General features: G+C 37.8%; 1 long non-coding RNA gene across 2 annotated transcripts; it reads left to right on the forward strand.

Annotated features, from left to right (window-relative positions):
- Positions 1-16,240: 16,240 nt before the first annotated feature.
- On the forward strand, positions 16,241-41,716 carry LOC110676490. 2 transcript variants are annotated; one of them, XR_002500442.1, is made up of 3 exons: positions 16,241-17,002; positions 34,455-34,688; positions 40,888-41,716. It is a non-coding gene; the product is annotated as an uncharacterized LOC110676490 (long non-coding RNA). The 2 variants fall into 2 exon arrangements; XR_002500443.1 differs by having other exon boundaries at positions 16,241-16,697.
- Positions 41,717-72,089: the final 30,373 nt, after the last annotated feature.

A 72,089-nucleotide genomic window follows, 5' to 3' on the forward strand; every position in this document is an offset into this window, starting at 1 on the left:
ATATAAATATTTTTGCTCTGTATTGCGTTATAATTTTCAATTTCAATCATCATTATAGTTTAATTGAGTGATAACAAATTAGATGTTCAGAGATCTAGTCAACTTTTGAACATCAGAGCGAGTTCTAATACAGATTGGCCTCGAAGACTTAGTAGCTTTGACAAGAATATCTCCCTCAGCGCTGGGCCAAACATAAGCTAGGGACGATTTTTGCTGAACGTTTTTGAGTTCGTGTAGTAGATTAACTTTCAGAGCAGACAACTCGTTTCTCATTGATATTGTTTGATCAGTCCTTCCATGATGACGAATAATGGCACAAGCATGGAGTTTACCATATGATGACTTGGCTTTGACAAACATTTTCCTGGCATCGGGATTTTTAAACGTTACTCTCACTGGAGGGGTCCCATTGCGAAGCTTAGCGACTTTTATCCTTTCACTGAGAACAACTTGTTTCATGCTCAGTTGCGGACAAATAATTGACAACGTTTTTTCCACCAAACTAGAAGTTTCTTCACGTGGAATTATCGGCCAGCCGGTAATGATAGCATTGCAAGAGACTGACTCACGGTTGCAATTATCCAAGAGTATCTCCTGTTGGCTAACAGATACGCTTAGTGCAGAAAGTTTTACTTCCAGTGCTGTTACCGTATCTTTTAATTTTACATTTTCTTGCCGAAGAGAGCGAACTTCGTTGCAAAGATCCTTGAAGTCTTCGACAATTTTATCGAAGCAGTTGGACATGAACTGTTGACTTTCTGTTATTTGATCCGTAAAAGCATCAAGTCCCTTCTGAAGAGTGGTAAGAATTTTGTTGTGGGAGTTTTCATTCCTTTCGTCGCTCATACTTCAACCGAGGCAACGACGGATTGAAAAACTGACTCGTAATTGAACTATGTTTCTAAGCCTCACAACCAGATGGCGCTGTTCTATGAGTCGAGCAAGAAGCACCCAATAGACTAATAGTTTGACGGCAATCTATTGTTATAGTCTGCTCACCTTAACTGATGCGTCCAGATCGATGTGAAGAATGAGATCGACAATTCGATGAGAAAACCTTCTATGTATGAGGCTGAAGCGGATGGTGCGGAGGGATCGCTTGATGAGTGGCAGTTTTTTGCGGCGATGCGGGACGGGAGGAAATGAAAACACAGCAGAAAAATCCAGTTTATTTATCCATAAACAGCTACATCAATTTGGCATCTTTGTACACAGAGGATCGGTGTGGTCAGATTCAGAAGTGTGGCAGCAACAGCAATGATGTTGATATAATTGTAATCAACGGCCGTTTCAAATTAGCAACAACAGCAGGCAGCAGGGTGGCAATGATTGAGCTAGCAGGTGGTGGTGGCGGGTGGAGGCGGATGAACAGTGGCGGGCGGCTTGTAACAATTGTAGTGATATGGCAATGAGCGTGGCGAACGAATAGATTTTAATCGGCTGTACTAGCCAATTTTGCTTTTTATCAGCTAAATCTCGAACACTGAACGCTGCACTATCGCATGAGGAACACTCCAAAATAAATTATAAATTATTCTTGGACGATTGCACAACGTTTTTTGATAAAAACTTCGGAGCAACAGCGAGAGCGAAAGTATTTTGACAAGAGCAACAACAACCTTCATAACCTTATTTATTTGTAATGAAAATAATTTTAATTACATTTTAATTCCATACATCTTCAAGGCTTCGTGAAGCCCAAGCAGGACAGTTCGGTTTAGTGTCGTCCGATAGATTTTGCTCACGGTTTCACGCGTGTTTTCGTCGCCGGAGAATTTTTTTTTCCTGTTTTGGAGCGTCTTGCTGAGTAGGTATTTGGGAAGGCCCAAGCAAGACGGTTTGTTTTCGGGACGCCAAGAAGTTTTGCTGTCAGTGTCAGTTTTGTGTTCAGTCGAGAGTGGATTACCAACTGGTGAGTTCGTTTCATGCTTATGATTACACATTTTTTCTTGGAAGCGTTACTTTTATGTAATATTAAAACAAACTATGTATGGTTCGTCACTATGAGTGTCGGCATTATGCTTTTTTCTTATACAATTTGAATATACATATATTTTTCTCTTTTTGACATTATTAAAAATTATCTTTTGAATTGTTCGACATTGTAAATGTTGACGTATTTTCTTAAACTTCTACCATATCGAGACAAAATGCACAGTAATACTCATATGTAATTTTCAAACAAACTATGTATGGTTCATCACTACAAGTGTCGGAATTATTCCTGTTTCATATAATTTAAAATATATACATGTAATTTTCAGTTTTCGTCATTAATAAAAACGTCTTTTGAATTGTTCGACATTAGATGTTGACGTATTTTGTAAAGCTTCTACCAAAAACTTCTCGAGATAAAAATACAAAACTAGCTTTAAATATAATCGTATATTTTCCCCTTGTCCATGGATCACATCACCGACCAGAGGTGACTCCCAGATCTTTTCCTCCCTCACTAATAAACACCCTTCCCGTGGTGATTGTGGAGATGCAGAGGTACAGTCAGTCTATGCTATGCTATGCTATGCTATTTTAATTGCATACATCTTCAGGATTTGATATTCCGCATTATAAATGAAGAGGTTTGTACCATTTAAAATGTACCGGATGTGGTTACTTGGACTTGATGCCTTGAAAAACCGGCTTTAGCTTTGATGACTCCTTAACTGTTTTAATTCTCGAAAAAGAAAAGATATCAAACATAATAGTTCATTAAAATGCGTTCCAATAAGCTTGGCACAGATGTTTATATTGGCCTCTTTATCGCAAATTTGAAGCGTACCGGGGACCTTGGTCGTTTGTAGGGGCAATCAAATGCAGGACGCATGGTTATCCAATTCCATCGTTTCTCATATGGTTTACGTTTATGCGTTTTTCCTAAAATTTCGTAATATAGTGGCCACATTATAGCCGATTCCGGAAATTATCTGTGACTTGAAATATGCCTACTTACAGGGACACAGAAGAACAGTACCCTATTCACCCGACCTGACCCACCAGAAGAACATTTTCGAGATCCATTGGCCACGGTGAGAATTTTTGTATTTTTTTTTTCACTCAGGCCTATACGGTAAGGAACAAAAGAAGGGGAAAGGTGGCAAACAAGATGTTTTCGGCCGTTTCAGTCTTAGAGAGCAGCAAGAACAGTATTGCTTCACTAGGGTTGCAAGTGTTGGTAATATCTGGCAGAAACCTGCCAGATCTGGAGGAATTTATTGCTTTGTTTATGGTTAAGACTTCTACTGAAGCTTTTAAAAATCTATTACAGGAAAACTCAACGGTCAGAAATTCCTACAGATTCGCCAAAAATTCTTCGGCTGTTTGAAAAAAAAAAATCAGCGGTTTTTATGGAATTTGTTTCTAAAAAGGGGTGTAGGGGAACTGTGGGTAAAATGAATAGGGGGGGTAAAATGAACAGGTTAGTGTTTAATGGAAATTATGCAATTAATCTATGTAAAACACAGCACCATCCTTAACCTTCAAACAAATGAGCTATTTCGACAACTCTAGCGCGATCTTGAACTGTCAAAAGCTGTAAAAGTAAACAAAAACAAAGTACGCCTCTCCGTTTTCTCATATGATGTAAATTTTCACTCGTGTAATTTAAGGTTTTTATGACTAAAATCATCAAAAATCTATTGAACTGCGTAGCACATCATATCTTTAAAGTATTTATTATAAGTAGACGGAACTAGGAAGAATTTTATCTTCAAAATTCTTAGAACAAATGATTTTAATATGTTGATTCTTTGGGGGTAAAATGAACCACTCAAGATGGGGGCAATATGAAAACCATGGCTGCACAAATAGTACCGGATTTTTTATCAGATGCCGAAAGTTTTCCCGAGGAAATACAAAGACAGTAATGGACAGCCATCCAAATGGTCGCGGCTAAACATTCCATCGATTCCGGAATATCTGTGAAATATGCATTGATCATGTACCAGATGCCGAGAATCATGCCGCAACCCGTTCAATTTAAATGGTGTTCATTTTACCCCCACTACATGTTCATTTTACCCCAGCATGTGTTCATTTTACCCCCAGTATATGTTCATATTACCCCCGTTACATGTTCATTTTACCCACATGTTTGGAACATTGACTCTGTGGAAAGCAATTTTCAAAATTATAATAATGTTGATAAACATCTATTTCCATCACAATATTTCAATTTGTTACATTGCATAAACATCCTTTTTCAATTCTGAGCAATTGAAAAAGAATCTGACAGCTTCATAAGCAAGAAAACATGAAAAATGCTTAGGGTGTTCATTTTACCCCCAGTTCCCCTAATTGAGTACCACTGGAAAGCTTGAAAACAGTAGATTTTTTATTATACTCAAACTCAAAACCGATCAAAATGTCACTTATACTTCTTTGCCTTTGGGCCCCTCAACTGCTGAAGGTTGGCAAAATTTGCCCTTTATTGCGGTATTCCCTATAATTGCGGTATGAGAATTGAACCTATATTATTCATCGAAAATTCCATTTCCTATGGACATTATTGAAAACGATAAGAGCTTGTAATATTAACAATATTTTTGAAAAAAAAAAAAAACAGTTTGCTTAAAGTTTTAGCGAAGCTCGATGTAAGGCTGTGCAACAACGGTCTCGCTAGCACATTTCGCAAAGACGGTAGGAAATCCAACATCGACGTGATCTTTTGCAGCCCGTCGCTTATCACCAATATGAACGGGAGAGTTAGCGAAGAATACACCCACAGTGACCATCAAGCGGTCCAGTTCTGCGTTGGCCAGTATGACAGAGGAGGAATGGAGAACGTACAGGGGATAGGCAAAATGATTGAGATAGGCAAAATTTTGCCTAAATTCAAATGCTCATAACTTTATGAAAAATTGATGAAATTGGATGCATCCGGAAGCATCCGACGGCAAATTTGGTCTACTTTTAGGAACTTGCTTGGCCATGCATATTGGCCACTGGATACCGGAGATGTTCCGGATCTTCCGAGGTCATGTCTAAATGTCATTTTTTCTGTCGCTTGTATTTTTGAGCGGTGTAAAGTTGGATAGATGTTTACTATTTTCCTAGAAACTAGAACTAATAGGAGGTTGAATGCCGCCGGACGCATCAAGATTGGTTCGAAATCTTCAGAAATATGACCATTTCCGTAAAATGGTTCCGGAAAACATGGTCAGTCATGTTTGTATTCCCAATTATGTAAATACTATCCGGAACTATATCCAAGTGGGCGCTAACCTTAAAAATGATGTTTCCAGCAACATATCCAGAACCATTAGATGTATAGTCCACTTTATAGAAGGTTCCAGGTGCCCTGGGGGAAGTGGTCAATTAGGAACATATCTGGAACCATATCAATATGCGCATCAAACTTCATGATTTTCAAAGGTTATTCTTTCCGAAGCATTTCCAGCATCACCGGCTGCCATGACGGCTCTATAGTAGGTTCCAGGTGCCCCCGGGGATGTGGCCAATTCAAAACATGCCCGAAAACACATCAGTATGAGTATAAACAGCAAGATTTTTGAAGGCTATGTTACAAGAAGCATTTACAGAGCAACATATTTATATAACCACTGTATAATAGTTTCCATGGGCTCTGGGGGATGTGGTTATGTTCCGAATTGGCCACATCTCTAGGAGCCCATGGAATCTACTATAGTGTGGTTATTTCATCTTGTGATTCTGAAAATGCTCCTCATCCTCCAAGTCACATGGATCCTACTGTTCATGGTAGAAGGTGATTCTTAACATGGGAACGGCCAAATTGGCCAAATCCCCCGGGCACCTGGAACCTACTATAAAGTAGTCATGGCAGCCGGTGGTGCTGGAAATTCTTCGGATAGCATAAGCTTTGAAAACCATGAAGTTTAATGCCCATATTGATATGGTTCCAGATTAATCCAGATTCCTAATTGACCACTTCCCCCAGGGCACCTGGAACCTTCTATAGAGTGGTCTATGTATCTAATGGTTCTGAATATGCTGCTGGAAACATTTTTTCTAAGGTTGGTGCTCACTTGGATATAGTTCTGGGTAATATTTACATAATTGGAAATACACACATGACTGACCATGTTTTCCGGAACCATTTTACGGAAATGGTCATATTTCTGAAGATTTCGAACCAATCTTGATGCGTCCGGCGGCATTCAACTTCCTATTAGTTCTAGTTTCTAGGAAAATAGTAAAAATCTATCCAACTTTACACCGCACAAAAATACAAGCGACAGAAAAAATGATATTTAGACATGACCTCGGAAAATCCGGAACATCTCCGGTGTCCAGTGGCCAATATGCATGGCCAAGCAAGTTCCTGAAACTAGACCAAATTTGCCGTCGACTGCTTCCAGATGCATCCAATTTCATCAATTTTTCATAAAGTTATGAGCATTTGAATTTAGGCAAAATTTTGCCTATCTCAATCATTTTGCCTATCCCCTGTACATAGGTGGAAGATGAATCATTTCAACTAGGATACTTTCATCGAAGCACTCCGAGCAGTAAGCAACGCTCCAAATATGGATGCAGGATAGCTGGCAGAAGCGTTGGCGAGAGTGCGTGACGCACCTATGCCAAGAAAATTAGAGCCAAGGAATCAGCGGCGTCTTGCATACTGGTGGAACGACAGACTCAGCACCTTCCGTGCAGCCTGCTTAAGAATCAGAAGTCGCGTGCAGAGAGCTAGATCGGAAGCCAGCATGGAAGAGTGTAAGGTGACCTACCGGCTGACAAGAGCCGCATTCAAACAGGAGATAGCGACGAGTAAATCGAACTGCTATAAGGAGTTGTGCCGGGAAGCAGACGCAAATCGCTGGGGTAACGCCTATCGAGTAGTGATGGCGTAGATGGACGGTATCTTTCCTACGCATGCACGTAATGGGAGCATGCGTAGGAAAGATACCGTCCACGCCATGTGCTGACGTAGGTGGAGAACATGACAATATCCAAGCTTCGAAAGCTGATAACGGTTGCGAAAGGATTGAAGCTGAACAAAGCTCCCGGTCCAGATGGCATCCCTAGAGTAGCGCTAAGGGCAGCAATCTTGGCGTTCCCAGATATATTCAGGACAGCGTTGCAGAAGTGTCTAGCAGAAGGCCTACCGCACTATATCGTCGGAGGCAGTGTGCGTTATCGCCGGAATGATCCCCATCACTCTGGCTATGCCCATGCCCATGCAGCAAAGGGACACAAGGAATATGAGGAATATCATCAGATTTGCGTGATGACCAGAGAGCACCGGGACGCGATCGTAGTAGGCTAGATCCTCCGTCGGGGACTAGATCGAGTATAGCGGGCGTTGCGTAGTATCGATAAGACGTCGAGACGACTGCGAACCGGAAGTCATACTTCAACCGGAATCGCAGAACCAACCCTGGCACTTGGCCGACCAACGTCGAGTCCAACGCCGGGGTCTGCCAAGAGACAGTTCCTGGGGAATGGCCGGTGGCTGAAGGTGGATTTAATCGATAGTGGAAGTTCCGAGTCCGACACCCTATGAATAGTTTTACGCTTCCAAATTCTGTTGAGTAAGCTATGTCGAATTTGAACCTAGGTTGGAACCGGCGCAACACGTTCTGAATCACAGTTTCAACCCCAATCAGATTCAGGCTCGACCGAAATACAATTTGTTTGAAGTACTAAAAACGAAAACGACACTAGTATACATTCCAACCCCAGAGATGTCTTTCAGTCAGTAGGGGTTACTGGGGTAATATGCATTGCCGGGGCATCACGCACTTTGTCATTTTTTTCTAAAATAAACTAGTTTTGAGTGAATAAACACTATGCAAATTGAAAAACGATACAGATAGTTAACACCCTGAGAATTTGATACATTTTGAAAAACCTTAACAGGGAGATAGAACAATTTATTTGAAAAGCACGATTCTGATGTAACTTTTCCGATCATTTAACTTGTTGTTCTAAAATGATGAATTGAGATTTTTTACGACCTTCAACCATAAAACAGATAATTGAAGACTAGGTTAGTACTTTACGAGATGATTTGGCGAGATAACACAACGATTTCTACACACCATTCGTTTACCTTGCAGATAAATTGCTATTATAGTATTTTGATCCATAATATCAGTCTATTTGATCCGTAATAAGGATCCTTCTCTTCCACTGATCCTTATCTGTGTGATGGATTTTATTTATTTATTAATTTTTTTATTCCCGAAAATAACAATATTCTGCAGGCCCAGGTGTTAATTATGTTTTGTACAGCGTCGCCATGATAGTTATCAAGTTTTTATTCATAAAAATGATATTTAGTTGATCGTTCACTGTGGAGTGACTGTAATTTTAATAGAAATATAATTGTTATACTATACTTCTTGACATTACTAGCACGGAGTCTGCTTCTCAGCTAAGTATAATCACCTCACAGTTATGTATCAACTAATGGTCACTTACAGAATATGATGTGATTAAAAATGGTGACGCTGTACTAAACAAGATTACCACCCGGTATCGCAGATTATAGTTGTTATAGTGAATACACCTCAAAAAATACTACAGTACTTTCCAGATTTTGACAACACCCGTTTTCGGCAACAATTACTTTCCAATTTTGGCAACAATTCCATGAATCGTTTTTATGAGTTCTTAACCTAATGCATTCTTATCAAATAAAACTTAAAACTAAAGTTTAAATTTCGATAACGAAACGTAATCCAAATTATGTAATATTTGTTTTTGGCAAGCAACTGATGGGAGAGTCCCAATTCCAAGTAAATTGTAGAAATTTGTGAGTGTACATGAGAAATAGAGGCATAGATTTCAACAAACAATGAATTCAAATTCAAACTGTATCAACTATTTTTAAATCTCAAGAAAAAACATTTTTGAGTAAACATTACAATTCAATGATTTAATAACTACTCAATCCTTGAGGTCTACTATTTTTATTTCTTATTTCTCTTTCTACTTTTTTCTTTCTACTATTCCTATATTCTACTATTTTTTCAGAAGAGTGTACATTTACGCATTCACAGATATTATCTGACCGATTTTTGCTAAATGTACAACTATTGCTGTTGAAACTCTGTTTCAACGGGAACGATTTCCGAAACAATATTCTTCGACCGAAAGCAAATTAAACACGAGTGATTCGGTATTGGAAGAATATAATTTCCTGTTGAAGAATACCATAATTGCTGTTACTAGCATATTGATTGATAACATTTTCATTTAGATTTACTACTATGATGCTACGTATATAGTGTTATGGGAACCCCCGTGACTTAAGTTTAGTTCCTTCACTAGGTTTTTATACAATATATGCTGACAATCAGGCTTGGTTGGTGCGACAGGAGGTTCTAATTTAAATAATTATCTTGCTATCGTATGTATGTTTGCTAAATCACTGAAAGATTTAGTTGTATCGTAAAGCGAAACCATAAGAAAAGTATTGTAGTTAATCATAATTTCTTACCGGCTATTGAACTTAGGGATCATCAAGCTATCCCGCTGATGCTGTGACTCTATTCGTAACCTATGTAAAATAGTTCAGTGAGATTCACTTATTTGTAGCATACAATTTCTTCATTCGCTCACCTACTGTAGTAATTCAAATTCAACTCCTAAAGCACTTAACAAATTATTGTATTTATGTTCAGTACAACTGGGATTAAATTAACACTAGCTAAGAAACTTGGGCAATGCAATTATATTCTATCACTGATGACGAATTCTGATTTATTTTCCGCCTAGGGTGCCGGTGCCATTAGTGGACTACCTAAGCTGTAAAAAATCATAACAAAATAACGAAAAGCCTTAACAGAGATCTTTTGGCGTCAACAGATAGATTTCAACCTCTACTATATGGAAAAAATATAAAAAGAGTGATAAAACCATTTTTTTTAACATAAAATCGCTAGAGCCACTATTGGTACACGTGTTCCAGTAGTTGCACTAGTGCTCCAGTAGTAGACGTTCGGGAATGATACAAGGAATTTTAAACAAAATGGTAAATTTTTACATAGGTTTAACATTTTTCCCTCGTAACAGCAATTAATATCTTTCAAATGAAGCATAAAGATCATCTCTGGGGCTTTTCTTCATTCTTATACATCCATTTTTAAAACTACTTCCATCCGTTGATCCACTACTGGAACACGACGGCAACTACTGGTGCAAGGGAGCACATTTTTGCATAAACTTAATTATTTATATGACTTTTTGATAAAATAAAAAGCTGAAATTTGGCAAATCGACTAAACTAGAGACGATCTATCCACCAAAAATAGCACATGTCGTTTTTATTGAAAAATGTTCGTTTTATTCCATAGTCCAATCTACTGGTACACTACAACCATTGGTACCGGCACCCTACCTGTTTTGTTTTGGTTCTTCCATTCTACTCTTATTGGTACTCACCGGATCGTTGATAAGAGATGGATCATTACCACTCACCAGTAGCAGCGGCGTAGCTAGGAAGTAAGTAATGTGCGCTAGCTACGTAGTGGTTAACAATTGCGTTTGTTTCAACTTGAAAACTTCTCTTTTCATATGTTCAGTGCACATGGATCAACTGAGTTTGACAAACCAATTAAATGCCTCTGAATTGAACTGATTAGTGTATTTCGAAATTATGAACCATTGACGATATTCAAATTCGCAAATGGCTACTCTTGAGCTGATAAATCGACTCTGCCCTATAAGGGACGCAATGTCAAGAAGAAGAAGCTTTCTTGGATCGTTTGACCAACTAAAGGTTACTCTCAGATCTTTATATTATCCTACAAACACAATATCTGTTCCATAACAATTGCGTAGATACAGAAGATACTTTGGTAACAATAATTGTCTAGCAAATATTACTTCCCTTCTCCAATGACCGTAAGTTTTTCATCTACCTATACAGCCATTCCATGAAAAACCGATCTAGTGGGTCACCGAATTCCGTGAAAATTTGCTATTTATTTCCTTATCCTTACGTGTTTTTGAATTTTTTGATTAGGGTGACCATTTCCGTAAACGAAAATTCGTGATTTTGCAAAATTTTTATATTTTTTTTAATTATAACTTTTGAACCGCTCGACCGATTTTCATTTTCTTGTATGAAATGAACACACTTAGATTTTATTACCGAAGTCGGTAAAATTTTACTGGGTTTTTGAACAGCAGAGTTAAGTCGGTAATGTTTTATAAGTAACGAAAACTCCGCAAAGCCAGAAAATGTTGAACTGTCAAAAACGTACCGACTAAGTCAGTAAACATTTTTGCGGAACGTTACTGCCTTTCTCAGTAATTTTTTTATTTACTTTTGTTTACTGATTTTTTCAGTTAAACGATTTTAGTACTACGGGTTGTTCTCAACGTGAAAACAATAATAATAATTTCATCATTCCCGTTTTTATGCTCCAGTTTATCCCATGTTAGGAAACTGATGTCCAAACATTTCCTCGCAACGCTTCTCACATTCGGTTTACATGGCACCCTGGCTGGACAGAGACTTGCCCAATCTGGCTCGTCGAGAAAAGTTTGGGATGCGTTGCCCTACAAGCTAGGATTGAAAAATCATAACGAATATGATGCCCACCAGAATCGGAGCGTCCTTCCGTAAGTTTTGAATGCAAAGCTCATGTCGCTGCGCAATCCAAGCACCAATTAAACATATTGTTCAGCTGCACAAACATTGTCGGAAGACCGTTGTGATTTTTATCAATAAATTTCCGATTACTTACCTTGAGTTGCGACTACAACAGAGCTGGATGTTTTTAAATATTAATAAAATGAGATTTCCTTCAAGAAAATGGAAATTTTCATCAGGAAACATGCTATTGCAGGAGTTTTTTTTTTTGACTTGGCAGATAGCAAACGTTGTTTATTGTTTTCATTTCATATTAACGAAAACTCGGTAAAAATAATCGATACTGATTAGTCAGTACTATTATTTTACAGACTTTTTGCTCTTTCTCGGCGAATTTGTAATTTTGCGGTCTTATCAGCATAATCGTTTACTGAGTTCAGTAAATTAGGAAAATTATTACTGAAAATTAGTAATTTCAAGAAAGAGTGCTGAAATCTCAGTATTTTTTGTGGTTTACTGATCGAAGACCGTAAAATAAATTACCGAACAGCGATGTCGTTTTTAAGTGTGAAAGGTAAAGATTTTGACTTTTCAAAAAAAAAAATGAAATTACATGAAAAAAAATCAGTTTTTTCATGTTTTGAAGGCCTCGGGACAAAAGGGGTTATTGCTGTTCTCATTTTTTTTTTTCTGAAAGTTCAGAAAATTTTACGTTTACTGTCAAATTTTCAACGATGTATGTTTTTAGTTTTTGAGATATATTTTTTTGAAAATAAAAAATCAGTCATTTTTCATCGGTAAGTCTCAGCGCATTAGATTTTTTATTTAAAAAAATCATAACTTTTGAACAGCTCTTCCGATTTCCAATCTTTTTTTATGGAAGTCAGGATGAAATGTTAAAGATTTTTGCTAAGATGTTCCCATCAAGAGATAAACTGATCTAGATCAGTTCTCACTAATCTAGATCAAATCCGAATGATACAAAATGTAGTGCAAATTAGTCCAGACTGGGCAATGGTTATTGGACAATGTACAGTATGGGGAATAAGCGGTTAAGTTATGTAACCATTCAAAAACGTCAATTTTCCCGAAAAAAAATTCGTTACAATTTGCCCAATTGTTCATATACTATCCATTTTTTGATCAATTTACTGTAAAGGAAACAGATTCAGAATAGTGAAACTATATAGTTTGAATGAAACTAAATAATGTATGTGGAATAGTATGTTTACAGTGTGATATGGTATTTTTACCGCAAATGATACTGTTCCTTTATGTTTATGTTATAAGCAATGAAAATAACTGAGGAAGTTACATAAATTGCTTTTAAGGCCTGTTCATAAATTTCATAACGCTTCGAAAATTCGTTGAATATTCATACAAAAAGCGTTACGAGGGGGTGGGAAGGTGTCGAAAATGGCCATTTTCGCCGTTATGAAATTTGTGAATGAACCCTTTTTAGATCATGCGCTACTTTTAAAATCTTTTGCACTAATTGTCACTATATGGGCGTTTGAAATGAACACCGATGAAAACATCGGATTCTTCTGATTCAGCTTCTTTCCCTGGTTCTGGCTTCAGTCTAGTCCTTGTGAACATTAGAGAATAGGGGGGTCTGTAGCCTAGAGGTTACGCTTCCGCTTCATAAGCGGAAGGTCATGGGTTCGATTCCCAGCCCCTCCACAAAAAAACCCGTCCAGCCACCAGAAGACGCCTTACGGAGCACATCCATCCTCCGTCAGTATCAGATGGTGACTGAGACAAACTGACCCTCTTCGCAGGCAGCTAGCCTCACTAATAGCAGAGCTCTCTCCTACCTGCTCGGTGTGAGAGTAAAAGAGTAGGAGAGAGTGAAACTAGATGTAAATATAGATAAGTTTAAAAATAGATCTGTATCGATAAAGCAGCTACAGATCAACTGAGTCCGGCACAGTAGTGGCCACGAGCACGGAGTGCCTAATAAATATAAAAAAAAAAAAAAACATTAGAGAATAACTGTTTGTCTTCAGCTTTTCGGGAACTTGCTTAAACTTCCATGCTGGCCCTTCGTCAAAGGAAAACTACTGCTGTGGGAGAGAATGAAAACATTTACAAAACAGAAAGAAATTATAAGATATAGAGGAAATATTAATGCATGAAACACTTACCAATGGATTACGATATCAAGCACAGATTTTGAAGATTCGTTCAGATCGCTGGATTAACGACGGATTCTTTTCATTTTAGTTTCTGCTAGCAAAACATAAATAGAAATAAAACACGCTAAAAACCATTTACACACATTTAATGGCTTTTAAAATTATATATATTATTTAATTCATTTGATTTAAAACATAAGGAAAACATAGGTCCACCATAAAAATTTCGTTGTTACACATTTTTTGTTGAAATGTGTGATGCCATGAAATAACGTTTAATTATTAATTGCGTGAAAGCTAAATAGCATGTGTGTTGATTTATAAGCGTGCCTTCAAATTCATGAAAAAATTTTCACACGTACCAATGCGTTCAACAGTTTGCCAAACTGTTAAAAATAGTAAAATATAGTTAAATGTGAGTGTGTAAGTGATGTTCGCCTCATGAACAGAAAAACCATTCGACGAACATTGCATAAACGTTCCCACTATTTTCCACAGATTTATATCCCCATATTGTTCAACAATATCTGAGCTTTTCAATATATTGTCACTATTTGATTTGGTTTAGTCAAGCTGTTCTTTACAGTATACAGCTTTGGGTTCCTTATTGTTTCACAACATAACAACTGTTCGCGATACACTTACCGTGTCAGTTGGAAGACATTTGTGGTTTTGATTATAAGACAAATTGGATTTTTCTATGCGGGACAAAAGCTCTATGATGCATATCCAGAATACTAGAGGTCTTCGCCGTCGAAAACAGCGATCTGCCCCAGTATGTGGGGTGACTGTACTATTAGAGAACTTTTAAAGTAATGAACAAAGGGATTTATTGCTGCCCAATTTGCCTTTTTTGCATTTAAACAAATACTAAACATTTTTGCAAGGTCATACATAGTTTTTCGTTACCAAATTCTAAATTTTATAGAGGAAACTAGTTTAACCAAAGTGACTAGCCACACGTTGAGTAAACTTCTTCCTTAAAACTTTAAACTTAGGGAGGACGATTTCAATTAAATCTTAATTAACAATACTTCTTAGTGAGCTCAGAAAAGCCAAATCTTCAAAATTTATATTAGTTTAATGAACACATGTAGTTTCTCAAGCATATTATAAAATCCTTTGAAATACTTAAATATTTCTAGATTGAAAGTAGTCATTAATCCAATATAATCTGATTACGGTTCATGATTAAATCATGAATTTTTCAGTTGAGCACACTGAACGAAAGCTCCTGTCCCAAATTGAATGATTTGTAATTCACTCGGATGCAAACATGCATATTCTCTATTTTGAATGAATATAGAATAGTATGATGATCTTCGAAGTAATAAACAACAATCATCCAATTCTACAATGACTTTCAGTACACATCTGTATGGTAATAACTAGATAATTGAATTAAGATGACACAAATGGAAAACATACAACTATTGAGTGATTTTATCTTATCCTATGTTCCAAAACAAAAATCATTCAATTATCGTCTGAGTTGTCATGTAGAAAGATAATGATCGTAAATGTCTAATCCTTTTTGTAAACATTGAACAAATATGGCTTCAGCATCGTGGTGTTCAGTATTTCTTCGTGTATTTCACAAGTAAGTTTATAATTATCAATATTTACTTCTATTTCCAGCATATGTTTAGTATTTTGAAGAATACTAGAACAACAACGTAATCTACCTAATGATGTTGGTGCCTAATAATGATTCTCGACATATTTACTTCGGACCACGCTTTGGGGAGACACCTGTTCCTGAAAATATAAAATTGCGGCATGCATGGGAATACTTTTCATATTAGTGAATAAAAAGCTGAAAAATCATTGTGATTGAATGAATGCATGTGATTAAGTACACAAAACCATAATTGTTTGGACATTGATTTCTTAAACTTAAATTTCTTGAAAATATAAAAAGTAGCCAAGTTCCGATTGTTTACATCTGTGTATGATTTTCATTCAATATGAAACATCTTTTGGAACGATTAAAGTCATCCGAAGGCCGGATGATTTTCATCCAGTGTGATTTGTAAACAGATGATTTTGACAATGATGAAAATCATCCTGAATGTGTCTGAAAATAGGTATGGGGCTCAGATGAGGCAAAAATCATTCAATTAAAGGCGGGAGATTTTGTTCAGTGCAAGGAAAGATATTTGTGTCTACTAACTCAATGTACAGGACCTCAAAGAAAGATGTTCCCACTCGGACCACAATTCCCCTACAAACAAAACGAAAACAGATCAACCAGAGAGCGTAAACGCGCAGAGACGGCCTGAAACAAGTTTGTAGTTCCCATTCCACGTGCAGTTCTCTCGCGGATTACCTTGTGAATGGGGTTTCTCCCCCGAAATGCACCCCACACGCAAGCCTCCTCCACAGCCCAGATGACAAGCTCTTAGTGACTGCCGCCCGTCTGCTGGAGAGCTCTCACCGCCATCCGCCATCAGCTGATGGCAAACGGTGCGCATGTGCATTAACGGCGCAAGTAGCCGTTGCAGTCTGGAGGGTGGCACTCAGAGAACCTCCGCGAGCGAACCACGACGAGACCGCTCCAATGCAAGGAACGCGACGCCGCTGCCGCCGCCGAATCAGTCCAGTTTGGAACGTGAGTCGCAACGGTCGGATTTTCGGGAAAACCTCCGGTTGTTTTGCGTGTGTTTTATGTCGTGAGAAGATTTTTATTTGTCGGTGTATGTGTGCGTGTTTATGTCCGGTATTAAGGTGCACGGTCGTCGTTCTCCCCAGGCTTTGACTTGTGCCGTTCTGTTACTTCTAGGGAGGGAGCCTCGCTGCGACCCCTTCGAGTCCGCCGTCCTTCGGTGTCCTCAATCGCGCGCGTGAGACGACGTCTTCTGACGGGAAGAAGACGACGACGAGGTCAAAGGGTGGGACTTGGGAGCAGTGCGCGTCCAGAGAGAGTGGAACAAGAAGAGACTTGTGGGAAGTGCTTTTTCAGTTTGGGAAGCAGAGTGCTGGCTGATGCGATCACGGAACCAGCCGGAGAGAGCGTGAAGCTGTTTTGACGTTGTGTATGTGCATTTGCTAAACCATGGTATCTTATGTTTACCCCATTCTATTCCGTGCCGTTTGATGAACATTTGACACAATCTCCGCAGCTATTTACGATAATCTTTCGCTTCTGTGTGCATTTGTGACGAAGAGTGTCTGTTTTGTGACCAGGCTTTTGATTCGAGACATCGTGTCGGTTTTGCCTGTGCAAGAAACGCATCACCGATCTTTTGAGAGTGCCGAGGAACAGAAGATTCTTTTGAAGCTTGAATAACATGCGTTTTCCGGCAGTGATGGGCAGCGTTTGACAGATGCTGCATATGAGGTGGGTATTGGGGCTAGCCCCATATCCGTTTTGAAGGTGTGGATGTTTCAGTGTTGATTGAGAGAAAACAATGTCCTTGGCATCGACGAAGGTGTTAACAACTCACATGACTGCAAGCGGGGTCATCGTCAAAGAGCCAATGAAAATTTCCTTCCGTTTTCCTGACATTGAAGTTTGCTTTTGGAAGGGTCGGTTTTCCCTGTAATCCGAACTGTGATAAAGTTGTTACAATGTGAAATACATTATTGTAATTGACGAATTGATTCGAGCTATTGTATATTGGACAATTTACAAATTTCAGCACCAGATCACCGTTTTTTATGCGTATTAATTTGATGAAATTATACCTGAACTCAAAGTCAAAACAATGCCTGTGAACCTAAACTGAAGCCCTACGCTAACCATATTGGGGGTTAAATTAAAACACTTTTACTACTGGATTTTTGCAGAATTAAAAAATTACTATATTTTGGCAACAAATCATCATAATGATTTTTTCTATTTATTTTAATTTGTGTAATTCTACATAGTAATTGGAATCTCACAATTTGCTTGCTGTAAAATATAAAACTCAATGAAATAAAAGCAACTCATGCAATGAGAAGCTGCTTTTATGTTGCGAAACGATTACACAGTATAACAAAAAATGACATTTTTGCGTATCTTAAGGTTTAATTATGTGTCTAGTAAATTTGGGTTTGCTGAATCTGATGCCGTTTTAAAAAACTGTTCCTACACGTCACAATTTTGAGCTACAGGTCCAAAGTTTTATAAAACACTGGTTTTATTGATGTTTGCATGAAATTAAAAGTATGATTTATCAAATTTTTTAGTGATATAATCTACCAGGCATTCAGAATAGGACCTATAATTTCATTTATATACAACTAGCTGATATCACCCGACCATGCTCAAGATGGTATTTGATGTTGAAGCCATCTCAATTTATGGTAATAATTTCTGCAAAGCGTTTTATTGCTAACATTAAACATTCCGTTCTGTTTTATGGCGTTACATATTGAAAAGAACAGCAGCCGTTTCTGTAATTGATAGTAAACTGAACCTTCTTTTTTAGTTCTGAAATCTTTCCAAAAATCTCTTGATTGGACTCGGCTTTCTAATACCTGATAGGGTAGCACAGTTATATACTGCCCTTCTACGTCAACTTGTCCCATTTTCTATGTACTTAAACCTTATGGACGACTGTGGGACAAATATGCGTTGAACGGCAGTATAAGCGTGTCGTTATTTATGGGCAATCCCCTATGTATGAAGTGGGCACTTCCGTAGCGATGTAGTAACATCCGGGACTGTAGAACTACATTTTGGAAAAGTAAACTAGGTACGATTCCGGGGTTTATGGCCAAAAGGTCGAAAGGACAAAAGGTCGAAATCGATTTGCTTGTTGGGAAATTTATCCTTCTTTAAAAATAGATTTTCGACCTTTTGTCCCTCCTTTTTGCTCTTGGACCTTTTGTCCTTTCGACCTTTTGTCTTTCGACCTTCTGTCCTTTCGACCTTTTGTCATTCGACCTTTTGTCATAGATTCGATTCCGGACGGTCCAGGATCAGGAAAAAAAAAAATTAAATCAAATTTTCGGGATTTTCAGTGCACAAAGTATTATCGTACCTGTTACGAGAAGTTAAAAAACGTGAAAGTATTTAAAAAACATTAGGCTGAGATTTAAGCTCTGTCCTACTGGGGCTTATACCAAGAAGAACAAAAAGAAGCAAAAACTTCAAATGAAGTTTTCTCAGAAAATCAACGTGATTTCTAAACATATGTTGGCTGCAAAATATAAAACTTGATCATTACTAATCATTATTCAAATTTTTAGTCGTAACAGTTTACTTGTTATTTTAAAGGAACGAAATTTTCCCCCAGTTGAGTGTTTTGTAGTGATTTTAAAAATAACAGTCGTGTAAAAACTATGATTGCATTTTACCGGGCAGATGCTTGCAATTTCTGTTGGTATTGTATCGGGAAAATGCTTGCAAGGATATTTGTCTACCATCGATTCGATGCTACAGTATCACTTCGGATTACGGAAACTTCGGCGGCGTTATGCCGCATCAGTTCCGCTATCCTCAATGCGGCTTCGTCACAGAAGCTTAGGGTTAAGGTGAAGATAAATCAAGAGCACAAATCTAGAAAACCAAACATCCGTTTAAGCTGAAAACATAATCGATTGGTCACTAGCTGGTGGTGACCAATCGATTAAGTTTTCAGCTCAAACGGGTGTTAGGTTCTCCAGATTTGTGCTCTTGAACATTTGAAGTTTGGCTTCGATTCATCTTCACCTTAATCGGTGTATAAAGCCCCACTTCATTTTTGAAGGATCGGGGCTTCATTTACATGTAAATATTACAATCTAAGGCATGCATGTGCAAAGCTTGGTGGAAATCGGTTAAGGCATGCTGAACTCATGTTGGAACATATACAAAGACTTTGACATTTATAGATAAATATTTCACTGTTCCGAGTTGTGTTTGATCCTTCGACCTTGATGCTTGCTCCTGCGGGGGCCGGCGATGAGGGCAGGATCAAACATGTCGCGCGTCGGTCGAGTGAAAGTGAAAAAAAAAACCGCGATCGCTTAGTTGTGTTTTGATCCTTCGACCTTGACGCTTGTTCCTGCGGGGGCTGGCGATGAGGGCAGGATCAAACATGTCGCGCATCGGTCGAGTAAAGTAAAAAGGTGCCGCGTTCGATTAGTTCCTTTTGATCTTTCGACGTTGACGCTTGCTCCTGGGCAGTGCGTCAAGAAAGCCCGAGCAGTCATCAGTTGTTTTCCCTCTCGGGTCGCGCGCCTATTTTCTCAGAGTGCTTTTATATAGCCGAGCAAACGAGTGAAGCTGAAAGTGGATTGTTGCTGCTCAAGGATGACGGATCAATTGGTGAGCTCGTTTCATGCTACTATTTCTAATCTATAAAATATGTATGACTGCACCTTTAATCGTTACAACGGTGAGACGTAAATATGATTTTTCAACAAACTATGAAAGGTTCGTCACTGTGAGTGTCGACATAAACTCTGATTCATAAATTATTTATGTCTATTTTTTTTTTTCAAAACACCATTTCCCTTTTACTTTTATTTTTGTAATTAAAAAAAAACTTTGAATGGTTCGACACTACGAGTGTAGACTTGCGAAAGCTTCATTTTTTTTCAACAAACTTTGAAAGGTTTAGATTAAATCGATTTTTCCAACATGTTTGCACTGCCCATAAAGGCATAACTGTCCCATATGGAAAAAGTAGGCATTGAGAAAATAACGTTCAAAGTTTGAAGTTTGCCTTTTCATATAAATGTTCATAATTTTCTAATACATTTCCGCATGTCATATGTATTTACCACAACCGCACAGATTACTTATTTTGTTACTATTGATCAGCAAAAAATATTAACTTGAGCATGATTCATGTTTTGCAGCAGCCATTGGGGTTCAAAGCTCATATAGAGACTGTTATGCCTTTATTTTTCAATATGGGACTACACTAACTTCACATTTCTTGACAACATTTTCAAACAAAGTGTGTTTATTTTCATATGCATAATAAAATATACACTAAAACATAAATGTTGCAATGAAAAAGGTGTTGGTTCGAAAATCAATATGGGACAGTTATGCTTTTATGGGCAGTGCAGTCTCAATACAAAATTCTTCGTTTCTCTTATATTGCAAAATATAATACTTCTCGAAACCATCGAAAAGTAACTTTTGAGCATCGAAAGTATTATGAATTTTGTTTATAAGTAGTGTTTAAATAATGAAGTTTAAATTCTGTGGTAAATTAAGCAAATAAATCGGCGTACAAGCTGCTAAACTTGCATGCCAGTTGGATGGAATCGTCAAATTCCGCATTTTCAAAAGTCAATATCTCAAAAACTGGACGTTCAATGATATTTTTGAAAACGGCAAAAGATTCAGCAACCAAAAATTCAGTAAAAAGCAGTATTTTCATGCTCAGGCAAAAACGTGTTCCGCAGTGTTATGATACGTATTGCCCACATGTCCAGATTATTGTGATAACTTGTTGCTCTCTGTACTATCAAGTTCAAGTTTGTACACTTTTTAAAACCGGCAAAAATCCTGTTGAAGCTCGCACTATCGTCCAATTAGGCAGTGATGCATTTTGAACTGAACGCGAGCCAAAATTGAACTGAACGCGTTCTAATTTTGCACGAGAACCTAGTAAGCATTGAACTCTCGTGCAAGATTCTGCACCTGCTCAAGAACGGCCCGTTCACTTCAAAATGCACAATGAAGCTGAAAACACGAAAAACACTACATCATAACATATTGAATTCCAATCGTTACAAATATATGGCACCTTAAATGTTTCCTAACCTCTTTGCAAAACTTTGCAACATTGAAATAAGTCGTGTGTCTGCCATGACGACAGTTTTCATTCCGCGTTCAATTTTCAGCTCGCATGGGTTCAAATTTTCGAACTGCTCAATGTTCAAGCCTACTTGATCCCCCGTTCAAAAGTTTGAACTGGAACGCAAACTGAACGCGTTCAAATGCAACACTGCAATTAGGTGCTTTCCTGTGTCAGTAAACTTTTCGCATTCTGCGACCAATATCATACAACATTTTTACATTTTCCCCGATTTAATCAGATCTGTAGCAGAAGATGATAAACAAGTTCTCATGATGTGTTGTTGATCATGATTGTTACAGAAATCGATAAGTAAGAGATACCGGGTACCCCCGTTGGTTTGACCCCATTAAAGCTGAACGCATTTTCATCTGTGCCCCTCTAATTTGCACATCGTTCAGATTAAAAATGGTTCAAACGTCATTTAGCTCATGGAACGGAGTGAAGTGAAATTGAACGCTGTGGAATGGTAGGCAGAATCAAAAAAAAAAGTGAAAGAGGTAACCAGAAACACGTTTCTAGGGTGACTAGATGTTTAAATTAAAAAGGAACCCCGATGGTTTGCATGAGGTACCGTTCAGATTAGCGGGGGTTCAGTAAAAAATATTATTCGCAAGATTACAGGTAATAAATGCGCTTGAAGGATATTGTTTGCAAGCAGTTATTTGCTACGTGCTACCACAGAGAACAGACGTTTATCTTGAATCGTCAGCGTGTGTAAAGCTTTGTACTGGTCATTTCAAAGTATGTAGTTATGCTCCTGTTACGCGGCGTTGTCATCAGAATATAGGAGCTTCAATTTTGCCGCTTCTTACACTTTGGCGCTAGTGTCACAATCAGAAATTGCCACTTGTCGCTAGCGTTGCTTTGTGTGCCAATGTATGTTGACGTTCGCTAGTGCCATCGTGTGGTCAAAACGAGTTTGTATGTCGCGCTGCCTGCGTTGGCGGCGCTGCTGATTGACTCTAACCTTTACACATGATTTTGATGGAATTTTGTTCGAGCCTCCATATCTGTTCTCTGTGGTGCTACTACAGTGCGCTGTTGGCAATTTAATTCGAAAATTCTGCTGAATTCTCAAAATGGATGTTTTTGACGAAATTGATTAGGCCTTCATCATTGTTTGGTCGTAATTTTGTATGGTTGTTTACATTTTAGAACCAGCTATACGTTGGGGAACCAATAAAGAGTCGCCAGTACCACCCTTGAGATTTCTGATGAGTTTGCTCTCACGGGAGAGCGTATTATAATTAATATATTTTGAACCATCTGGGCCATTTTCCTGCAAATCGAAAGACCAACTCAATTCGCATGCCATTTGGAATTATAGGACTATTCCGCATGTGTTTATTTTATCTGAAATCAATTTGATTTAATCGGTTCATCCATGCAACCGTTTCAACACGTTACACACAGAAATTGAAACCGTCTGAATTTTTTCAAATGTAAACAAAAACTTTGTTCAAGTTGTTGAACTAAAAGCGTAGAATTTCTTCGGCTTTCCATTGTCAATCGATTGATTAGACTATGGGCAAGCATACTATACAACCAGTGTCGTGAACTTTGTCGCCAAACGATAAAAAATGCCGGGTGTCCAAAATATATATTATGAGGGTCCAAAATGTATTGGTGTGTCCGAAATAATGAAAAACAATGCTTCACAATTCAGTTATTTTCGACGTTTTTTAGACCTACATGACCGAATGGGCATTTTTATCTCGTAGAGAAAGTTTTTCTCTACATTTTGGTATGTTCTTTGACTTTGTTACGCTGTGAAATTAATTAATTGGGACAAAAAACTACAATCACTTCCTTAGGGGGTCCTAAATACGACCGTTACCCTATTGATTGAGATTTGAATGTGAGTCTATCAACACTGATCTCGATACCTCCCTAACTCGATGGTCCCTTCAATATCGAGTAAGGAAGAGTTGACTGCACATTCATAGACATAACATTATTGTGGGCTTTCTTGGAAAACTTCTGGATATACCAGCGCTGGCCTGCTGAAGGTTTTCCCGGAGCAATTTTGAAACAAAAAATCCTTCAAAAAAGGCTATAAGATCCCCTGAATATATTCCTAGAAGGATCCCTGAATTCATAATGTTCTTCCTCAAAAAATCAACTAGGGAATTCTTGAAGAACCTAATAGAAGTCACATAAGAATCTCTTGATGATTTAGGATTTACACCCGCATTCGCTCCAAAGATTTTATCACGAATTCATGTCGAAATTTGAACAAGTGATCTCTCAAGAATTTCCATGTACCATGTTTCACATAGTATGCCCTCTTCAACATCTAATCCAATTTCTCTCGCCGTTCCCTTACGGTACCTATCCATCTAGTATTCATTGCCTTCTTCTCCATGCTCCGTCTTACTTCGAGCAAAATAGACCGATATGCCGATAAACATTTTCAAAATATAATTATCACGGTCGATACCTTTGTATGTAAAGCAAATTGCCAGAACCAATAATCCTACTAGGAGATAGCAATGCACACCACCAGGCGTGGGGAAGCCGTCACACCGATGCTCGTGGTGTTATATTGCTCGAAATAGCTGGCCAAAATGGACTGATCATACTCAACGATGGGTCACCTACGTTTATGAGAGGCCAACATGAATCAGTAATAGATATCTCTCTTGCCTCCATGACCATAATGAATCGGATAAGCTGGTCGGCAAAAAGTGATCCGATGGGAAGTGACCACGTCCCAATAACCATTCTCCTTAACACGACTCCCCAAATACATCTCGACGACCACGATGGATCTATGACAAAGCTGACTGGTCAGGATTCCAATCATCAATCAACAGTTCATTCAAAAATTCCGAACCACAATCGATAACGGAATTCACCGAAGCAATTCATGAGGCCGCAAAAACTAACATACCGAACACCAGCCCTAACCCTGGGCGCCGAGCCCTTCGTTGGTGGTCCGAGGACATCAAGAAGCCTGTTAAAACACGACGCAAGGCACTCTGAGCCGCCAAACGACTTCAAGCAGAACACCCCGACAAGGAAAAAGCAGTTCTGAAGCTTCGCACTGCTCGAAACGAATGTCGACAAATCGTACGGGAAGCCAAAGAACGCTCTTGGGCAGAATTCCTAGACAGCATAAACGATTCCCAATCTTACGCCGAGCTTTGGGGAAAAGTAAACGCTATCCAGGGTAAAAAGACAAGGAATGGTATAGCTCTCAAAATGAAAAAACCAAACCGTTAGAGATCCAGCTGGCGCACTAGCTGATCATTTCTTCAATTTATCATCACTTCAACGGTACCCAGAAGCATTTCTAAAGCGCCACTCAGGAGCAAATACAGTCATTGCAGATTTTGTTATTCCCTCTGGTACCGACGAAAGCTACAACCAAACGCTCTCTATACAAGAACTTCAACTTGTTCTTCAAAAACGCTGTGGAAAATCTTCAGGGCCGGATAAAATTGGCTACCACATGATGAAAAACCTTCCAATGCACTGCAAAGCAATCTTACTCGAGATGATCAACAAGGAATGGACATACAGAACTTTTCCAGAAAGCTGGCGACATAGCCTAATAGTGCCAATCCCAAAGAGTACTGGACCATCTAGCGATCCACGAAATTATCGACCAATTGCTCTAACAAGCTGCATGACCAAAATCATGGAGCGGATGGTTAATAGGAGACTGATGAAGTATTTAGATATTAATGGGAAACTAGACCACCGACAGCATGCATTCCGATCTGGCCTTGGCACTGGGACATACTTTGCGACGCTAGGTCAAACCCTCGATGATGCCATTTCGTGCGGTGAGCACATCGAAATGGCTTCTCTTGACTTGGCCAAAGCTTATAACAGAGCATGGACTCCTAGTGTGCTTGAGAATTTTGCACAGTGGGGAGTAACGGGAAATCTGCTGACCTTCCTAAAAAACTTCTTGACAAATAGAACATTTCAGGTGATTATAGGAAATCATCACTCCAAACCGGTTGCAGAAGAAACGGGGGTTCCACAGGGATCAGTGATAGCAGTCACTATATTCCTAGTGGATCGACGTTCTGCCTAAGGGTATATTTATTTATGTGTATGCTGACGACATACATCTGGTCGTCACCGGAAAGCACCCAAAGACTATTAGAAGAAAGCTGCAAGCCGCAGTCAACGCAGTGGTGAAATGGACTGATCTTGTTGGATTTGATATCTCTCTAGAGAAATGTGTTGAAATGCATATATGTGCCCAAAAACATCGACCACCCCAAAAACTTATCACTGTTAAAGGAAAACCAAAACCCACAAAGAAGTTTGCTAAGATACTTGGTGTCACATTTGACCGAAATTTTCGAGAAGCGATAGAAGATCACGACTGAGAATTGCAGATGCGATCATCTGTAGCCGTCTTCTATACGGGGTTGATATCACTTGTAGAACTTCTGATGAGCTTTTAAGCATCCCAAGTCCCACGTACCATAACGCAATAATAATGTCGGAATCGGTGTCGGTTTTCTCGGCTGAAGCTGCCGCAATAATGCAAGCTGTATCTCATCGGATTCCTGGCCACTGTACCATCTTAGGAAATGAGTCTGCAGATCGACTGACAGACCTTGGTCGAACAAGCCGCCGACTCACTTCAGACCCAGACAACCAGAAATCGCATGAAAGTTTACGTTATAACTCGTTTATTCATACTCATTTCATCAAACTCGCAAAACACCGTGGATCTCGTCAGATTGATAAAATTTTTTTTTTTTTTTAAAAAGACACTGACACGTTAATGCTTCCAGTGGGCATTTATGCCCTTTGAAGGAAGCACCACACTAGACAACGGACTAGCATGCAACGCCCAGTGGCACAGTCAGAAAACAGTCCTCACGAAAAGTTTACCGGCCTGAGGCGGGAATCGAACCCACACTCCCTAGCACGATGCGGCTAAATGCCTGATGACACTAACCGCACGGCTACGAAGCCCACAGCCCTAATTTACTCGCATAAAACACTTTTTTTCTGAGTTCATCTGTACATTTTGTTTCATCCCGTACAATCGTACAAAGTAAGTCGAATCAATTCGTAGCAGCTGTCAAATCAACATTTGTTATCATAAGGTAAATCGCATAAGATCAGAGGTTAGTTGTTGAATATTTTTACACTCGCATTGTATGTTGTTATCCATCACATAATATATGCACGCATATCGCCTCCACTTTTGTACGTAGAAGGCCTCTTCGCGACATCTTATAAGTGAAACTTTGCACATACAAAGCCTCCAGGTGATTTCGTTATACGTACATTTTGGTTGTCTGGGGAGATTCCCGGAGTTGATGTGAAATCCTGGCTAAAGACAGCAGTGAAGCATGCATGGTCTAAGGACTGGTGGAGTGACTGAACATTATTCATTCGGAAAATAGAAGGAATCACTACCCCCTGGAAAGACAGAATCGACTGAAAGGAGCAAATAATCCTGTCTCGTCTTCGGACGGGACATACGAAGGTCTCCCATAATATGGGAGGAGATCGAAATTTGCGTATCATATGTGATACTTGTGGGACTGCCAACACAGTGGAACATATGTTGTGTGCTTGTCCGGCATTAGAATTATACCGAACGCAATACAATCTTGGAGGCATCGACACAATACTGAGCAACGATTTGGCGATGGAAACAGCCTTGATACACTTTTTGAAGGATGCAAGGCTTTTCACTGCAATCTAACTCAATGAAATAGAGAGGAAAACGGACTTTGATGAAGACTACGGAGACTACAATAGACAACGAGCACATGATATTTACATAAATACTAAACTCTGATAAATTAAGTACCGTTTTGATTCATATTACGGACACTTAAGGCCTCAGTGAAGTATAACCCAGCATGGACCATACAAAATAAATCATTCTGTATGATTTTTAGCGTTATCGAGCGTCGGAAGCCCTTAACTTTCGGATGGTGGGTAAAGAATACGCGTCCGCAACTTGAATAATTTTAAATAAATCAAAACGTGTGGCCTTTTCATGATTCTTATTCCGGACGCTCCCTCACTTTTGCTTCATATTCCGGACGCTTTGATTCGAATTACGGACAACTCATGATAATCATTAATGGAACAGTCAAATCATCAATTGAAATCGTTCAACCACTTAAGAGACGTCTAAGGTAGTTGGGCATTATAAATTTGCAATGATATTTATGGAAAAAAACCTAATAAAACGAGCCTCGAAAATGAGAACTTTTGGACGGCGAAAATTGAAACATTTCGTGTGAAATGTTTCCCATACAAACGAGAGTGTCCGGAATTTGAAGCTGTCCGTAATATGAATCAAAACGGTATAAGAGTAGTCTTTAAACTTTTTTTTTCTTTTCAAAAAACTCTGTAAAAAAAACTATGTTCGCAACTTTTGTGATGGATCCTTAACCCGTATAGGCCTGAGTGAAAGCAAAAATACTAAGAACCTCACCGCTCAGCGAATACTAAACGAATTCAAATAATATTTTGTCAGTATACTGGCTCACATATCTAGTTTCTAAAAGTGACCATAGGAGCTCGGGAATATATATGTGGCCGGAGTTATTCTAGTGGGTCACTGGGTCAAGTCGGGTGAAAAAGAGCGATTTTTTGGGACATGCCAAGTTAGCTTTACTTATTCGCAATGGCAATCATTTTAATTTGCATAAATCATTAAGATCTGATAATCAACATCTCAACTGAAGAGTTTTTCACCGTTTGGATAGTAATAGATGTGGACTACTCGGACTCAATGCCCGGAAGAACCGGCTATAGATTTGTTGGATATTAAACCGTTTCAATTCTCTTGAAGTAGTGATCAAACATAGTAGTTCACTGAAATGCGTTCCCATAATCTTGAAACAGATGATTAGATATAAAATGGCCACTTTATCGTAAATTTGAAGCGCCAGGGAACCTGAAAATTATTATTTGAAGAATAAAACAAATGCAGGACATATGGTTACCCAATTCAATTGTTTCTCAAAAGTTTTACGCTGATGCGTTCTAATTAAAACTGCTCGATATAATGGCCACTTCATAGACGATACCGGAAATTATCTGTGGCTTGAAATTTGCCTACCTACAGGGGCACAAAACCACGGCACCCTTTTCACCCGACCTGACCCAGTGACCCACCGGAATAACTCCGGCCACAGGAACATTTCCGAAATCCTCTGGCCACTTTTAGAAACTAGATATGTGACCCAGCATACTGACAAAATATTATTTGAATCCGTTTAGTATTCGCTGAGCTGTGAAGATTTTAGTATTTTTTCTTTCACTCAGGCCTATACGGGTTAAGACCCATCTATAGTCTCACCCGAATCTATAGTCACCCGAAAATCTCTTTAATAAAAACGCAAAAAAAAAAAATGAAATTTATGAAGGAAATTTGAAGTTTTTCATGAAAATATTTAGTTAGAGAGGTAAACTTACATGGGAAAGTGAAACAGAGAGCATCGAGTTAGAAAGGTATTGACTTACAGAGGTATCAAAAATCATGCTAGACTGAAGGGACCGCCCATTCCATCGAGTTAGGAAAAAATTGAGGCACGGTGCTCCAATTACCGTTATTGTCAAATAAAATATACCATCCAAACGGCAGTCGGCAGTTGATTCCTGACGTTGTTCTGCACCTTTGGGACGAATTTGAAAAAAAATCATCAGTCAGAATTTTGAGTTACGTGCATTTGAAGTTTATATGATACGAATCACGTGGTGTATGCCACTTTACCTTGTTTAAAATGATGAAATTTGAAAAAGCCAATCGGGGCAATATGGGCAGTTTTTTCGAACTTCATTTATTTCTTTTTCTTTGAGTTTAGAACACTGATTTGTTGCATGTCTATGGCTTCATTCCATTGCCAGCTTTGGGGTTGTACGTTATTTCAGATGAAATTTCAAGAATTTATGCAGTTTTCAAGGGGTGCTCATTCCACCCCATTGACCAAACCGCCCCGACTACCCTTACGTTTTTTTCATGAATTTCCTCCACAGATTTCTCAAGCAGAGATTAGTCATACATAATTTTTCAAAGATGTCTCAGATCATTTCCTCATAACGGATTTGTCAGTACATCATTCAGGTATTTTTGCAAAAAATATTCTAGTAAGTAATGCAGAGCAACCTTCCAGACTTCTCCATAGATCTGAAAGTTTCTGTTAATATCCTTGTCGTAATGTCACTCACAAGAATTGTTCAGCAAATTGTTTAGCAAATATTATTCAAATATAAATGATAAAATTCCTGGAGACGCTCTTGCAATAATTGGTTCCTAAAATTTTTGATAAAATCCAATTTTTATTTAACAACACGAAAGAGCATGTTACTTCAACTACTTTAGCAATTTTTCCCGCTCAAATAACGGCTATATCATGTTAAACCTTTAATTAAAAAATTGGGTCCATAAATGAACCTTGACACTTGTGATCATGTTTGACGTTCGCTTAGTCGACAAAAACACCACAGGGGTTTCAGTTTTAACACTGGGGTTGTTCCTATCTCACATTTCGGAAGGGACACGGAAAACAAAATACCCTCCAAATTTGAGTTTAAGCCAAGAGGTGTGACAAAATCTGAAAAAAAAACATTAAAAAAATATTTATTGGACTTAAACTAACGGAAAACATTAGGAAATTGAGTAGACATGTGTTTTTGACCTAAATTAAGCATTTGGCACTAAAATCGGGACAGGGCTTTAGGACCCTATTTCTGAATAAATTGATTGAGAAATCCCTGGTACCCATCTCAAAAGGAAGCCCTGGAAGAATCTAAGTTGAAAAATCCAAGAAGTATGACTGAAAATATTGGAAGAAAACTTAAGAAAGTCCATGCAAGACCCACTAGACGAATGGGCAGATCCCTGGAAAAGTATCTGGGAAAATTCTCAACGGAATCCTTCCTTAGCCGAGTGGTTAGAGTCCGCGGTTCCCGGTCGGTCCAGGACCTTTTCGTAATTGAAATTTCTTGGATTTTCCTGGGCATTGAGTATAATCGTACCTGCCACACGATATCCGAATGCGAAAATGGCAACTTTGGCAAAGAAAGCTCTCAGTAAATAACTGTGCTCATAAGAACACTAAGCTGAGAAGCAGGCTCTGTTCGGTGAGGACGTTAATGCCAAGAAGAAGAAGAAGAAGAATCCTTGGAAAATCTCTAGAGAAGTGTTTGGATATTTCCTTAGAAGAATAAATAGTTGAATCCTTGAAGGAATCCTAATTGAACACCATGGAGGAATTTATCGATAAATTTGAGATGTTGATTGAAACGTGAAATCTTGTTGTTTGGTGAAATCCTAGTAGAAACTATAGAAGAATTACTGGATGAATTTCTAGAGGACTGTAGTTGAGATTTTTTGAAAAAATGTTTAGATAAATTGCTAGAGACATTCTTCGTAGGCTCCTGATTGAATTTTCAGAAAAATCCTGGGAATTTCTGATTGATTTCTCGGAAAAATCTTTTACAATAATCTTGAATGCATTTTTAGAAAAATTGAAGAAACTGTTTGTTTTATTTTTTCTTTCTAACGGCTTTACTTCCTTTCCGAAGGAAGTAGTCACCAAAAATCGTCGGTGCACTCTTTTTAGATTTACGCAAGGCTTTCGACACATTGAACCATGCAATACTCTTAGATAAATTGGAGGCCTACGGAATTAGAGGTATAGCAAATGAAATTGTGCGCAGCTATTTGCAAGATAGAAAACAGTTCGTCACAATTGGTGACTCACAGAGTTCGTTAAAGTCCTTAGGGGTGGATGTACCTCAAGGTAGCAATATTGGTCCATTATTGTTTCTGTTGTACGTGAACGACCTAAATAGGTTGCAATTAAAGGGAACACCACGTTTGTTTGCTGATGACACAGCTCTGTTCTATCCGCACTTAGATGCAGATGCAATAGTGGAGCATATGACCGAAGATTTGAGTATTCTGTCGCAATATTTTTCTTCTAATTTACTTTCTTTAAATGTAATGAAAACAAAATATATGATGTTTCACTCATCTAGAAAGATTTTTCAACAACGAAACCAAATCTTACTCAATTCTTCCTGTATTGAACAAGTATCATCATTTAAATACTTAGGTTTGATGCTGGATTCTACCCTAAGCTGGGCAAATCACATTAAAAATGTAGAAAAAAGGGTATCATCGCTATGTGGAATTATGTGAAGAGTGAGTCATTTTGTATCGCGCAGAATACTTCTAAACTTCTATTTTGCTCATATTCACTCACGCCTGAGCTATCTTATTATAGCATGGGGTCGTGCTTCTAAGTCTTTTTTAAAAAAGCTCCAAACTCTCCAGAATAGATGTATGAAAACGATATTTAGCAAACCGTTTTTAATTCCCACTCTTCAACTTTACTCTGATGTCTCTCACAATATTCTTCCAATTCACAGTCTCTGTAATATTCAGACTCTAATATTTGTTCATGACACTCTGCACAATAATCTTTTTCATCATAATATTCAACTACCTTCAATATCTAATGGCTATCGTACAAGACGTACACATAATTTGCATCAAAATAGAGCACTTACAATGTTTGGTCAAAAAAGAATTTCAATCATTGGTCCTAAGCTGTACAATCAATTACCGGATTACTTGAAACAAATAAGCGATCGCAATAGTTTCAAACAAAAGCTAAAGCAATAGGGTGCCGGTACCAATGGTTGTAATGTACCAGTAGATTGGACTATGGAATAAAACGTACATTTTTCGATAATAACGACATGTGTTATTTTTGGTGGATAGATCGCCTCTAGTTTAGTCGATTTGCCAAATTTCAGCTTTTTATTCTATCAAAAAGTCATATAAATAATTCAGTTAACGCAAAAAATTTGCTCCCTTGCACCAATAGTCGCCGTCGTGTTCCAGTAGTGGATCAATGGATGGAAGCAGTTTTTAAAATTGATGTAGAAAAATGAAGAAAATTCCCAGAGATGATCTTTATGCGTCATTCGAAAGATATTAATTGCTGTTTCGAGGGAAAAATGTAAAACCCATGTAAAAATTTACCATTTTGTTCAAAATTCCTTGTAACATTCCCGAACGTCTACTACTGGAGCACTAGCGCAACTACTGGAACACGTGTACCAATAGTGGCTCAAGCGATTTTATGTTAAAAAATTAGTTTAAATATCTTAAATATCTTTCTTTTTTTTGTTTAAAGTTAATTAGTAATTATATCATATCCCTTAAAAGGAACATTTGTTCCACTGGGACATCACGCTATGTAATTCTATTTAAATTAATTAAAATTTAGTTCAACGTTAATTTCAATCTCAGCTCATGTTTTGCTTGTTTTTTCAAAATTTTTTTGTTCACGTGCTGCACAGAGTGAGCTGAGATAGTTGCGTCCACTACCAGGAAGCTACACGTGAGCTTTTTGGTGTGGGGGATAGTAGCGGGTACTAAAAAAAATCTTCTACGCCATAAGTGGCTATCCCGGGGATGGAATTCGATCCCAAGTCCTCCTCGTTAGAGGCGTGTGTTCTTACTACTACACCAGGCCCATCCGCTTACTGGATGATTATTTGAAGGGAAGGATAAAAATCTCCAGATGAAGAGAAAATCTTACAAGGGAAGGTCACGATGGTGTTACACGGGGTTTTCAACCGGACTATTTTTGTTAGATTCTGCATGTCGAAATATGAAAAACTCCAAAGCCTTTCGGGTGATGGACCAGTGGTGTAGCCAGGAGGGGCTCATAAAGGTGCAATTTTGTACGTATACTATATTATTAAGCTAATTGGAAATTTGACAAAAATATTGTTTTGGTGTCTATTGTGATGGTAGAGAACAGAATTGACACTAATGTATGTTTAAAATGTATTTTCCATGCCATAGGCGCAATCGGGATGGGTTTAGTATTGGTATACTATTATAATAAAACCAAATTTGTTTTGGTGTCCATATTACATGTTAGTTACGCCAATGGCATGGAAAATACATTTGAAACATACACTAATGTCAATTCTGTTCTCGACCTTCACAATAGATACTAAAAAAATATTTTTGTCAAATTTCCAATTAGCTTAATAATATAGTATACGTGCAAAATTGCCCCTTTCAGCGCCCCTCTTGACTACACCACTGGTCCATCACCCGAAAGGCTTTGGGGTTTTTCATCTTTCGACATGTAGAATCTAACAAAAATACTCCGGTTGAAAACCCCGTGTAACACCATCGTGACCTTCCCTTGTTAGTAAGATCAATAGATTAATTGCCAGAGGACTGAGGACTGAACATCCTGTCAGAATCTTTGGATAAATTGATAAAGAAATGAAGAAAAATCACTTAAAGAATTCCTAATGAAATTGACTTCTTCTTCTTCTTCTTCTTGGCAACCTGCGTGCTTTATACTATTTCTGGAAGGAATGCTAGGTACATTAGACTTATATAATAATTTGATAATAATTTGTTAGATTATTGTTTTGGAGCATCATCGTCGGTAGACAAATTTCCCTAGTCTATGCCAAACAACTGCCCACCACCAATACGCATGTGTGTCGTCGCCGTCCCAATTGCTTCCAACACAGTGAAATGTAGACACTCATCACCAGGAAGGCAACAGTAGCAGCCAACATCCCAACCATCTTCATGTGGCAGCACCGCTCTCTCTCCCGAATGGCGTTGTGTGGATTCTCAATTTCATCTCCCCCAATCATAATCATCAGCCCCGTGTGGTTTGGCTGTCATATTTCGATGATAACAGCCAAAGAGCGTACCGAGGCTCTCTCGTTGTCATCGTCCCTGAAAATGTGTAGACACGATGAGTAAGATTTGTTTTCGTTTTCAATCCGGCTACTATTTGCTGGAATTTTGATCTAATTGAAGCATTTTCCAGATTTTGTTCAAAAAAGCAGCCGCTTAGGGCACTGAATTTAATGTATGTTTAATTTAATTTGATCGCCTTTATTCATATTGTGAGAACCCCCTTCTGTTTTCGAAGGAAGATGATGACCTTTAGATTGTTTTCCAAGCTGCGAAGGAAATCACTGAGATATACATATATGAATAAGAATCTGCATACCATATCGAACATACAACTAAATGTGACCTTTGTGGTCTATTTGCAGGTTTGCACCGAGTACAGCAAAGGACTCATCCATCAAAGTGAAAATCGATCAGCTGACATTGCGTACAGCATACATCCATAATATAGTGCGTAGAAGTGAGAAGTGTGTGAGAGCAAACGGGCGGTGCGTGTAATTTATATCGTGAATTCGGAAGCGGAGCGAAACCTGCCGGAACCAATTAGTGTATAGAAACTATCGGGAAGTGATTAGGTGTACCCCAGTTTGGACAAAAAGGTGCGTAGAGTTTGTCCTTTGCGATGTACATTAAGGCTTATGATGAAATATCAGTATTCCTTAAACATCATCAACTTGATGAACATTTTACGGAATTTTATAACATTTTAGAAAGAAATCAAACAATCGTTTCTATCAACTTTAAAAGATGAAAAGGGAAAAGCCGTCTAATGGAATTCGGGGTCTACTGCATATTTTCGCTAATCATTTCGCATATAAATATCTTATATTCCAGATTACTAAGTGTCATACTCCTGAAGTCTGTTGTCTACTTAGCTATATTTTTTCTTCGGTATTGGAATTTGTTTTGATTGTTTCCATTTGTCTGGCATTTCGTTGTTCAACAATACTTTGCGTTTCATTTGATATACACTCCCGAGAGAGGAGAAAATTATGAATCAGCCTTTTTTAAATTAGGCACAGTTTCAAGTGGTGAAAAAGCTTGCAAAAAAGGTAATCCTCCATAGAGTTCCACGTAACTTGTGATAGTATCTATGTTATTATTAGTATGGTGTCAGCTTATAGTTATAAAACTAAAGGTTTAAATGTTTAGTATTCATTTTGAATATCTTGTGAAAACTCATTTAACAGAAATGTTCATACCTTGTGGCGGATGATTAGATGTTTATCTACTATTGGCGAACACTACGTTTTAAAATATGAATCCTAATTTTTCTCTTTGTCTTAGAAATTCGTTTCATTTACCAAACCAACCTGGTATAAAGCATATTAGCTCCTTAAAATTTTACCAAATTTATAATATAGGTATTTAACGCTAAACCGCAAAACAAAGAATAATTATTTTATGTTCTCTTTGAGAGTGAAAACTTATCATACTTCTTAGGGCAGACTTTATTTGCAAACCAAACCTTTAAAAATGGCCGGATAGATCTAAGCTAGAGTATACCATACGTCCCGCGTTCTTTTAAAAAACGACATCAAAAAAATCTAGGGTTTTTGGCCGATTCATTTATCGTAAATTTATCGTTCTATGAAATCATTAATGTTTTCTTCAAAAAATATGGGGTGCCGGGTCCTTTTCTTGGCTGTTTTTATTCACTACGGCGGGGTTTTTTTTTGAAAGCCACAGAGTTTATATTTGAAAATAATATGCGTGGCATTAAAGTATTTTTTTGTTGCATAGTTTATTACAATTCGACTAACTATAGCCCCCAATGTCAAGTAAATCATGGAAGTGTCCAACTAATTTGGATTAAAATCTTAGATGCTCTTCAAAGAATATAAGATTACCAATGCAATGCTGATAAAATCAGCCATATTTTTTCAGTGTGTAAAATGTCATAACTTTAGGTAAAAAATAAGTAAGCAAAAATTAAAAAAAATGTTCTTGTCAAAATACCTACGAAGTAGGTAACTCATTGTCTTTCGAATGTACCATAGTGTTTCAATTTTACGTGTAATCACAAAGATATGCACAAAACACTTTTGTATGTTTTTGATGGGGTGTACCGAAACTTTTGCACGGGAGTGTAGTATTTCTATACTGGCTTCGTCACAATACTTGACATATTCGTTTCGCATTTTATCTAATCCTGCTGCTTTACCATTTACTAGTCCACTTAAGATGTCTTTAATTTCTTCTCCACTTGATTATTCTGTTAATGTTTCGTTATCTGGTTTCAAAATCATTGGTTCATCTTCCGTTAATTATAGTTCTTCCATTGTTTTTTTCCATTGCAGTCAACGGTTTCTTTGACACTTTTCTTTTACCATACTGCTTGAAGTAATTCGTTAAAAAAGTTAAAAATTTGATTCTCATTGTGTTCCCATACCACTAAACTGTATTCATGTCTTTTTATCTTATGTTTTATCCAAACCACACAGTATCTATTCCTCTTGTTTTTACTACAGTTAACTCTCCCTTACTCGATATTCCGTATCTCGATATCGATTTAGAGAACCATAGTAAAAGTTGGTTTTCATGGCTAACTCGATGGTTCCTTGGAACGCAGTTGCACTGCTTTTGTGTTCTGTAACTCGATACCTCCCTAACTCGATGGTCCCTTCAATATCGAGTAAGGGAGAGATGACTGTATTTTCATTCCTTTTCTTGCTTTCAATAATGCTTCTTATGCATTTTCCTTTTGGGTGCCATAGGCTTTTAACATGTTATAACGCTTTCCTAGTACTTGATGTATTTTTTTTGTGTAAATTTTTCAGAAGCTTCCGTTATTCCTAAATTTTCTGCATCAATTGGTTCATGTTTGTTTAGTTCCTTATGAAATATTTCTTTTCGTTCTTCACATTGTAGTACACTGGGCTGCAATTGACTTGTTCTTTTTTTTCTTATTAGTTTCTGATTTCCATTGTATTGTTTCTATGGCTATAATAAACATTTTGTTTGTATTGTAGTCGTATAACCTGCCCTAATAAACTTTGTTTTTATTAATGTTTCCTCTGAAGCTAAAACATGATCTATTTGCGAAGTTTTGTTTCTATTTGTCTATGTACATAGTAATGATTTAACAAACCACATTGATACTACTTTGATCTTGTACAGTTTCAAAAATATTTTTATAAACTCTCCGAGTTCATTTGTTTTTTTTTGTGTCCTATATATTTTCCTTATCTGAATATTCTTCTCCTATTTGATCGCCAGATAGTGGTCAGAGTCGATATTAGACTCTGACCACTATCTGGCGATGGTTAAACTGCACCAAAAACTCTTCGTCGTTGACAACGTACGGTACCGACGGCCGCCCAGTATGATCTAGAGCGGTTTAAGCAACCGGATGTCGCAACTGCATACGCGCAGCACCTCTAGGCTTCATTACTAGAAGAGGGTGAGCTGGATGAAGCCCCTCTTCAGAACTGCTGGAAAACAGTAAAAGCAGCCATCAATAATGCAGCTGAGAGCAATGTTGGGTACGTGGGACGGAGTCGACGGAATGATTGGTTCGACGAGAATGTAGGCAGATTCTGAAGGAGTAAAATGCAGCGCAGGCGGTTATGCTGTAGCATGGGACAAGACAGAACGTGGAACGTTATAGACGGAAACGGCAACAGCAGACCCGCCCCTTTCGGGAGAAAAAACGCCGCCTGGTGAAGACGGGTGCGAGGAGATGGAACAGCTGTGCCGGTCTCAAGAAACACTTAAGTTCTATCAGAAGCTCAACGCATCCCGCAACGGCTTCGTACTGCGAGCCGAGATGTTCAGGGATAAGGATGGGAGCATCTTGACGGACGAGCGTGAGGTGGTCGAAAGCTGGAATCGGCACTTCGACAAATACCGGCGCTGAAAGCACAGGCAATGAAGGTCGGAACAACGGATGAAATGCCTTCGTCAGTACTGCGGACGATGGAAACCCCCCACTTTAAGGGAGGTTAAGAATGTCATTCACCAGCTCAAGAACAACAAAGCTGCTGGTAAGGCAAATCCTCCAAAAATGTTGTAAATACCAGGTCCCAACGCATCACTATCGATTTCAAGGTGGCATACGATAGAATCGACCGCGTAGAGCTACGGAAAATCATGGACGAGATCAGCTTTTCGGGAAGCTCGCGAGACCAGAGTTGCACAATATCAGTCATATCAACTGATGGCCGATGGCCTAAAACTATCAATATCACTTTCGAGCTATCAATATTATTTTGATTTGACAACTAACAACAGTGAAGCGACACCGCCCTCTAGATCATAATCACTGCGGAATGAGTGATCACGTGGTAATTATAAAAGCTTTTAATGTTTTTCGGTGACCAACAAATAGTTGCCATCACTGGACTGTCAAAATATCGTACGAGTAAGTTGCCGTTTTATTATCTTAATTTAAGACTTAACTTAACCTTTCAGTGATATCCATATTCTATCACCATCAGTGCACTGGTGATGGAGTAACCAGCAATATGTTGATGTTGATAGTATACAGAACGATCTGAGTTGTATCGCAGTCGGCTAGTCGAAATCAGAAAATTTTGAGCCTCGATAGTGACAGCGAGCAACTCTGCGCGAAACTGATAAGAGCAACGATAGAAGGTGTGCAAAATTGTGTGAAAATTTCAGGCGAACATCCAGTTCGTTTGGATCCCGCCGGGGACTACGACAACGTGATGGACTTTCGTGCCTGTTGTTCAATATTGCGCTAGAAGGTGCTATACGGAGCGCCGGGCTTAACAGCCGGGGTACTATTTTTACGAGATCTAGTCAATTTGTTTGCTTCGCGGATGATAAGGACATTATTGGCCGAACATTTGAAAAGGTGGCAGAGCTGTACACCCGCCTGAAACGCGAGGCAGCAAAAGTTGGACTGGTGATGAATGCGACCAAGACTAAGACAAAGACAAAATACATGCTAGGTGGTGGTGCTGAGCACGATAGAGCTCGCCTAGGTAGCAGTGTTACAATAGACGGCGATTCGTTTGAGATGGTTGACGAGTTCGTCTTCCTTGGATCCTTGCTGCGTGAAATACGGAGGCGCATCATCAGTGGAAGTCGAGCCTACTATGGCCTCCCGTAACGCGGGTAGATCTCCTTTTCGAGATGCGTTACGAGGTAAGATCTATCATATTGTACTCTTGTTGTTGGTGTTCTTGTTAATACTTATAGGTTACGGTCGGAAGAGTATATACAAATGTAACAAGCCACTAAGACCCACCTATTTGTCCTAAATGATGAGGAGTTGGAAGTGGAAAAATGACTCAATCAGCTAGTTTCAATTCATGAGACAAGTTCTTTCCGAGTTCAAGTGCTTATCTTTGGATATCTAGGAGGTTAACGATTCAGAATCAGTGGAGTAGCAGACCTGCTATCTTCTAAAATAAACATCTTGTTTCAAGGAATCCTAAGGTCTAATGTAATGAAACCTGTTCACAGTTACAAAAAAAAAGATTTTGAAACTTATAAGTAGAAGCAATAACTTGATACGATAGAGTACCGATCAAGTACCGATGCATGGTCAATATCAGTGTCATTCAACCAGCTTAGTGGCCGAACCTGATTGAAGGGCGCGCTTTTGAGAGTTCAATGGTGACAAACTGTTTTCTCCAAAAGGTATAAATAGCGGTATCCTTTTCTAAAGAGGCTCTATGCATAATGGTAAAGAATGATAATTTTACAAAAAAAAAAACTTTTTCGCAAATCTTCACATCAATTTGTCCATCTAATCCAATTGCAAATTATATGTAATGTTTAGCTTTTCGTTAGTTGTTAAACTTCCACTCGGCTGGTTAGCCGTAAACCACGATTCATAATTAAAAACATGTAAAAAAACGACTACTTCATTATTTCTTAATAGTAATGGAGTAGAACGACATGCACTAAACGAAGGACACGGGTATACCACAAAATATCAAATAAAACTGGTCACAGTGGTTCATCCCGAACAGAAACAGCAAAAATGACCTCCACAAGAAGATTCACACCCGCACCAAATATACCATCTACAAAGTGCTCGTAAGGCCGGTAGTCCTCTGCGGGCATGAAACGTAGACGATGCTCGAGGAGGACTTGCAAGCACTAGGACGATCTTTGACGGTGTGCAAGAAAATGGTTTGTGGCGGCGAAGGATGAATCACGAGCTCGCCCAACTCTACAGCGAACCCAGTATGCAGAAGGCGAACTCAGTATCCAAAGCTACAAGGATACGATGGGCACGGCATGTTGCAAGAATGCCGGACAGCAACCCTGCAAAGATGGTGTTCGCTTCGGATCCGGTTGGTACAAGAATGCATGGAGCGCAGCGAGCAAGCTGAGCGGATAAAGTGCGCATCGATTTGGCGAGCGTGGGACAGAGCCGAGGATGGAGAGATGCGACTACGAACCGAGTATTGTGGCGTGAAATTGTTGATTCAGTGTTATCTTTTTAGATGTTAACTAAATAAATGAACGAAAGAAATAATAAAAAAAGAGACAATTCTTCTTCAAAATATGAAATGATTAGTAAATCAAAATATAATTCATCCTCAAGAGCATTGATCACTTCCCTCTAATTCGATCCTTGTCTTACGATAGAATCCGAACTTAATTGTTGATGGATAACCACACTCAAGCTTCAGTTTTGCGTCATCCTGGGCATTGAATGATTGAGAACTACTGGTATTACCGCTGTCCGATATAAACACGTAAAATCCATTTGAATTAAGCGCACAGATGCGCGTGGCACATATAGAGCCATCATCGCACCTAACCCCATAAATCATAATTAAAATAGTTCGTTATCTGTTCTTTTTTTTTTTGCAGGGACTGAAAATCGGTGGAACGAAAAACTGCGCCATCCCAAGAAGCAAGACAAAACAAAAAGTTGACCCACTATCTCGCGTGTTTCATCGTTTTCGTTCGGGTCGCGGGTTCAGTGTACGCTGCGGAAGAAGAAACTAAGTAGCCCGGAAGTAAGGTGCCACAGAAGAAAGCTAGCGTCGTCAACTAAGGCACTTTATTGTGTATCAAACGGGCGTCTGGTAGATACTGGAAGTTGGGTAGATGTGGTGCCATCCCGAGCAGAAGAAGAAAGCGAAATTATAAATGATAATCATTATCACCGTTGAAGTGTGAAAAATCGCGGAAGTGAACAAAGGAAAACAAATTCAAAAAGTGTCAACAGCGACTAATCTCCATTGCAGCGAGCAGTCTACAGAGTGTGACAAACGGTGCGTGAGAAGGAGGCGCGGTTTTTGAGTGCCATGCACGATTGTTTCGTGATTTCAGACAACTGATCATTTGGTGCAAGTAGGCGTAGGAAGAGCGTGTTTAATAGTGTTGTTATTGTTGTTCGTTGCCATCTTAGAAGGCGTTGTCGTCGATTTGTGAAGCTTAATACGAAAGTAGGCGAGGACAAGGAGGGGAAGGAAGGCGATAAAGCCGATAGCCATGTGTCTGTGACGATTTTCCATCCAAGTGAAACTTTAAGCTCAACGGTGTGATTTTTGTAGGTGGAGGTGAAGTGTGGGTGAAGCAGTAAACTTGAGTGTGGCGAATGATTAACGTCGATTGTCGTGCCACGGTTGTTCTTCGACTGCGCACCGGTTTTTGGCAACGGTCGGTGGCCTTTGCCGACAAATCTGTCTGAACCGACAAGTCAACGGAACACGAGGAGCCTAGTTTTGGAAGTAAGTGAAATCGATTTGATTGTATGTAGTGGGATTGTTATGCGACTACCCTTTCGGGTTTTATTGAGCGTATCGATAGAAATGATAATAATGAAGGAAAGTTCCAACCTATTCCAGGAACACATTGTCTAATGAATCTAGTTATCCATTATTTGTTTCATGGTTCGTCTGGTACACACTTAGAAAATATCACCGACTCCGGTAATTTTTTTACCGAAATATAAACCGCTGAGCGCTCGGTAATGCTTCCGGTAAAGTTAAGGATTACCGAACAATCTGTAATTTCAATCGACATGCAGCTGTCAAAAAATTACAATATGCCCGTGAATTATTACCGAACGAATTGTAAAATAAATTACCGAACGCATTGTTCGTAACAGCAGGCAGTCGGAATAGAATAGGATGATCAAAACAAAATAAAAACAATAAATTTCATATTGATAGTAAATGTTCATGGATTTATTTCACGTTTTCGTTTTAAACCCGTATGAAGATGAACTGCTTGTCTGCTAATGAAGATGGGAAACCACCAGAGGCATCACCAACAACACGAACGCGCGCTTTTGCACAAAAGCGCCACCGAATCCGTCATGGGTTATGTTCGTTAATGTGACGATTCTATCCGGAACCGTAATTGGACAGTTGGATACTACAACGAAAATATTTTATTCGACCTTAAAATAGGGTTTTTAATAGCATCCCTCAGCTCATACTTACGGAAAAGTATTTCCAGGCTCTCATCCTGCTGTTGTAGCTTTATTTTTTTTTTAAACAGTGTCCATGACCACAACACAGAATATTAAACGGTATTGGATGCGAAACTATCATCGCCAAAATAAATATGGCGGCCACAAAAATATCAAATCACAATTTGTTCGGTAAAGCATCGTGGCGCTATGAACTGAAGTACGGTAAAACATTACAGTCTACGGTGAATCTAAACGATTTACAGTTTTTTCGGTAAATTAAACGACGATTTCGGTAAAAGTGGACGAATATTGTTTTGATTTTCTTATATATTCAAGGGTGTTCGGTAAATCTCGTTTGTAATACCGAAACTTCAGTTAAATATTTATTTACAGTACGTTTCCGGTAAAAAAAATTACCGAACAACGAGAAAAAACCTAAGTGTGTATATAGTTATACAAGTGAATGCATATGATAGTTGTAGAAATGATGATTGGGAAGTAGGAATAGTATACTTTGTGGACACTCACATCGTCACTTGTCCGCGTTAAGGTTGTCAATGACAAATATTAAGAAACAATAGTTTGAACACGGTGAATTAAAGGTATCACAGTTCCCTAATCCTCCATGCAAGTAAACAGAGTATTGAATTACATGGTGGATCTCATCCTGAATATAAAGTTTAAAATCATAACAACGCGCGTAAATCTAAATATTGAAACGTAAAACATAGAGATATGTGGAGTCGACCATAGTTCAAATATTTTAGCACTAAAACAAACTAAAGGAATTAATTGGATCAGAGAATGATATCCTTTGTCCATTTTACAATGAAGCGGCGAGGCATATTTCCGTCGCTTGCTTTGATCGTAATTTACCATCAAACGATTGCAAATTTCTAAGGCTAATTTTTCTTTCCTGCTTCATTGGACTTTGAGCTCCAAAATGTGCTACTATGCTGACAAAATGCAAATTTTACATCACACAGTTTTCTAAGCGTCTGTTACAAGTCAATATCCTACAAACCAGCGCTAATGTTCTTAAAAGCTGTCACTGCCGATAAAACACATCTTGATGTCGTCTCTCGCTGTCCACTTTTCCAGGCTGACAAACGCCATGCCAAGAACAGCCAACCATTCAATAAAGCAGGGTTGGGAAAAAATCTGATATTCACTCTACAGTAGCCAAACAAAGCCAATCACAGTCAGCGGAGCCAGTGAAACTCACGCCCATCGCTGCTGTAGGCAAAAAGCCTTGAAAATAGCAAAACAGCCGTTGCTAAGGGCAACTCAAAATTACTGTAGAAAAATGTTCTATTTCCCGCTGCATTTCCCGCATTTAGAGCCTTCAATGACACTAATGATTTAGAGAAATTCATGTACCCAACATAGGCTACTTGATTAGATTCACGTTTTTGAACTACTGTACTGGGAGAGCCACGTGATTTTCGCGAAATTCAAGTCTACTACTATTACCATTCCCAGCACTGCAATAAAGATAAAAATAGTTGATAAACCGATCGTCATCGCGTGGGAAGTGTTTCAAGAATCTTCTCCATGTGGCCTTTTTCCGTGCTCTCTTTCCGAGTCGGGAAGATGACAAAGAAAATTCCCAGGAAAAACTAAGCGCATTGAAGTGTGGCACTGGCGAAGCACTCGAATAGAGGCCTCATCCAGGCATATTTCGTCGCTAGTGTGAAGCTTTGGTAACATCAAGAGCTCTTCTCGTCAGCATCATCATCATCATCGTACCCATCACTACTGTCATGTCATAATGACTTGCGGCGGGGAGGTGATTGGATTCATCAGCTGTTTCGGTCTGCCGCGTTTTTCGCAGTGTACCGTAGAACGGGGATTCTTTGATAATGTGCGGTACCCACAACAAATGAAATAATACATATAAATTTTGTTAATCAGTTAGGCAAAACAAATGCAAAAGTAAACAGTTGTAGTATAACATTTCACAGAGCCTTTTCCGTTAAAATCGGAAACATTTGGGGGTGTTTATTCAAATATTAAAAATTGATGAGATTTAATCAGTTTTGAAATGCTTATAATCTATCTGTTCTGCGACAACTACCGTACACCCCCGTTAATTTGAACGATACCCCATGCAAACCATCGGGGTCCAATTTTAATTTGAACATCTAGTCACCCTAGCAACGTGTTTGTGGTCACCTCTTTCACTGTTTTGTTTTGATTCTGCGTTCCGTTCCACAGCGTTCAACTTTACTCCGTTCCATGCGCAAAATGACGTTTGAACCATTTTTAATCTGAACGATGTGCAAATTAGCGGGGTACAAATTTAAAAAGTGTTCAGATTAAATGTGGTCAAACCAACGGGGGTACCCGGTATTTGATAAAGTTTCAAATAGTTCGTCACATATTCTTGACAGCCTAGTCATAGTAGAACTTGAATTCGGTATAAAATCTTTTAACGAAAAGCATTTTTACACAATGGGAGCTTTTTTGTAATAAAAGTTCGAAATTTCCGTGTTACGTTAATCGCCTATAGTAGTATCTCACAAACTTGTTCAGACTTTCATCCCCTTAAGGCCAACATTTTTGGGAATCACCCCTTGGATTACAATTTAATTCTTATTTTTAATTGTTTTATGGCTTTAGCGGTCATGCGACTCAAAGCTAAAGGGAGTCAATAGAAGCAAATTATGGAATTAAATAGGTGGATAGGTGTCGCGGGGGAGCGACAAGATTGAAATTTAATTAGGTGGTGAAAGTTGAGCAAGCCATTTTAAAGTCAGTAAGCATCGAAGCGTCCTGTATTTTGCCTAGCTTTTCTACTGGAAAAGGCTTGGCTCAAAGCTTTATATATATTTAATGTTGAAATTCAAATCTTAATGATTTATGCAATTTAATATGACTATTATTGCAAATATATAAAGACTTTGCCTGTTCCCAAAATTAGTTCTTTTTTACTCGACCCCAATTTCCCACCGAAAAAACTCCGGCCACAGGAACATTCCCGAGTTCCTCTGGACACTTGCACATACAAGATATGTTAACTAGTTAAAAACAATTTCAAACTGTTAAGAATTCGCTGAGTGGTGAGATTCTTAGGATTTTGGTTTTCACTCAGGCTTATACGGGTTAAAAAAAACTATCTAACTTACCCCGTTCTACGGTAGACTCATAACTCTCACTTGCGCGAGATGAAAATGCGTCGTCGATACACGAGAGATGAGTACCGTTTCGTTGATTGAAATTGGAAGCGTCACGAGACTCAGCGCGACATACTGATCTATTTTTGACGCAATCAACAAAATCGTGCGTCCCGGAATGGAGCAGAGGCGGCTGACCGACACCAACTGCATTATTTGGCGTTATGTGTTGGTTTGGTGGTCCCCCCAAAAAATCGCCAACACTCAGGCGGACAGAGGATGTGAGCTGCTGCACATGTTGGTAGCAACGACTTGACTAAACCGCCACTGAATGGGGGAAATAACTGGTGCTAGTTGTCTGTCGTGTTGCTTAACGAAATTATTGCGTGGGGTGGTCGTTAGCGTATACGAATTTGGATGAAAGAAGCATTTGAACCGCTTGTGGGTTGCAAGTTGTGATCGGCCCATATGTTTGGGTTGTGTGCTGTCTTGAAGTGGTTGTATTTCTGAACATTTTTCGACGTTGTCTCTGATTACCCAGACAAATCTAGAGCACAAAAATGTTAGAAGTTGAAGGATAGTTCATTACAATATTTTGTGGCTTTATTACATTTTTAAGTACCTTTATTCGGCGCATTTATTTCTAGGCCGTACATGGGGACCTAAGATAAATCGCACCAATTCAGGGAGATTGTTTTTAAATTCCTTTGTTAGTATCATTTCAAACATGACATTTATGATCTATGTCCAGGTGTTATGTGTTAGGCAACACTAAATTACAACTAAATTAAGCTTTTATTAAAATTATGTTAACAACATATTACATTTAATTTGCCGTAGCGGTTCAGATTTTTCACAGGTGAATTGAATTCTATTCATGATTTATAATTTGAAAAAAAAAATCAATGAACCCCAGCGCTGTATGCCGAAGATTACATTGCCGATTATTAGCAACCCTTTCAATGTGTTTAAAACCCAATTGGGTACATTTCACAGTCGACAAATTGTGTCATAATTACTTGTATGGATCTCACCAATAACAATTCGCCAATTTCAGTTTCATGTATTCATGCAATTAATGTTAATTTGGCAAATTATTAACAACGCATCTGTTTGTCTCTATTGGCAGTTTCATTGTATCATTCGTGCACGATAAGCAGAAAACTTTTGTTGGGTAACATTTGCGTAACGTCATGTTTTCTGCGGGTAACACGCATAATTGAATGAATACCCCAAATCACCCTCTCGATGCATGTTCACAGCCAGTTAGCCATCATCAGCCGTCCGTCGCCTCCACACTGAGTGCCAACAGAGTGCAGTGCGAAAATACCTTCGCAGCCCAATCCTATAAGGCACCGCACAGTGGTACCGCCCATAGGTCAAAAATCGGAAAATGTTTTTCACTGCCATACGTTTTTGGCTTAGATAGCCGCAGCGGTGAACGCAGCTATTCAGCAGGACCAAGCTGAGGGTCGTGGGTCGGAATCCCACCGGTCGAGGATCTTTACGGGTTGGAAATCTTCTCGACTTCCTAGGGCATAGAGTATTAAACAGTTTCACAGAAATAAAAATTTCTGGGATTCAACCAGTCACCCCCAAGTCCTAGTTGCAATACTAAAACAAACTACCAGACAAATTTTCATCCAATTTGGAGAAGTTTAGGAGGTGCCTCAAGTCGAATTTGTGTTTTTTTGCTATTTTTTACATTCAAAAAATTCTACCGAGAATTTGGAAAAACGAAAATCAAAATAAATACCACTGGTTGAACGTATTATTAGTACTTTACAACTTTTGAGAACACTGTATGCCGATTAGAGATGGTTTTGACCTCATAAAATTGATTTCTGTTAATTAAAGTACCTGTAAAACATACATTTCTCTACAGTTTTTGTTCTACAAGATTCTTAACCTCATGCCTAATCGTAAAAGTTCAATCGTAGTATCATTCCTTTGTCATTTCTGAACATTATTGTAGTACATCATTTTTGTCTCCGAATTACAGATAAATTGTAAAAAATCGTCGGAATTACGTCATTTCTCATTCCGCTGCATTTAGAGCTGCTGCCAAATGGCGCAATTGCTGACATGTTACAAAATTGAACATAGTAGCTTTGCTTTTTCAATGATGGATGATGATTGAAGAAAACATCTATCAAATGTCATCAACGCAGTCGTGTTTCAAACAACATTCGCATTTGATGCCAAGCAATTTCATATGTGATATAGCCCCGAAGTCAAGCTTCTCGACTACCGATCTTGAGGATGTAATTTGGAGACAAAAATGATGTACTACAATAATGTTCAGAAATGACAAAGGAATGATACTACGATTGAACTTTCTTTTACGATTAGGCATGAGGTTAAGAACCTCGTAGAACAAAAACTGTAGAGAAATGTATGTTTTACAGGTACTTTAATGAACAGAAATCAATTTTATGAGGTCAAAACCATCTCTAATCGGCATACAGTGCTCTCAAAAGTTGTAAAGTACTAATAATACGTTCAACCAGTGGTATTTATTTTGATTTACGTTTTTCCAAATTCTCGGTAGAATTTTTTGAATGTAAAAAATAGCCAAAAAACACAAATTCGACTTGAGGCACCTCCTAAACTTCTCCAAATTGGATGAAAATTTGTCTGGTAGTTTGTTTTAGTATTGCAACTAGGACTTGGGGGTGACTGGTTGAATCCCCGAAATTTTTATTTTTGTGAAACTGTCTATAGAGTATGTTTGTATCTGCCATACGATATACACATGCAAAAATGGTCAATTTTCAAAGAAAGCTCTCAGGCAATAACTTTGGAAGTGCTCATAAGAACACTAAGCTGAGAAGCAGCTCTGTCCAAGTAAGGACGTAACGCCAGAAAGAAGATGAAGATGATTATGGTATTTTCAAACAAATATTGTATACGATTATCCATGACCACTTCGTAGAACAAATGGAACCAATGTGCTCCGTGGGGCATCAGAAATCACTTTTTTTGATTTCTAAAAAGCAAAATAACAACCCCAAAAATAATTTTCCTTCATCATCTTAATTGTGCACTTTTCCTTCCCGCTTTCGTCGCGCTCGTCTTCGATGAAAGCAAAAGTATAAATCACAGCCGAGGCCAATGAGGCACGTCGACGTCTCGTATCGCCTCCACTTTTGCTTTCTTTGTACGCCCTCCGCAGTTACGGCCGCGCGGACCTTTCGTCTCGAGAAGGCGTAACAACAATAGGGCAATTGCTCTATATAGAGAGACCTATCATTGCAACACTATTCGGCTTGGCCAGTCGACGGCCGGAGAATTGCACGAAAGTGATGACGCTGGTGTAGGATCGCTTTCCCTTCTTCGCCTCATTACGCAGACTGGAGGGCTTGTATCATAAGGCGGGCGGGAACAGCGGCTGCATGAAAATTGATCCCATGCTCTTCATCCAGGCCTCACCTGCCTCATCATCGTTGAACTCATACAGAAGAAGACCATTTGCTGTATCGACCATTTCATTGGCGCTGCTTCGGGAGCAGGAAATTCGAGACAAGTGGAACACAGTTCGGCACGAATCAATTAAATTGGATAACCTTTGCAAACTGGCGATTTTGGGGTTTAGTGGAGAGTAAAGCAGTTTCTCTGTAAGCGACCACTCTTTACTCTGCTCGTTATCGAACACTTTTTACCAGTTGGGTGAAATTTTTCGATCAGAACCTCCCATATCTTCAGTGGCTGCTCTGCCTGTGGAAGTATAACTGGCCTATATCAAACTTTAAGTTCATTTCGGAATTTTACTAGAGAAATTAACTATTTTTGCAAGTACGAAGAAAAATGTCCAAACTTTTTTGCAATCTACTACAGATGACACGCAGGCTTCGTCCTTTAACGGAGAGATCTGTGTCATCCACAAACAAAGTTTTCTGACATCTCTGAGAAAACTCAGTTAGATGTAAGAGTGTTGTTAAATATTGGTCCTAAAATGTTGCCTTGAGGTTCTGATAATTAACCTGAAGTGTACGATTTGACAGATAACTTTGGATTATTCTAACAATGTATGTTGGAAAATTTAAGTTTTTAATTTTACAATCAAGCCTCCATGCCAAATACTGTCGAATGCTCTTCCTATGTCTAAAAGAGCAAGACCAGTAAAATAGCCTTCTGATTTGTTGGAACGAATCAAATTTTTTACACGTAAAAGTTTATGGGTGGTCGAATGTCCATGTCAGAATCCAAACTATTCAATGGCGAAAAATGAGTTTCTGTTGATGTGGACTATCATTCTGTTCAGAATGACCATTTCAAAAAGTTTACTGATGGAGGAAAGCAAAATGATTGGACGTTCGCAGGATTTTTGACCGGTTATAAAATTGGCACAACCTTGGCATTTACCATTTGTCAGGAAAATACGCCAACTGAAAACATTTGTTAAATAAATGATAAGCTACTCTCCGGAAGTTTCTTTATGATGATGTAGAAAATTCCATCATCGCCAGAAGCATTCATATTTTTGATTTTTTAATAATAGGGTAGCAGTACCAATTATGGATGCAATATGTCAAAAATATTGATAAAAATCTAATTTTAACCGCGTTTCTAAAACGTAAGCATGGCTTGTTGGTGTTAATTACTAGTTTGAAGCCTTGCGAAACAGTTGATTTTAAAAGTTTTAGAACTAAATTGACTTTAAGCTTCTAAAAATTTGTTTTAAAAAGCGTTGTCTTAAAACAGTAGATATTATTGCTCACCAGCAAAATTTGTTCACAGAGGCACTTTTACCGGATGAAAACATACATTTCGCAACGGGTCTCCTTTAGCTAACTGCTTAGAAGGCGACATATGTGTGAGGCAAAATTTTCAATTGTTCATTTTGCGAAGCTTATTGCACGAATGTTTTTATCAAGGTTTAGTAACCATCAGAAACAAAAAGGTTTATCATTCCTGTGAATATTAGCCGTCATATTCTAGTGAAACAATAAGAAAAATCTCTTTTTGTTCCCACTATTTTCATAATTGGTACTATAGCCATAATTGGTACTTCTACCCTAGTTCTCAACTTCAAGTTCTCAATCAGTCCCCCAGAAACTTTCAAAAGCGTAGAGAATGTTTTCAAAATCTTGAATAACTTCGTTTCAAATTGGAATAGTGAGTCGTAAATTAAAATTGTACGCGTTTTCAAAGTTTTCGACTTTTTCGCAGTTAGTAGAGTTTCCATTCCCGGGAAATGAGATGACCAATGACCTCACTAGTAATATTTCGATGTTGATTTGTTGGTTTTTTTTTACAATCAAATAGTTGTTGCTAAAATGAATATCTCTTTGACGATATGTTTACCAAAAGGGATTATATGCTATACAAAATAGGGGATTTTTAGAGGGACCATGAATTGAATAGGTTTATAAAGTTATTTATTTCAACATGTTCTAGTTAGTTTTTGTTCTAGTGATTGAAAGGATTGATGCAATGTCGGTAAATATTATTTGAACTTCAAACGATTTGTCCAGAATAAGCTCCATATGAACTTTTAATGTTATAAACTTTCTTGTTTTGAACCCTAATGTTTAAAACGAAGCCAACAGATTTATTTTTTGAGAACAACATGAATAAATTTCTTACGAAAAAGAAAAAAAAACATTTACTGGTATAAAATAAATAGGAAAAGTGTACCAGTTATGGCCAAAGTGGTTCCGTATTTGGCCATATGTGAAATTTTGACAACTTTCACATTTTAAACCTTTTTGAATGTTTTAACATCAAGATATATCTTAAATCTAACTTCTACAACACACAACAATTTTCAAAATTTAAAGACATTAAAGTTATTTCGTATGGCGAAATAGGGAACCATTATGTCCATAACTGGTACACCTACGCTAGACGTGAAATACGAATAATTTAAAAAAGGAATTTCCATCAAATTTGCTTTTTTTCACGTTTTTGAGGATTTCCCGGGAAATGGCAACTTTAGTTCCCGTTTCCCGGGAAATTTGAAAGCTTTATTAGTTAGGGTCAGTGTTCCCTTAGTCCCCTATAGTCACACTAGTGGCTTTTTACGGCCGGTTTGCTATGAACTTTTTCAAAATATTTTTTGACATGAAGGTCAGGAGCTATTTATCTAAGTACCATTGATACACAGCTTGATTTTGTTCAAAAAATGATCGAAAAAAATAGTTTTGCTTAAAATTTGAGCTCCCTTGCGCCTATAGTAAACCTATTGTTCCTATAGTAGCACTACTGAGAGAAACTATTTTTTATTATACGAAAAAATTAATGAATCAAGAACTTTTTTTACATCAAACGAAAGCTTTTGATCCACATTTTGCAGGAAAAATATAAAAGTTTTGTAAAAATACGGTTTTGATACGTATTTTGCCAACGCCGTAATGCTAGTGCTACTATAGGAACAGAAATTAGAAATAGTGCTACTATAGGCACATGTATTCCTATAGTGGCACAGGCGATAATAAATACAAACATATGAGTTTTCGTAGTATTCATATTTTTCCCACAAAACCAAGATAAAAAGCTTTCAGATGATGTAAAAATAATTACGCAAGCGTTATTTTTCGATTTTATACGAATATTTGTTCTTAGCTATGTGGCTATTGGTACATCGACCCTAGTAATAATTTGTTTTCCTCTTTCAATGCCGAATCAATTTCAATCTGAAGTGTTTTCCTTAAATTCTAGATAATTTCTAAAAGGGCTTAGAGCCAGGGTCTAGTTGAGAAATTTTAATTTCGAAATTTTTGTTTCTTAACACTAGGAGCCACGCGATCAAAAATGTATCGCGGAGGCCCGGGATCAAAAATATCTTTATGGATTATCGGCTATATCTCAGCGATGATTCAGCCGATTTCCGAAATTCTTTCACGTATCCCATGTCCATATCTTCAAGTTTTGTGCTTATGGAAGAAACTATTCATAGGGGTGTTCAAATTCCCCCTAGAGCAAATAAACCAATGCTATTTTTTGTGAACTGAAACTGCACCAGAATCGTGTCAAATCTTACCGAAACAGTCACTACTTTAAGTTTATCTGATTCTGAACAAATATCCAGAGCATCCCTAACGAGGCAAATTTGGGTAGGTCGCTAATTTCGACAGCTAAATCCTTAGTGCTTTGAATATGTATGCTAGAGGTTTGGCATCTTCGACAAAGTATTTTGAAATAAGTTGAACTATATTTTGATCACTTTGGATTACTTGTAACTGATCTAGATCATTTGTATCTTTTATTGTGAACGTCCTAGTTCAAAACTTGTTTCTGCAATGATGTTCAGTGATCCGTTTTTGACATTTTGTTGATATTAATTTGCTTGTATAAGTGCAGTGAACATGTTTTAGCAGGAATGTAAATATTTGATTACACTCAAAATTTAAATAACTGAAAAGTACTTAGAAATACCTTTTTATCTTAACTGTTTGCGTATGAACCGAAATATAAAGCAATGATATGTTGTTTTTTCGATATTGATTTAATTATAGCAGTCCAGAGCACATTTTTGATTATTAATAGAAATTCGAAATTACACTTAAAATTTATTTTACTAACAACACTTCTAGAATTCCTTGTGTTTCGGCCAGGACGTCTTTCCCTACGTTGTGTCTTGATATGGGCGGACGAAGAATCAAACGATCGACTTTCACACGCTACTGATTTATTGCTACCGAGCGGCAGCGTGCCTACTCGGTGGGGGAAATGAAGCAAACTACAAAACTTACATGCTAATGGGTGCGCCTTATATACAGGCGCACAGTACGGTCATACAATAATTAAACTATTGATTCTTTTACGACGCACGCTGCACTCAATAGTTTGGCACGCGGTTAGATTGGCGCCAACTGAAGAAACTACACGCTGCCTGGCAGTGGAATATTCCACTGCCAGTGTTGAATGACACAATAGTCGTCCCTTTCTGCACACACCTGAATTGAGCGCGAACACCTTGTTTTTTTAACCTGTTTGCATAAACATCAAATTTGAAAGTGATAACACGTAGTTTTTCGACATAAAATAAACCTAATTCAGTGAACATGTTTGAGCAGAAGTAATAATTTTGAATTGCACTCAAAATCGCTTTTATTGAAAAATCAACGAGAAACCCGAAATTTGAATCCAGAACTTATTTGTTTCAATTGTGTGCTTCTAAAACAATTATTAAAGTGACGACATGTAGTTTCTCGACATAAATTTTATGATACAAGAACAGAACATATGTTTGAGCAGCAAGAGGTACTGTAAAAGACTGAAAAATTTTTTTGGGTAAAAAATCATCAAAATCTCTAATTTTATATCTATTTGTCTGTATATCAGAATTGAAATCTACGAAACATAGTTTTTCAACATAAAATTTTATAGTCCAGTGAACATGTCAAAAATAAAATAGTCATTTTTTATTGCAATCAAAATTTTAACAACTAAAAATAACTAAGAAAACCCCTATTTTTACATATAAATTTAAATTAGAAGCGATTTTCGATAAAAAAAAATCCTTGGAGACTGAAATTCAAACTTTTATAAGGCATAAGCGTTGGAACGGATTTCTTAATTCTTACAGCAATGGATCCATACACTTATCAACGTAAATGCATACTGACATTGAGCTGAAGGCATTTCCTAATTATATCTGCTTTGAATTTTAGCACAAATTCAATAATGCAGCACCATTCCAAGCGATGAAATGTGATATTTGTTGATAGTTGAATATGTTTGGAAGAATAAACAAATTTTTAGATTGAACTCACCGTTAGCTTTACTTAAATCCAATATTTCAAACCTGTATGCCTATGAAACAAACTTTAAACCGATAACATGTTTTTTTTCATGTTTTAAGTTGTGGAAGCCCAGCGAACATGTTTAGGACGAAAAAGAAATGTTTGATTACAATCTGGATTTTTTTTGATTAAAATAAAACGAGAACCCATAGTTTTAAACTTTTTGCCCATATTTACACATTTAAAGCGATAAAATGTATTTTTTTACATAAAAGGCTTGTGAATATGTTTTGGTAGAAACCAAAATGTTTGATTACACCTTAAACTTAGTTTACTTAAAAATAAACTACGAAAACCCCTATTTTTAAAACTTTTTACAGGTAAATCAAACTTTATAGTGAAGACTCGTTAATTTTCTACCTACATGAATTGGCTTGTTGAAATTCATGAAACATATTTGCGTAGAAACCAAACTTTTAATTACACTCAATTTTTATTACTACAAATTACGAAAATCTTACTGGTAACGACTGTCTTTTTTATGTAAACTTAAATTTAATGCGATGGCTATTGCAAATTTATATTCAGAAAAAAAAACATATGTCATCGCTCTGTGTTTTGATTCACAGGCTTGAATAGAACGGATGTTTCTTAGATTTTATGTACAAGAAATTTAGAGTGCAATCTAAAATTACTATTTATGTTCATGGACATGGACAAAGCAATCTTGCTTTGAATATTGATTTTCAAGCAAGTTAAATAAAATTTAAAGTGTATTAATAATCTACCATTGCTTTGGCATGTTAAGTTGACCTATACAATCAATTCTATTTCGAAAAAGAAAAACATACGTGTCATAGTAATGAATTTTGATCGACAGGCAACAGTTTAACTAATTTAGGTTGTTAACAATTTTCACTCAAACATGTTCAATGGTTTTCTACAATAAATTTTAGTGTTAAAAACAACTACATATCGTCTCTTCTGATTTATATTGACAGGCAATTAGTTGCAGAAAATAGGGGTTTGCTTAGTTTTTTCTATGAAGAAACATTGAGTGTAATCTAAAATTTCTATTTTATCCCAAACATGTACACTGAACTATTTCAACTAAGTTCTTTATATGTAGTTGCTTTTTAGTTTTATCACTGTCAATCTATTCTTTGTTTTTTTTTTAAGTAAAAGAAAGTTTGAGAGTAATCCAACATTTATTTCTCAACTCCAATATACGCACTGTTTCTGCACAATCAAATCATAAAGAGAAATTCCATGTCATCGCTCTGAAACGCAATTTGCAGGCAAATAGTTATAAGTATATAAAGTGTTTCCGTAGATATTCAGCAAAAAGAATTTTGAGTGCATTTAAAAATTACTATTGATGCAAACACATACCGTTTTGATTCATATTACGGACACTTAAGGCCTCAGTGAAGTATAACCCAGCTTGGACCATACAAAATAAATCATTCTGTATGATTTTTTAGCGTTATCGAGCGTCGAAAGCCCTAAACTTTCGGATGGTGGGTAAAGAATACGCGTCCGCAACTTGAATAATTTTAAATAAATCAAAACGTGTGGTCTTTTCATGATTCTCATTCCGGACGCTCCCTCACTTTTGCCTCATATTCCGGACGCTTTGATTCGAATTACGGACAGCTCATGATAATCATTAATGGAACAGTCAAATCATCAATTGAAATCGTTCAACCACTTAAGCGACGTCTAAGGTAGTTGGGAATTATAAATTTGCAATGATATTTATGGAAAAAACCTAATAAAACGAGCCTCGAAAATGAGAACTTTTGGACAGCGAAAATTGAAACATTTCGTGTGAAATGTTTCCCATACAAACGAAAGTGTCCGGAATTTGAAGCTGTCCGTAATATGAATCAAAACGGTATATTCACTGCGCCTCTAATAGAAAATACATACCGCAAAAATCTCATGTCATTGCTTTGAAAATTAATTTAGAGGCAAGCGGCATGAAAATTTAGGGCTTTTCGTAGATTTCTAGTAAAAGAAATTTAGAGTATAATCCTAAACTTGAATTTCTGCTCAAACATGTTAACTGGACATGTATGAAAAAACTGACTTTAGGACATTTGGTCGAAAGACATTTGGTCGAATGACGTTTGGTAGAATAACATTTCGTCGAATGGACGTTTGGCCGAATGAGTAGAACATTTCGTCAAAAGATTATTTGATAATGGTTGATCAAAAATCGTTCGATATGAGTCGAATTAGAATTTTGCCCAATGGATGATGTTAAGTTTATTTTAGGCAAACACATCTCATTAAAAATCAATAACGAATTTGTCCACATGATATTTATTGCCTTCGCTTTACAACGTTAGTATATGTGCTAGTGTCTATGTGGGAGAATTTGCTCTTAAAACTATGCTTTTCCATAGGCCTTTTTTGAATTGGAAGACGAAACGTTTTATTTTACCCAAATTTGTAGAAGTTCATAAATAATTATGTCTATTTATTGTTCAACGTTGTAAATGTAATGATCTGTTGAATTTATTATTCTTTAAGAATATCATCATTCTTCGGAAAAAAATATCCTCCTAAATATTCTCGTCGCTCAGTTATTGGAATATTGAACATTGTTGAATTTAATATTCTTTCAAAATATCCTCGTTTTTTATGTAAGTATATCTGCTGATCTCACCGCGGGTGAAAATTTGGAATGCGGGGACCAGTCCTGATTCAGTTGGCCATAGAAAAATTAAGTCACCTTGAAGTGACGGCACTTTTATACATCGAATAGAAGGGCCATTTTGATGGCCGAAGTGCATCAAAGGCTGTAAATATGATATGTTTTCCTACTCATGGAGAAATATTGCTGTGATTGTGGCTTCCGGCAAAATTACATTCCTTGGGATAACAAAGTCGATATCTTGGACCGATAATAAGTTAATAATTATTTAGTGTTTATCTCGTGTAGCGCCAAAAGTAGCCTGTAGGTGACAAAAGTTGAATTGCATCATGTTGTCCTAGCAAATGCAACCTCCAGTAATATCACCTGCCATACATGTGTTTCCAATTTTCAATGACTTATTCATTGTGACCATTCGACTAAAACTCCTTTCAACCAAATACCATATACTTCATAACGCAATTAAATTATTTTCGATCAAATGTCCATTCGACGAAATCTCCATTCGATCAAATGTACTTTCGACTAAATGTCATTCGACTAAATGTCATTCGACCAAATGTCAAAGATTCGAAAAAAAATGAAAAATAAGTTCAAGAACTAAGATTTCTTTAAGTTTTAAACCGAAAAAAGAGAGTGTAATCTCGAATTTTATTTTCTCCTTAAAAATGTTTTAGATTACTGCAATCAAATGAATGTCGAAAAAACTACATGTCAGGGTTTTGAATTTTGGTTCATAGACAAACAGTTAAGAAAAAAGGCATTTCCTATGTCTTTTCAGTAAGGTAAGTGTAATCAAAACAGTTCAAGCACAGACAAACAGACGTAACAGCTAAACAAATTATCAATTCAAAACATAGTCACGCAAACATTAACGCCCAAAGCTAAACCTACGGTTTTTGGCCAACCGGGATTAAGGTAACGGTAGTGTGCAAACGTCAAAGAGGAAGAAATGCGATGCAAGCGCCACTAATGAGCTGTTGGCCAACTTACAAAAAATATAATTGAGCGCTGTTTTATTGTACGATAAAAATAATCCGAGTGTTACGTCTGTGGTTCAAGTATGTTCTGTGCAATTCAGCAAGCAAATTAGTATCGAAAAAAATTATTTGTCTTCTTATTATCTTCGATTTGTTGTTTGAAAAGGAGAAAACTGCTTTTTCAGTTTTGACTTTTGTGCCATTTTTACTTCGGCCTTAAAGAAATATTATAGTTCAAATTTCTTTCGGCAATGTTGTTCAATAAGACATTTTTTTTCGATACAAATTTGCTTGCTGAATTACACAGAACATACTTGAACCACAGACGTAACACTCGGATTATTTTTATCGTACAATAAAACAGCGCTCAATTATATTTTTTGTAAGAGCTTTGTGTTTTTATTTTCTATTTGAAAAGAGAAGACTTTTGCAGTTTAGACTTTTTCACAATTTTTACTTGGGCCCAAATGAGATAAAACTGATCTAGATGAGTTGTAAATTATCTAGATCAGATTCAAAGGGATCAACCTGAAGTGCAACTTATTCCGAAATGCTTTGTCGAAGATTCCAAACCTCTAGCATGCACATCAAAAGCACTTAAGGTTCTGGCATAAGAAATGCATGATCTACACGGAGAAATCAGACTACCCAAAAAAACAAGTTCTTTTTACTCAAATTTGGGTAAACTGTATTTAGTTTTTAGCCACGGTTGGGTTGTTCTGCCTCTTTCGCAACAGCAATGTTGTCAAAAACAGAGATAGTCGCACCGACCCAGCGTCGAAGTTCAATGGATTAAGCCAAATTTGGGTTCTTTCGAGTTTACCTAACGTTAAGTTGTTTTAACCCATCACGGAGACTTCGAAAGCTAACGCTGGGTAGTTTTTTTTTTGCACTGAGTTGTTTGTTTTGCAGCTGTTAAATGGAAACAACCTTATGATAGGTATATATCAGTGTACCCAAATTTGGGTTATCCCACGGAAGAGCCGAATTGCGTCAAAAGAAGTCAAAGTTGGGTTGATTTGCGGCTCCGTGTACACAAATCTGCCTCGTTAGGGATGCTCAAAATATGTTTTTGCTTCGCATGCATTATTTGTCTAGTTATCTAGCTTCAACGATAGAGTTTAAGTTTCGAGAGCATTGTCAATATCAAATTTTGTTTGCAAAGAAATGTTAACATCAAGATTACTATAGATGTATGTTTTATATGTATTCCATTCGGCTCGAAAATAATTGAAAGTGGAGCTGGTAGGATTGAGAAGCGCTCAATGAAAAAAATTGAAATGTAACAGAGACATGATCAGAATCAAAATCAGCGTGAGTAACCTGAAACATCATGAAAAGCATCCATCAAATAAAATTCTATCCTTAGAATTATTTTATTAATTATTCTATGAGCGATGTTTGGCATTTCAGTCACAAATGACAAGAAATTTTGATTTTTAAGAGTAAATTTTCGTAAGTCATTTTGGAGCAAATTAACTTGCGGCCCAGTGCATTGAAAAGGCATATAGACAGCTATGAAAAATATTAACCAAGTTGTGTTTCAACAGAAACACTCAAAGTTTCAAAAACTTTATTTGCAAATGACGAAGATAGTTGATGTTTTATACGCCTATGAATGATGACTGCTACTCCCCCACATGCCCAATCTAGTTGATCATTTGGCATCCATGCGGCAATGTTTTGTACCATGACCCCACTTTTGGCACCGACGGCACTGAGTGGGGTTCTGGAAATTTTCTCCAGGTTTCTGGAAATGTTCCCATGTCACACGGACATCGAAGATAAGTCTTGCTTTTTCTAAAGCTTTAATATAACAGGTCAGACTCGATTATCCGGAATTTTTGACTCGATTATCCGGAACTTGTTTTTTGATGTTCTTGTGTTTCAATTTTTATGTATAAATCTGATATAATTTGGTATTGCAATATACAACATGAATGGTTTTGCAGTTTCGAACGTATTTAAAAGAGTGTTTTTTGTGTAACTTGGTCAAAACAATGTTTTTTCTTGTAAAGACGCCTACTGTTCCTAGAAATTATTTCTGGCTACGCCACTGCATCATATAAATAAAACAACAAAAAGAGATAATATTTAAGTTCTTTTATCTAAGATTTAAATTTTTTTCTTAATGATTCGATTATCCGGAGGATTCGATTATCTGGAATAAAAAAAAATCCGGATAATCGAGGCCGACCTGTATAAAGTTTTTTTGTGTGTTAAAGTGAACTAAATAATATTCTTAAGTAAGCCCTTTCCGAACAATGCCAGATTGGGTTCTCTTTTTCATAATGATTACATGAACTGGGAAAATCCAAGTAAAGCATTTATTCCATTTTTAATCTCTTCAGGTGACTTATAATCACTTGAGAGACCTTTCAAGACAACTTTGAAAAAACGTTCAGTTTTGTCGTCACAAGTAAAAAATTTGTTCTTCTTCTCTTCAAGATGTTTGATAAGAAGTCCGCGATCTTTAAGAGTTTTCGGCAAAACGCGACAGTCTCCTTTCTTTGCGATTTGGAAGGAAACCTTGATTTCCCTAATGGAGTTCAAGATCTCCTGCCTAAGTTCGAAAAAACTGACCACGATAGGCGGCGCTCTTCGTTTCTTCACTTGAATCGAAGAGCCTGGGATAGGGCCTGCTTCGATTTGGTGTACGGAAAAGCATGATTGCTCATTTCGATTCAATTATCCACATCATCCATTTCACCCTTGGAATAAAGTGCGAATTCCAGAGAAACGTCCTTTCTTCCATTCTTGCCACCTGTAGTGACTGTTTTTAACCCAACTTTTTGGGAAGGAAGTTGTGAATTCAGAGATTCATCCTTCCTTTTGTTTGTAGTTACAACCATTTTTAGTGAATAAAGTATAGAGGTCCAACGAAAACTCTAAGGCACGGGTCCCAACAAGGATAGTAAAGGGTGCGAAGGTACGATGCGCACTGTGAAGAAAGCTCTCAGTTATTAACTGTGGAAGTGCTCATAAGAACACTAAGCTGAGAAACAGGCTCTGTTCAAGTGAGGGCGTAATGCCAAGAAGAAGAAGAAGCTTTGATTCTCCAGATTTAAGTTCTTGGAAATTTGAAGGGTGCTTCTATGCATTTTAACCTTGACGTTGAAAAAATCTAAAATCCACCAAGTTGCAGTGTGCAGGTAGTCATGTATTTTAACCTTCGGGCTGTCGCGCTGTTGTACATTGTACAACAGTTGTGATTTATATGCTATCATTTTGTAACAAAGATATCTATCGACGCCAAACCAAAATGTATTCCCCAAGAATCTTCTTAAGAACAATACTCGACAGTTTTTATTTACAGTGTGACCCTTTATATTGCGGTAAAATCAACAAATGTACATGAAAGTCGCATAATAATGTACGCACTATGTACGGTTCGAGTAAACCACAGTTTTAAATCGGTATATCTCAAAATCCAGATAATATAAAAACTTGGGGTCTTTAGTAAAGTTGATCTGGAGGTGCAGCGCTATCTGATGGTACCTCATTTTATTAGGAATTTGACCGCTAAGTGGCACTAGTGGGCATGGAAGTTTTATTTTTGTTTTGCAAATATTTCAGGATCCTAATCATTTAGAAGGATGGCGTCTTCGGCAAAGTTGTTAAGTAAGTTAAGGACTATCATTGTTCGAGCTAGTTGATTCAAAATTTTGCCACTAGGCGGCGCTAGTGTGAATGAAACTTTTTTTTGCAGATATCTCAGGAGCCTGACCACTTAGAAAGATAGTGTCTTCGGCAAAGTAGTTCAATAGCTCAAGAACTATCATTATTTGAGCCAAGAAATAGGATATTTTGTCACCAGGCGGTGCTATTGAGCATGAAATTTTAGTTTTGCTGATACTGCAGGATCTTGTGTTTTTAGACAGGCACCTTCAGCAAAGTTGTTTAGAAGCTCAGGAACTAAAAGGATTAAATAAAGAAATAAATTGAGCTACTGAGCAACTCTGCCGAAGACGCCATCTTTCAAAGTGATCAGGCTCCTGAAATATTTGCGAAATAAATGTTTTAAGCTCACTAGCGCCGCCTGGTGGCAAAATTTTGAATCAACTAGCTCTAACAATGATAGTCCATAAGTTACTGAGCAACTTTGCCGAAGACGCCATCTTTCTAAGTGGTCAGGATCCTGAGATCTGCGAAATAAAAGTTTCATGCTACTAGCGCCGCCTAGTGGCAAAATCCCGAATTACTAGGCTAAAATCATGATAGCCCTTGAGCTACTGAACAACTTTGCCGAAGACGTCATCTTTCTAAGTGGTCAGAATCCTGGGATATTCGCAAAAGCAAGGGTGTTGTACAAAGTACAACGCGCGACTACTCACGTTACAAAAATTCGCGCGACGACCGAAAGGTTAAATTTCCATCAAACTAGAGCTACTCAATTCCGGGCATTATTGTTCTGCACTGAAGAGGTTTCCACGGCGTTGTGATACCGATCTGGGTGCATTAAATTCGCGCTTCTATGCATACAAGACTCGGCGCGACGATCTCGACTGTTGTAATCAAAGCTGGATGATCGCATCAAAGCTTAACTGAATTGCTGTTACGATTACGTACCTCGCGCAACAGATATTGTATGCTGCTCTGCTACCTCTATAGCACAAATTGCTGCGCTGGTTCTTCTCGTGGAACTTGAAAACACTCACGCGGGAATTCAGACTGAAATTTCCATCCAACCGAACGATGGCTCTTGCGGTGATGCGGTGATATAACATGCATATAGTTTAGCCACAGACAAAGAGACGTAAAACTCGCAACGAATTCCAAATCCATAACCGCGTTTACAACCCATCTGGTTTTGTACAACGAGATCTGCAAAAGGCGCGCCTCTGGATGCAAGGTTTGAAATCAAGCGAATTGGAAATGACTGTTAAATGAGTGGTCGATGGAAATTTTCTCAATGCTTCGTCTGTTTGTCCGTGGTTTAGTGTTTTATGGTCGACTCGACTCGGGGTTGAACCTCTCCTTTTATCTGGGGCTTCGCGTTGGAGTGACTTTAGGTTAGTGCTGTTTGCAACCAAGCCGGGAAAACACAAAAAGTTATGCGTTATGTTGTTTGTGGGAAGCTGTGAGATACTTTTTTTGTCATTGAAGTTACTCTCGTGCTCGACGCGCTGTTCGAATGTTTTTATGTATTATGCGCAAGTAGGAACATACAAATATCTTTGACCGAGCATCTCACTGTGTTATGTCGTTCGGGGTCGCTACTAGCTGCCACTAGCTGACGGTGTCAGAGGCAGAACTGGGCCGGCATTCGGGGAAGAGATAGCAGCATAAGTTTGCCACACGCCTGTGGTAAAAGATTATGAACTTTTGCATTAGCAAGTCTTGGAGCCGGAGGAAAACTAGGTGGCGCCTTCGGGTTATGCACGACATTATACAAACGCATTCTTTTCGCCGGTCGTTCCGCATGATTTGAATTGTCTGTGTTGTTTGTCGGTTATTTCATAAGGCAGAATTATGTTGCTGCTTATTCGGTTGGCTTCGACATTAGCAGGGCTGGTAAGGACAGAGTGTCTCAGAAATAGGAATTTTAGAGACCTCATTATTAGAAAAAGATACCGATCAGGAATCAAGAAAACAATAAATAGGTAATCCAAACAGTAAAAATTTCATTTTTTCTTTCAGATTCCGGTCGAACATTTCTTAATGGAAACTTAGTTTTTATTTTTGTTAAGGAAGTATTGCTACTTGCATTACTGATATGAATTTTCGTAAGCTTTTTTTTCAAAGAATTTTATCAGTCCGTCCAAAAATTTCTTAGCGAATTCATTTAGAGTAATTCGGTGCAAAAAAATTATGGTTTATAAAGTATAGTAGGAGAATAGCTGACATTTTTACTCCCAAACACATTTTTTCGTTCAAATATTCAATACTAATATGTTTATCAGCGTGTTAAGTATTGTTTTCCTTATCTACATCAGAATTTTACCGTTATTTAGTGCTGATCTATTGTAATATTATACATATCCGCCGTAATATAAGGGTAATATACATCGTATTGAATTGAGACAAATATAATAATTTTAGTTATTCGATTTGACTAGTCGAGAACTCTGCATGTGATTAACCTTATTACAAAACATCCCCTTATGACGGATGATGAATGGTTTTGAGATGCTTCAAAACAATTACATTTTTGAAGTTATTTTCTTTTTAAATGGCACAGTGATTATGAAAAGTTGCGGAACTAACATCATGAGTCTAAATTGGTGGATTTTATAAGCTTTAGACAAAGTCATAGACAATTTGCTTAAGGTGGCACACTTGCCTCACATTCCGCTATTCCCACAAAAAAAAAAATCTCCGATATTATGCCGCATTCCATTGCCTCACACAACTACATTTGTAAATTGCTTACCTTGCTTACCTTTTTCATTGTAATTCTGCAGCTAACATTTGTGTTTTTATATTGCGTTCACAACACTTCCATTAAACAAATTTTTTGCTCAATTTCCTGAAAGGAACATATTTCATATGGGAATCGAATATTTTTAGAGTTTTATTAATCGCAACAGTCAAAAGTATGATGGCGGTGTTTTTCACGTGCTGCAAATAGACGACGAAGCTGGACAATGAGATATGCCTAACTTGATTGTCAAAAGTTCTAAACTTTTTTTTTGTTCGATTAATTTGCAGCATAACAAGCTTGTGAAAAGCATGAGAACTTAAAAATTATATTTTGTTTGCAATTGTCTCAAATTACATATATCTTCTGTGCGAAGCATAAAATCATAGCAGGAATGTTTGCAATTCTAACCACACAAGTATTGAAAATCTCCACAGTGCGTTGTTTTCAGTAGATCTCTCATAACACAATTAAAATCATTAGAATTGGCAACACTGCTGTAATGAAATCGAACTTATTTTTTATGTATTATTTTTGTAACATATTATTCAGAGATAACCGATCGAAATATTTGTAGAAAAACGTTTACAACTTGCTGTGCATCACCAAATATGCGTACATATTTGAAAAATAATGAGATTTTTACATGAAACGACCATAAACAGTTAAATTTATACCTTAAAATGCGGTCAAAATTCACGATTTAGTTCACTATTATACAAATAGAGTTTCTTTGGTAATCTAAAACAATTTTGGGACGGGATCGCAGCAAGCCATACGTGCGAGCTAACGTGTTTTGAATTTTATGTCGCGTTTTTTTCGCTCCGCGTAAATTTTCTTCTCTGCTGGCAGTTTTACGTTAATTTGAGTATTTGCTGCATTAAATACGTTATTAAGTTGAATATTGAATGTAATGCAAATTGTTGTTAATTCTCTAATAAGAAGGGGTGATTCTTCTCCGTGATTCAGACCTGGTATCGACGACTTCCTCATCCAGCCCGCGAACTGTCTGCCCGTTTCCCACCTGTAGGGGAAGGGGTGGTAAAATTAATACCTTAAGGAAATCATCTTGTTTCTGATAGTAAAACGAGGAATTTGTATCGTTCTATCGCACAACATCAAAAATAGGGATGTTATCTATAGCAGTGACAAGAATTCAGACTGAAATAGCTAAATTTTCACATATTTTTATCGCTAGCAAAAAACGATGCAAATGTTCATTTTACCTGCACTATGTGGGTAAAATGAACAGCTGTTGGTGGTAAAATTAACATCATGCAAAAAATGTGGGCAAAATTAATATTTTTGAAAATTTTCATTGCAATTTCGAAAATATATCCATGAATGATTGTAACCCACACTAAAATTAATCTAAAGGTATCATATTTGACATCATATCATAACGATTTTCGCCTCACTGAAAACCCTCAAGACTCCCGACCTAAAATTTACGTCAGTTTCAATTTTCAAACGTGGTTTTCTAAAATCTTAGTTTTCGTGTTTATATTCACTTCATTTGATCTCCGTATCAACCCGAACATTTCGATTTATGCTCCAAATCGTCCGTGAATGATAACAATTCAATCAAATTTGTTTTTTCTCGGTAAAAGGCAAGGTGTTCATTTTGCCACCACTTCCCCTATATAGTGTTTGTATATCAAGCGTATGCTAGAATAAGGGCGTGAGTAGCATGATCGACCCCTCTTCTGTGAATAAAGGTGACAAGAAACAAGGCTGTCAGCATTTTTTCACCTCAGGACGCAAGATTGCATTGCTGCAAGCGTACACGGAGAAATCAGAATACCCAAAAAATAAGTTCTTTTTACTCAAATTTGGGTAAACTGTATTTAGTTTTTACCCACGGTTGGGTTGTTTTGCCTCTCTCGCAACAGCAATGTTGTCAAAAACAGAGAGAGACGCACCGACCCAGCGTCGAAGTTCAATGGAATAAGCCAAATTTGGGTTCTTTCGAGTTTACCTAACGTTAAGTTGTTTTAACCCATCACGGAGACTTCGAAAGCTAACGCTGGGTAGTTTTTTTTTGCACTGAGTTGTTTGTTTTGCCGCTGTCAAATGGAAACAACCTAATGATAAGTATATATTAGTTAACCCAAATTTGGGTTATCCCACGGAAGAGACGAATTGCGTCAAAAGAAGTCAAAGTTGGGTTGATTTGCGGCTCCGTGTATAAGGTAGTAAGATAAGAATGACAAAGCGAAAGAGAGAAACGGTGTAATGTCCGTTTCTGGTTCTAGCGATTGCTAGAACATATGAATGAGCGTGGCCTGGGATTGAACGCATAATCTTCTAAACCTCTTTGTATGGGGATTTTTTGTTATGCGAAAAATAATGTTTATCTTTGAGGAACAGCTGTTCTAACGATTTTTGGAGAAACTATTCAGCTCTTCAATCAGAAGCATTTTGTTAGATCTTATTTTTTCATAACATACACATAAACGATTCACAGAAAACCGATTACTGCTTTATTGATAAATGAAAAAGATATAGCGTAAACAAAGTGTCCAAGTTTTAAAGTGAACAGTGCTTACACTGTAGATTTTTAACAGGCTTTTCAAGAATTTCATCCATGAATTTCGTTTACGATACCTTCAAGAAGACAACCTGGATTTGTTTTTTTCCATCAATTTCACTAATTTTTCGTCCTAGATTGAAAGAAAAGTCCCTACTTCATTAAGAAAACGTAGTGGATTTTGTAGACAAATTGATCAGATAATTATTGGCAAAAATACCGATCTTATTACAGGATGATATCCTGTAGGATTGTTTGGAGTATTCCATATAGAAAAACATCAACTGAAAACTCTGGGGAAATTTATGAATCATCATTATCAAAATAATTGATATAGTATTTGCAAGTGTTGAACTTTGAAGGATTCATCAATTATCCTCTCAAGCAAAGGGGTATAAATGACAAAAAGCTTGTTCTATAAAAAATCTAATCGGAAGTTTTTTTTTCTCAGCAATTTTTTTCCATGCAAATTGTATAGAAGCCAAGAAAATATGCCGAATATGTTATTTTTATAATAGACGGAAAAATCAACTAAAATGCTTTGGAAACTGTATGATTTTTTAGTATACTGAAATCAAAACCGTCCAAAATGTTACTTACACCTGTTGCTGTACAATTCCCTTGCCTTTTTTTTTCAAAAACTTTGGGATGAATCCTTGAGGAATTTCTAGACAGCATTGTAGGCATCCTGTGCGGATCGACCAAAGTAATTACTGAAAAAAAATCCTGGAATCGCATCTGGGAGAAATGCCAGAGAAATCCCAGTGGAAATTACTGTTGGTTGCGCTTGCTGTGATGAATAAAATTCTGGACAAATTAGTTTAATTATCTCGTTATATATCTTTATAGCAATTTCTGGATCAATTTCTGTAAGAAATTTTGAGAAATCTCTGTCCCTGAAAATAATCCAGAACAATATTCTAAACCATCCATATAAAAAAAGAACTGTTACCAGCCCTGCAATAGCCAATAAAAGACGAGAGTAGACTTTTTTAGCAGAGGGTACGATTTTTGGTTAGTGGAATACTGCGTGAAAGTGGCAGTTAACGTCACAAGCATCCTCGAATTAATTCCCTCTAACTCGGCTGGTTTGGGATAAGCCCCGTTGAGGAGTGGGTGAAAAGTTGAAACCACTTGACAATAAGCAGCCCAAAGTGGCAGGTTGCAGCTGGGCCCATAGAACCGTTCATTTTTAATTACCGACACTACCGGCCCGTCATCGTCATCATTACTTGCGCCACAGGTCGCCACCAGGTTTCCTAATGAGCGATTTACTTATCGTAAAGGTAAGGAGCCCCAGCGGAAACACCAGACACTCTTCTCTCGTGTTGGTGGCAGAGAGTGTGGAAATGAAGACAGCTTGAGATTAATTACAGGCATCATCATCATTCGCCGTTCTCATTACCGAGTTCGCGAGACGGGCTTAATCGCTTAAGCAAGAAAAGTGTCATCACTCATGGTAGAAATTACAATTTATGTGGAGATGGGATGCAGTCTTGAGTGTAGGGAATCGTAAAAATCTTACACAAGGCGGCGCTCTTACGTCTTCGTCAAATGGAAATTTAAGTCGATGAAATTATTTTATTAATGCGTGTTTTATTAAAAGTATAGAACTAACCTATTTTAGTGAAAAATATTAAACCATCTAATATCCTGTTTCGCTATCTATAATTGATCCTGATAGCCTTAGCGGTAAACGTTCAACTATTCAGCAAGACCATGCTAAGGGTCGTGGGTTAGAATCCAATCGGTCGAGGATTTTTTCGTAAAAGAAATATCATCTTCTTCCCAGGGCATAAAGTATTTTCGAACCTGCCACACAATATACACATGCAAAATTGGCAAAGAAAGCTTTCATGTAATAACTGTGGAAGTGCTCATGAGAGCAATAAGTTGAGAAGCAGGCTAGTAAGTTTTGGGCATTTCTATACACATAAATCTATAAACTTCCTCATAACAACATACCAACTTGAATGTTTTGAATGAAGAACATTTGGATCAAATCAATCAAACTAAGGTGATTATAAAACGAAGCCAAACTTCGAATTTTCAAGTGCACAAGACTGGAGAATCTGACAACAGTTCGCGTTGAAAATCAATCAAATTGCTTGCTTGCTGGTGGTGACCAATGGGATAAATTTTCAACGCGGAGCGGTGTTTGGTTCTTAAGTCTTGTGCTCTTGAAAATTTGAGGTGTGGCTTCTATAATGAGGATGGCTTTAATTTAAATAATACAATGACTAACAACATAATTCTTATTTCTGCAAGTAAGTTTAATGTAAATGAACTTGCTGCCCAGTGCATTGAAAAGGCAAATAGGTAGCTATGAAAGTATGTTATTTAAGCTGTGCTTCAACAAAAACACCCAAAGTTTCAAAAACCATTGTTTCCAATGACGTAAAAAGTTGATGTTTTATATGCCTATACATGGTAACAGCAACTCCACCACATGCTCCATCAATGTGATCATTTATGTAAACGAAAAAAAAATGATTTTTTTTAGATTAGATTCAGGTTTTCAAATGGTTTCAGTAATAACTACCATACATGTGGCATTACTATTTGTTAGTTAATTTATAGTTCGTATTGACAATCATTTAGAGAACGAGTATCCCAATATAAAGTAATTTAAAAAAAAGGTTTCGATAAGATAACCGCAATCCAAAAACAATTTTATTTTTGAAATTCACACCAACTTGAACAGCTTCAACTATAGTTGTAATTTTGAACGTTACAGCAATTATTTGATTCAATTGTTCAGTCAATAAATCTGAATAAGATTGTACAGAATTTTATGTTTCTTGTGCTTGTACGCTAAACTTCCCACAGCAGATGAAGAATACAGAAAAATATGTTACTTATCAGTGTATCAGTGTGCGTATGTGTTATTAACATCGATTTTCCTTCATTTCTTGTGGATTTCCACGCAATGTAATCGCGAGTCCATGACGAAACCCTACAAAGCATAACATTGTGGCTATGCAGAAGAACACGGAGAAGACACCGACCGGCGATAGCAGCTGGAGACAGAGAGCAAAATGCGACTCCGCAACTTCCTCCGAAGAGCGTACCACAAATTGAATCAACACATCGGATTTTCCCCCTTCTGGCTAGATGTGTCTTCCAGGTCGTCTTAGGGTGGTGATGGTTTTGCGAAATGGCTGCCAACTCATCTTCGCTGCTAAACGGACTAATTGCGCCACATGCGGATGGGCAATTAAGGCTAATCCAATAAAATTTTACTGCTCCCTATCAGCTCCTGAAGATCTTATCGGATCCGGCCTCAACATCCACGGAGGTGTTTTGAAATCATTACTCCAGCCGTTAAATACCACCCCACTGTGCGACCGAATGGGGACCTCTGTTCGCTAAATGTGGCTCCACTTTCATCTGCCGGCAATACAATCTAAATCTGGAGCTGGCGGCGGATTTCGACGACTACTGCTGCTGCTGACTGACTGACGGATGGACGGCTTCGTGCTATGATTTATTTGCACCATAAACTTTTGCTGATGTACAATTTGTAAATCGCTTCACATCATTATTGAATTAATGAGATGAGATGAAATTGTGTGTTCGGCGGTACAAACCCTCCTCTGGACTTCAGCCGGCGGACTTGGTGATGGAAAAAATGTGCTTTATTGGTTAACCGTTGCAGTTGGGTTCGAGCGCGCTCCATAAATGACGCCTATCAACGAGCAACCAAACGGTCGGCGCAGATAGTATCTTAATTGAGATATTTACTACATCGAGTGGAAAGAAAAAGAGCAGCACAATACAGAATGGGGCTGGTTAAACGAATCAGTTGGGAAATTGTTTTTAATTAGCAATGCTTAAAAATGTACATACTTGCTGCTCAACTATATAACTATCTAGCTATTTGTGATTCTGTTGCACATCAACACCTTTCAGTATTTAAAATTCGTTTTTATGCCATTGTGCCACGTACTTAAAGATTTGACAAACCATAACTAAATTACGATCATTCCGTGCTCTTCGATACCTCTGCAAGTCGATGCATCTGTTACCCCAGCTTGATAAATTCCCATGCACCGATTTTCTGAACGTTGGTGACAGACGACGGACGATGATCGGAGAGAACCCTTTAGAATTAAAAATGGTGATTGGTGATGGTGATCGCAAGGTGTACAGCACCATTCAGGTGTTCGTCGAAGTTCTGCTTCCCACTGACTACACCACATTTGTTCGTCATAATGCTCACATCTCTATCTCTGCACATCTTAGTGGCACGAAGCCATTGCACGATGCGTTTAGCTTCTGGAACAACTTCCGCATTTCTTGAGACTGCCACAGCTTTTTTCGTACTCCGTGTCCTCCCGCCGACTTTTTTTCTCCCGCAAGAGGTGGATCATTCTGCAGAGTCCATTTTCTGCAACATGGCCGCCCGCGCGCTTCTCCTCCAGTATCAGCCTGCACTTCTCGGCAAACTAATCGTTCTGTTGACCCCATCTCACGTTTTAAGGATGTCTGGCAGGACCTTCCGGAGCAGTATACTTTTTTAAGAGAGACGTAGGGCTCAGCTTTGCTCAAAGTTCTTTGCTGACACTCGCATGATGATCACATGAAGAACAAAAAGACTCCAGGTTTCAAAATGCAAATTCCCCCAAAATACGGTTGCTTGTACTCTAGCCAGTATCGCAAGGATGTAGCAATAGGAGTTAACGAGAGAGAACCACACAGAGGCCTATTTTATTTTTATAGTGCGCTATGCCCAGCACCAACCGCAGTGTTGTGAAAAACTCAATTTCTCATAACTCACGCTTGAGATTTTTCATGCGTGAGTTGTCAATCATGCAACTGAACAGTCAAAAAATCATGGATGAGTTGACTCGCCTTTTTGACTCATTGTCTCATATTTCCACAGTTTACTAGCACACGGCAATAATTTCTTGTTAGTCTGGTAAAATTGTAGTAATCCTTTCTAACGTAAACAACAACATTCAGGTTTCACGAGTTTTTACGGTTTGAGTTGATTGAGTGATTTTGCATCAAAATCTAAAGCGTGCGATTTTCGAAGCAGATCTCTTATGAGTTCCCAAGTAGCACACGAAACATCTTCCAAAGAGATGCTTTTCAAAAATGGTTTCAATCGCGTATAAATAAAAGCATCTGTAACTTACATGGTTCTAGTTCGGTTGCATATCAATATCAAGGCTCATAAAGTTTCATTTCCGTTCCAATGAACATGCATTTCCCTTCTTGTTTGACGTTCAACATTTTTGAAACGACAAGATTTGCTGCAAATGTCCTTTGCAAATAGCAATGTAGTCAAGTTTGTCAAGATGTT

Source organism: Aedes aegypti, chromosome 2 (genome assembly GCF_002204515.2).
Source record: "Aedes aegypti strain LVP_AGWG chromosome 2, AaegL5.0 Primary Assembly, whole genome shotgun sequence".
Classification (NCBI taxonomy): Eukaryota; Metazoa; Arthropoda; class Insecta; order Diptera; family Culicidae; genus Aedes; species Aedes aegypti.